Raw genomic sequence first — 72,089 nt, 5'->3', positions numbered from 1 at the left:
TAGGTAAATAGGTAGATAATATACTATCTTTACATAAATAGCTACTATTCTCTTAAAACTATAATTTCGTTATTTTTACTAACCCAAATAATGATTCATCCGCTAGTTTGCACGTGAGGGGGAAAAATTCACTTAAGAGTTGAGCTCTTTTTATTTTAATATATCTCTTTACATAAATTCTATTTTCTACTTTTTAAAAAATTACTTCGTTATTTTACTAACCCAGTGTTTTGTATGTGAATGCTGTTTGACGTGAATATTACCACAGGAGTGAAGCACAAAGCTTAGCCTAGAAAGGATATAATGGTCAGAGAGCACTTTTTCATTCTGTTTTGCGATCTGGATCTGGATCACTCGACTTTCCGTGAATTTTAACAATAGGCCTAGTCCATTTTATCCCAATGGACATGGACATCTAGTTTCTTTTCCCAAATCTTCACTCGCGTCGCACCCATGTTAACAGGGGATTATAAACGTTTCTTCCTTTCGTTTGCTTATAATTAAGTCTATTATAACTATTCACATCCTTTACTGTGGTAAAGTATAAAAAACACTGTAGGACGAATACCTTATTACTTCAAATTTTATTTAACACAGTTTGTTATTAAACTTGGTAAGGGGCTCGTGAATCTTTACTGAACAAGGCAACATCAACGTACATCTAGCTCAGTCAACACCAGTGAACATGCTGGCCAAAAACCATATATCCCCCCAACAGCCACGCCCTCCCCAGGCTCTTAGCCTCTTAAAGGAACCTCACTATTTCCATAGTCAGTCAATACATTACACCCCTTTTCCCCAGTCCACAAAGTCTGAAAATCTTCTTGGAGGGTGATGCTCTCTTACAGGGTACCTCCGAGAATGAGGGGAAGCAGACATGCCCTCAATTCCAGCTCCAGTAATGTCAACATCAGGGTTTCCCACATCTAACGCAGGCGGCGGTAACTCAAGCATTTCAGCCCCTGGGGACTCAGGTGGCTGGACAGTATAGCTATCCGGCTCAGGCCTTGATTGGTCGGACAAGGGTGCCGTCCTGTCCAGCAGCTGATCAACATGTCGTCTGTGCATTTGCCCATCACCCGCTCTGACCTTGTATGACAGGGGACCTGTGACATCCACAATGATTCCAGGCATCCACTTAGAATCTCTGGAGTAGCTTCTCATGTACACCAAATCCTTAGGTTTAAACTCTCTGACTGTGCCAGGGCATTTTTCAGCATTCAGCTCCTGTCTGCGAAGCATATCACCATCATGATCAGGGTGCAGACGATCCAGTGCAGTGGTGAGTCGCCGATTCATGAGCAACTCAGCAGGACTTTTCCCAGTTGATGAATTGGGTGTGACGTGCTGTGACAACAAGAAACGAGCGAGTCTGGTCTGCCACTCGCCCTTGGTCATGCGAGACAGGGCCTCCTTGGTTGTCTGCACCATGCGTTCAGCTTGACCATTTGAGCTTGGGTGATAAGGTGCTGTAGTGACATGTCGAATGCCGTTGCGCTCGGCAAATTCTTGGAATTCTGCAGAGGTGAACGAAGCACCATTGTCTGACACTATAACGTCGGGCAACCCATGTGTGGCAAAAAGCAGTCTCAGTGTGTTGATGACGGTCGATGATGACATGGAACTCATCAGAGACACCTCCAGCCACTTGCTATGTGCATCAACCACTATGAGGAATATTTTGCCCTGAAAAGGGCCTGCGAAGTCAATATGCAGCCGGGACCATCTTTTTGTTGTCCACTCCCAAGGGTGAACTTTTGCCTTAGGAGGTGCATGTCGTGACATCTGACAGGTTTCACATGCTTTAACAGTCTCCTCAATGTCTCGGTCCATGCCCGGCCACCACACATAACTCCTTGCGAGTCCCTTCATGTGTACAATGCCCGGGTGCGCGTCATGCAACATAGCCAGTATTTCTCTCCTCGCCAAGCAGGGAACAACCACACGGCTTCCCCATAGCAAACAGTTCTTATGTGCAGAGAGTTCATGGCGGCGCAAAAGGAATGGTTTGAACCGGCTATCCATTACATCAGCCGGCCACCCATGCAGCACCCAGCGCATTACTCGTGCCATGACAGAGTCCTTTAGTGTAAGGTTAGCAATTCGCTCAGCATGCATGGGTGCTTCTGGCACCATTTCAAGTAGCAACACTTCCAATGGTGGTGGTGTAACAGCACCAGATGCAGGCAAGGGTAAGCGACTCAGGGCGTCAGCATTGCCCATTTGTTTGCCCGGTCGGTAGCACAGCTCATAGTCGTAAGATCCAATGATCAAACTCCAACGCAGCATCCGTGGTGAAAGGATGGCAGGCATTGGCTTGGAATGGTGCAGGAGTCCCAGCAGGGGTTTGTGGTCTGTAAAAATCACAAAATGGCGGCCTGCGAGATATTGGTGGAACTTTCTGACTGCAAAAACAACTGCCAATGCTTCCTTATCAATTTGGGCATAATTCCGCTCAGTGGTGGTCATTGTTCTGGAAGCAAAGCAAATGGGTCTCTCCTGGCCGTCACATTCTATGTGGAATAATAAAGCACCAAGCCCATAGGGTGAGGCGTCGCAAACTACTGCCAAGGGTTTCTTTTCATCATAGTGCACCAGCACTTTATCCGTTTGCAGCAACTCTTTTGCCTGAGCATAGGCCATCTTGTGCTTCGTTCCCCACTGCCACGTAGCAGACTGGTCTAGAAGGCGGTGCAGGGGTTCCAGGACGGTGGCCTTATTGGGAAGAAAACAGCTGTAAAAGTTAAGCAGCCCCAAGAATGCCTGAAGTTCTGTTTTGTTCTGTGGGGGCGGAGCATTTTGGATAGCTTCCACTTTCTCACGGGTTGGCTTGATGCCATCTTTATCCACTCTAAACCCCAAGAACTCCACTTGAGTAGCAGCAAACATGCTTTTCTCTTTTTTTAGTCGCAGCCCAGCTTCAGCGAGGCACTTCAGTACGGCTTGTAGCCGTGCGTTGTGTTCTTCCATGGTTTTGCCCGAAATCAGGATGTCATCCAGGTATGGCTGGACTCCTGGAATTCCTGCGAGCAAATTGTCCATAAATCTTTGAAATATTGAAACGGCTGTTGACACCCCAAATTGCAACCGTCGAGCCCGGAAAAGCCCACGGTGAGTGCTAATAGTCAGTAAGTCGGCTGCGTCATCATCCACTGGAAGCTGCTGATAAGCTTGTTTCAAATCAAGTTTAGTGAAAACTACTCCTCCAGCTAGCTTCGAGAACAGCTCAGATGCTGTGGGTATAGGGTACACGTCAGGCTTAACAGCTGTATTCACAGTACAGCGGTAATCACCGCAAATCCTCAAACCCCCATCTTTTTTTGCTACAGCCACTATAGGTGTGGCCCACTTTGCATGGCGAACAGGTTCAAAGATTCCTTGAGCCACCAGTTTGTCCAACTCCTCGTCCAGCTGGGGCCGTAAAGCAAAAGGAACTGGGCGGGCCTTAAAGAAACGTGGAGTAATTGTGGAATCAATGTCAATAGAGATCGGGGGGGTCCGGCAAACCCCAATGTCCTGAAAAACCTCTGAATATTCAGTCAGTATTTTCTCTATGGACTGCAGCTGTACACTGTGTACTCCTTCCACTGATATTCCCAGGGCATCAAACCAGTCCCGTCCCAACAGACTAGTGCCCTGGCCCTGGATGACGAACAAAGGCAGTGTGTTTCGTGTTCCTTTGTACGTTACCTCCACAAATATTTTTCCCTTCACTTCCAAGGTTGCCTGTGACCACTGCTTAAGTATTCCATTGTTTGCATGTATTTCAGGGGGTTGGAAAGGCCACAATGAATGATAGGTATGCTCACTAATCAAGGAACAGGCCGCTCCTGAATCCACTTCCATTGTGTGTGCTTGTTTGTTCAATATAACAGTGGCCAGATATGGCTTCTGCCCCCCTCTTTCTGCTTTAGTAGTGGTGCTGTAAACAGAGTATTCATTATTTTCCTTGCGTGTTATAATGTTGGTGTAACGTTCTTCTGAGCTGGTTGCATCTTTGTCAGTACCATGTTTAGTCTTTGTTAAACATACACGAGATATGTGCCCTCTTTTTTTACAGTAATGGCACACAGCAGTGGAAAACCTACAGCTTTGTGGGGTGTGCTGACCACCACATCGGAAGCATGGCTTGTCACGTGTAGGATTTCCATTCGAAACTGCTGTCTTATGTACTGATGCATGCGCATGGGTTGCATAATGAACATCGTCCTCCAGCCGTGATTCGTTTTGATGTTGACGAAGTAGGCGAGCATTTAACAATGCTGTTTCAGCAGCTAGTGCCTTGTCTTCTGCCTCTTTAAATGTTAGTGTAGTTTCAGCCAGCAGGCGTCGCTGTAGCGCTTCATCCATAACGCCGCACACGATTCTATCACGCAGCATTGCTTCTAACTGATCCCCAAAAGCACAGTGCACAGACAAACGTCGAAGCTCAGCAATGTAGTTTGAAATGCTTTGATTAGGTTTTTGTTTACAATTGTGAAAGTGAAAACGTTGAACAATCTCTGATGGCGCTGGGCTGTAATGGCGTTTTAAGGCAGCAACAATGTTTGCATAAGACACAGTAGAGGGTTGCGTTGGGGCAAGCACTGAACGTAACGTGGAATACGTTTTTGCACCACACACACTGAGCAGCACGGAGCGTTTTTTTGCATCATCCTCAATATCATTTGCATGAAAAAAACATTCCAGTCGTTCTGTGTATTCTTCAAAAGAGTTACTCGAGCATTCGTCAAACTCTTCAATACGGCCGAGTGTAGTCATGTTCGCTTCCAGGTGGCAATTTATTTCACTCACTTGAAAAGTCGCACCATATGAACTTATCTGCACACAGTCGGTCCGAATCCGCTCGTCGCCAATGTAGTATACTTGAATAACATGAGGAAACGTTTGTCAGCTCGTGAATCTTTACTGAACAAGGCAACATCAACGTACATCTAGCTCAGTCAACACCAGTGAACATGCTGGCCAAAAACCATATATCCCCCCAACAGCCACGTCCTCCCCAGGCTCTTAGCCTCTTAAAGGAACCTCACTATTTCCATAGTCAGTCAATACATTACAGTAAGGCGCGTCAAGTTTGGTTTATTTGAATAGCGCATTTCACACACACACACGCGCGCGCCGGTGATTTTAGTTTCGTTTTCTCTGGCAGTGAATAATCAAAGATTGCCTAAATGTCTTGACCCCGTGGAAGATAAAATCCGCTCTTCAGACCTTTTACAACAAGTGTTGCTTTGCAACATCAGTAGAACATATGAAGATGAAGATATTCGAGAAGGTGTCTATCCAGCTTGTGTCCCATTCCTCTCAAAACGCAGAGCGGTAGGCCTATATGACGCATCTTTGCGGGGAAATGGTATGAATCAAATATTTTTCTAACTAATATTTAATTCTCTTATATTCTTGAGGTTACCATTATTTACTGAAAATCGTTTAAATGTTTTATAGGCTTTGTTGTTTCACTGACGGAAGTGCTTAAATAAACAGGCATTATGGATGTTTCAGCCTCAAATGATTTCAAAATGTAGGCTATATATATCTGGCATAGACTACAGTATTTAAAATTGCATATATGCATTAGTTACATTCTCAATTTAATTTACAGAGCAATCCCTGCTAAGTTTTTAGTTTAACTAATACTAGAAGAGGATTTGTGTGTGTCGCACTCACAACAGACTCGCAACGGGGGCGTGGCATCACGATGGTTGCGCTCCATCGTGATGTCGGTCAGCCATCCATCGGCACAACCCTACTTGTAACTGCGCAGAAATGGCCGAAGGCACTTCTTCGGTGACGGGAGAGGAAGCGGAGCACTTGGTTAACAAGAAGGGTGGTTCAGCTGTTTGGACTTATTTTGGATTCGCGAAGAACGACGTGGAGCAAAAGAGTGCTAAATGTAAAATATGTCGACGTGCCGTGGCCAGATCCAGAGGAAACACTACCAATCTATACCAGCATCTTAAAAATGTTGGTGTTTTATAGTAAAAAACCTTTAATGTAGCACTCTGACACAGTTTCTGATTTTGCACTTTCTTATCTTGCAGAAGGCTGGATAAGGCGTTGTTTTTAATTGTCATTGTCATTTATTTTAAAATGTCTGCAATATAACAGTTTCATGTTCAGTAAATTGCAGTGGACTACAGAATTATTTTGTTTTTCTAATTGTAAATCTAAATCTAATAAGAATTCATTTTCTATTTTTCAGTGTTTAAGATTGTTAAATTTAAAAACAAAATAAATGACCAAGTGGTTAAGTTAATTTCCATTATGTCGTCTTTTTCTTTGGTATTTAGGTTCAGGTATTTAATAATCACGAAGCATCAAACAATCTCATTACCTCAATCACTAGTTTATTTAACCTTCTGTGCCGTAAAAGTAACAACATATTTTATTCATAATTTTAGGTTTTATGCACTTAAAAGTATCGAACGCAAAAATCGAAAATCGCACCGCAATCGCAATATTTGTCAGAAAAACCGCAATTAGGTTTTTTCTCAAAATCGTGCAGCCCTAGCGCAAGCCCCGAAGCCGCTTTCACTTTGTGCTCATAAAGTTTAAATGCGTTTAAAGGCTTGCCAGTTTCAACATTTAAAGCCATTGTGCACTAACAATACGTAAAACTTCTCCGTTCAGTGCTCAGCTTTTTTCAGTGACACAGAGAGCCAAGCCATGTCGCGTCTCTGACAACGCGCGTGCCCTGAAGGCAGACCTCTTTCACCTGCGTACTCACAAAGCTTTGTCATTTGTATGTGGTTTAAGCCCTGGCAGTTTGAACATTAAAGCGAGTTTCGACCATCAGATGTGTATTATGTTGAACTAATGCCTGATAAATTGTGACAAACGAACACTCAGACAGAAGCTCGCACATGACGTGAAGATCGCGCGCAGAGAGCAGCAGAAACGCAGTGTCAACGCTGTCCTGTGCCTTAAAGTAAAGTCAACCGTTATAGGCATACATTTTAATACCTTGAAGTAAGCACAAACCACAGCTTCATAATGAATAGAGACAGTAAGAGTAATTCACACACACATCACTCTCTCATTAATGCATTCAAATAAATGTAATGTAGGCCTACAGTGTTAATTTATCTGTATCTGATGTACAACAAACAGAAATCTGCTCCATAGACAGTAACTAGGCTACATAGACTAGTAACTGGCTACCATAACTGACTAGTAACTGGCTCCATACTGACTAGTAACTGGCTCCATAGACTAGTAACTGGCTACCAATAGCCGCTCGCATCAAATTCAAGGCACTGGTACTCGCCTTCAAAGCAACCACTGGCTCTGCACCAATATACCTTAACTCGCTTGTTCAGACATACACACCCTCCAGGAGTTTGCGTTCTACCAGTGAACGACGCCTTGTGGTGCCATACCAGAGAGGCATGAAATCACTGTCACGGACCTTTTCCTGGACTGCCCCCACCTGGTGGAATGACCTGCCTATCTCAATTCGAGCAGCCGAGTCTGTAGCCATTTTCAAAAAACATCTAAAGACGCATCTCTTCCAGCAGCACCTGACCAATCAAGAATAGCACTTAACATTCTATTCATTTTTCTGTCTGTCTAATTTATTTATAAAAAAAAAAAAAAAAAAAAAAAAAAAAAAAAAAATCCTGTGTGTTCTGTGTTAGATTAACTGAGACTTGTTACAGCACTTGCATACTGTAGCCTCTGACTGTTGTAGTTGCTTCTATTGCTCTCATTTGTAAGTCGCTTTGGATAAAAGCGTCTGCTAAATGACTAAATGTAATGTAATGTAATGTAACTACTGAAAGTGAACCGTTTCCTTCAAGTATTTTAAAATCACAAAGAAATGCAGTTTTTCATTAGAAAAAAAATTCCACCTTTAATAGTAGAAAATATTTACAGTACAAACCTTATCAGTGAACTTACTCAAAAACCTTATGAGGGCAAAAAAAAAGCAAAATAATCGTTCATTAATCGTAATCGAGGTCAAATGTTCAATTAATCAAGGTTTTTATTTTTGGTCAAATCCTGACAGCCCTATACACGACAACTGAAATAAAGCGTTTTGGCGAAACATCACACACCCCTAGGACAGACCCTCAGTCACCACTCAGAGACCAAATACAAACTTTAGAAAATATAAAGGAAGAAACAACAATCATTGGTCCTATTGATTAAGCAAAATCATAACTGGAAATAATCATTCAAAATCATTATAATAATATAGGAGGATAAATATTGATTAAGGCTTTGACCATATATTTAATTAGGATATATATATACAATTATATTGAAGTGGCAGTGGATTTCAGAATCCACCTTTCACTAGTTATTATTAGCCGACTAGCCAATTAAACAATAGTGCAACTTGGAAAATATTAGTCGTTTACAATTATTATTATTTTTTTAGCACATTTAATGTTTTGCTTTATATTTTTATAAAGGCTATGTTTAAATTACTGTCATGTTAATGTTACATCATATAAAGTGTATATATACATATATATACATTATATGAAGTGTAAAAATTGAAGTATATATAACTTCGTAATATATATACAAAAGTGTATATATATGAAGATGGTTTTCATGGTAATCATGAAAAATATTGCAGAATGTCCTTCCATCTAATAATGACACAGGCAATTCATTTAACCCATATTTGTGAGTTAGATTCATAGACTGTAAAAAAATGTGGATGTAGTGTCCGTGACTTGCGAACTTCCCTAGGCACTTCCCCTCGGCGGAATCCCTGTCGCCATTTTGAAGTGCGTTCCTCTTCGTGAAGTGGACGAGGGAAGTTTATATGGACAGACCCTTGCTCCCTCGATTTTGACCGAGTCTACTTCATGTACACTTCAGGCAGCTCCTTATACCACAATGCAACACGATTGTGATGTCACCGCGTTTAATTTACCCCACCACAAACAACTCTACGACATTTAAAACAACCCAAACACACCTATATACATATAAAATGCAGCATTAAACAATTTCGTAAAGGAAATAATACATCAACTCCATAGTGGATTCCAAGTGTATAAAGGGCTTAGGACGTTCCAGTTCAGTCCATTGCAAAGGTTCCTCCAGCAGTGGGCACTCATGTTGCATGTAAGGAATGACGCACATCCGAGGGAACGAGACAGAGGGAAGTTACCAAGTGAAGGGCATAAAAAAAATTAACTGGAACGCAGCATAAAGTGCGGCCCTTGCCATCTTGGCAGCGCATCATCGCCTGTCACTCCTGGATAACTTGAAAATGGGCAAAGAGGAGCTAACAGGTGGAGTTAACAGACAGCAGACCGCTAGTAGTGACAGCAGTGGCAATCCACCTGTCACTCAAGTGACCACGCCCTTAATTATGCAGAACTTTAAGGCTTAATATAATTGAAACGGATGAGATATAAAAAAATTCACCCCCTCACAGTTGTCATGAAGCTGTATAGACCAAAACCACAATTTGTACCAGGCTGTAAACATGTTTTTTTCTGCTGTAAAGTTGGGCATTTTAACATGGAGCTCAATGAGATTCTGCTCCCTTCTGGAACCTGTCTCTAGCGGCCAGTCGATGAATTACAGTTTAAGTCACTTCCGTGTTGCCCTCAAGAGAAACTGGGGGAGGTTGCCGCTTGGTTAGATTACACAATTCTGTTTTTTGTTAAGTTAAGGATAAAACAAATCTTATTTACTTTATTGGAAAACATTTGTAAACATTTTACAGCTTTTTTTTTTATTTGGTTCTGATTTTGAGTTATCATCAGGCTTCAGCTAAAAATGAGCCCATGTTTATATGAAATCCCAAATTGATTATATTAATTGTGATTTTAAAATTTAGTTTTACAAGCTAATTATTTGTTGAGCTCCCATTATGGATATCCGTACATTTGTATATGCCAACAAGTGTAGAAATGTAATTAAGTTCAAAATTAATTTGATACCCAGGAATGACATTTTCATGGGGGAAAAGATGTGATTCACCAATTTTTGAGTACATGTCATTGCATTACATACACAACACTCTAATAAGTATAAAAAGTCCTACATTTTTTTCTCTCCAAATTTTAAATCCTTACCCATCATTCACCCATCTAATGAGAAGCTGTGGTCATTAACTGTGGTTACAAGCACAGGGAGCCACTGATTTAAAGGATTAGTTCACTTTTAAATAAACTTTTGCTGATATTTTACTCACCCCCATGTCATCCAAGATGTCCATGTCTTTCTTTCTGCAGTCGAAAAGAAATTAAGGTTTTTGATGAAAACATTCCAGGATTTTTCTCCATATAATGGACTTCAATGGGCTCCAAACGGTCCAAGGTCCAAATGACAGTTTCAGTGCAGCTTCAAAGGGCTTTAAACGATACCAAACGATGAATAAGGGTCTTATCTAGCGAAACGATACGTTTCTGCGAGAAACCGAGCAGTATTTATGCTATTATTTTACCTCTTAACAGACGAACGTGATCATCTTTGAGCTCAGCCATAACTTCCGCTAAGTGAGGTCAAAATACGAGCATAGTCATAAATATATACGTAGATGCCTCATTAGCGCCTGCACGGATCAGTAGAATGAGGCATCTACGATCGATATATCTATGACCACGTTCATATTTTGACCTCATTTAGCAGAAGTTATGGCTGAGCTCAGAGATGATCACGTTCGTCTGATAAGAGGTAAAATAATAGTATAAATACTGCTCGGTTTCTCGCAGAAACATATCGTTTCGCTAGATAAGACCCTTATTCATCGTCTGGTATCGTTTGGTATAGTTTAAAGCCCTTTGAAGCTGCACTGAAACTGTCATTTGGACCTTGAACCATTTGGAGCCCATTGAAGTTCATTATATCGAGAAAAATCCTGGAATGTTTTCATCAAAAAACTTAATTTCTTTTGACTGCAGAAAGAAAGACATGGACATCTTGGATGACATGGGGGTGAGTAAATTATCAGCAAAAGTTTATTTAAAAGTGAACTCATCCTTTAATACACCTGTAAACCAGATGTGGTTGAGAGAATGATTCGCTCCATTGACGACAGACAGTTCAAGCACTCTCTAAAATGAACATCTGCTCATGCATTTGCCCACGAAAATGTTTTACTGGATGAGATCTGACATCTCTGAAAAAAAGTGATTCGTATAAATCACTCAGACCTTGTTTCCTTTGGATCGTTTGCCAGTGTAGTCATCATTTTAGAGGTAGTGGCCAGGTTGGTGTTCACTTCATTCACAGTGTGTGTGTGTGTGTGTGCGGATGTTTTTCTATCCCAGTGGGGACTTGGGGACTCGTGTCACCGTGGGGACCTAAATTGAAGAAAACCATTATAACATACAGAAGGAGTTTTTTGTAAATGTTTAATTTCTGAAAATAATTAGTTCAAAGATTCGGCCTCTCTAAACCTCTCCTTTCTGAGAGCTCCCTCTGCTCTGATTAGTCAGACGGCCCAGTCTGTTGTGATTGGTCAACCGCTTACATTTGTCGGAAAGCCAAACGCTTACTATAACTGCAATTCAGCTCCGGATCTTCCTCAGCACTTGCTACACAGTGATACGAACAGAAATGATGGTGTCGGTTTTACTGTGTGAAGTAAAGTGAAGAGTGGAAAGTGGACTCACAGCACAAAAAACAACACCTTCTTGACATGTCGACAACACAAAACAAACTCTTCCAGTCTCAGCTGCAACTACAGTGTTGAAGGGCAGGTTAAAGTAGACATTGTTCGCAGCAGACAGCCAATAAAGACCATAGGCTGTGCTAATTTGTTACAAATCTACGTATGTGTGTGACAGGAAGCGAGACTGTAATTGCTGATGACTCGTTTCATCAGTTGAGAATCGATTCTTTCTTTTAGGAGACAATGGGCCCTATCATACACCCGGTGCAATGCGACGGCAGGCCGACGCAAGTGTTTTTTGCTTGTTTCATTTTCACGTCCAGCGTCACGTTTTTTAAATAGCAAATGCACTCGCGTCCCTCTGTTCACCCATTGGCGTGCTGGTCTGAAAACCAGGTATGTTCAAGCGCATTGTTGGCGTTATTTTGAGGAACTGAAAAGACTGCGCCATTGACAAAAAAAAACCTGGTCTAAAGTCAATAGTTCAGTATTTTTTGTGTTATTGAATGGGCACACAAACACAAGCGCAGCTGGCTTTTAAAGGGAATGGGAGATGAGACTCTGATAGGTTTATTGCACGGTACGCCCAAAACACACCCAAGAGACTAGGTACAACCCTTTTAAAACATGTGCCTGGCGTGCCAACGTTTTTTTTTTCTGTTTTTTTTTTTAGCAAAAGTGGATTCGTGCCCAAAATAGTGCCCAATAACTTTGTTGTGCATTTTGTTATTTGAAACTTTGCAAACCTTTTACATTCACAAACAGCTGTATTACACACTTAAAGATAATATTCGAACAAGCACAATAGAGGCACTTTAATGTATGTAAAATTTCACACATGTTTACTTTTCAATCTTTTATTTCCAAATTTATACCCATTTCATTTTCATATATGTCTTTATATAAATGTATATTCGTGATCTCGTGGTTCTAAGTTCTAAGTAGTGTTGTCATGATACTGGAATTTCTCATTTCGATACAATACAAATCAATACAAAATATTGGAAATAAAGCGAAAGTGAAAATAAAGCGTATTCCAAATTCTTGTTAAAATCACAACACATGCAAAGACGGATTGTGCTGCATTTACTGAGCTGAAAACACTGGATCGCGAGCTAATGACCACACAGCTGACTATATACTTATTTAAAAGGACAAGTTTGCCAAACAAGTTTTGCGTCATCTGGTCGGACTTTTGCTGACTAATAAATGGGGAGTTCTAGGTGTAGGTAAAGAAACAATAATTCTTGTTAATTTACATATAGTACTGACATCGCAATACAAAGCTGATTGAAAATATGCAGACTTGTCCAATAGTAAAATACACAAATTGCATTGTGTGTCAACTTTGCGGATGGAGAGAAGAGAGAGCGAGAAAGCTCAGCTTTTATTAGTGTTTTGAAAATGAGTATTTCAAATATTCCATTATAGATATATATATAAATGATTTCGACAACACTAGTTCCAAGTTCAAATTATCTGTTAAAATGACGTTAATTTTGATGATGACATCTGTTTGATAACGGTTGTCAATCATTGTTTTATCTGGTTTTGGAGGCTCATTGTTAGATTGTCTTGAAGAGGCCAGAGACGATATAGTCTGTGTAAACTCCATCAAGCAATCCGGTGCCGTTATTGTGAATGAACCAACAGGGCACTTGTTCTCCGTTCTTCACATCTTGTCTGAAGTCTCTCTGCCAACCCCTGTTGACACAGAATAATGCGGTGTAATGGTAACATCGACCCCTCCATGTTCAAAGCAAGGGCAAACTGTACAGTGTCTTAAATTCACCTGGTAACTACAAGCTCTTGTCCCTTCACAAACATGATGGCATCTGGTTTCTTTGGATCCTTTCCTGGAAACGGTTCACTCACTTCAAACTCCAGTCCATGGTAGAACTGACCTAAAGAGCCGTGAACACAGTTCAGAGTGCAACCGTCACAGATTGTGTTGCTTGATAATGCACGATAATGGGTGTAATGTTGATTACCACAACCAAATTAACTTCCTCTTGTCCTTTCTTTTTTTGGACCAATTTATCAATGTTAATATTCATAAACAAAATGTAGAAATATGTATGTCACGCTGGATTCACGTGGGGCGTCGGCGTCAATGCTTCTCATTTAATGAGAATTTAATTTGAATGGGTGATGTCATGCGTTGCCGAACTGAATTGTGAGTTCCGTTGCGTCGAGTCACTGGTGTTGCTCGAAAGTGAAAAGACTTTAATTTATCAAGTGCCAATGCAGGCATCAGCCAATCAGATCGACCTATGCAAATACCCTAGTGCAGACCCTAGCCAATTGCGTTCATGCAACACCGGAAAAGTAATATGATTGGCTGTGGGTCATCAGCACCAAGCTTCACACACTCCCTCTGTCAAGGTAGGGCAGGCAATTTTGAAATTTTGGCTTTGAAGGCATGAGATCCCCCACCCTCCCTGCAGAGCGTCTCCAAAGCAATGCCTCTTTAAAAACACATGAACGCGTGGAGCAGGGACAGCATTACGAGAGACGGCGTTGTCTCAAAGCACTTAACATTACAATAATAATGAACTCAAACAACTGAGCACTGACCTGTACCACTAGCCTGGATGGCAGCCGAACTTAGCCCCGCCCACAACATTTGAGGTCGGGCAGTTTGGTCTGGACTTGATCCGTTGTGGAGCAACTATGCTCGAACAGAAGCTGTTCGGACCAATGAAATTGTCAGGGCGGGCTTTAGACGATGATGGACAGATGATCAACAGTATTGTGATGATCACGTCACCAAAGAGCGTTTGGGATTAATTTGTTCTAATCCTAAATGGAGAACTTGTTCGTAAATGCATTCACCTTCACTTTTTCTCTCAGAAATGATGATCGTGTTGGTAAGTACTCTGTGTATCCTTAAATTCTTTTTTACAACACCGGCAAAGATCGTAAAGATTCTACTTCTTCCAGCTTGCGTGCAGACAGGGTTGCCAAGTTTTCACAACAAAACTCACCCAATTGTTACTCAAAACTAGCCCAAAACAAGCCCAATAGCTTCCCGGGGGGGATTTTTATCCGGAAAAATGGCGTTTGGGGGGCAAAATGTGTGTTTTTTTTTTTGGCAGGGTTGCCTGCTAAAATTCGCATTCCTGGGTCTAAATATCACATAATTGGGGTCGCTTCAACCCGCGGACATGGAAAAACAGCCCGCGGGAAAACCGCGGACTTGGCAACACATTGCAGTTGAGTTCTGTTGACATTTGACAACTAACGTTATGCGTCGCTCCGTTGCTCTGATTGGTTGTAGGTCTATCCAATTGAGGTCTTTCCTGGTTCGATTGAAACACGCCCCATAATCACAGCCCAACGGAGCAGTATCAGACTCATATTCTGACTAGAATTGAGTATGACAACGTCAGGCTACTGTACCACCTGACTGCTGCAGATTAATTTCGGCGTTGATAGTGTTAACTATCAGTGGGATAAAAAAATGTATGCATTGCGATTCTCTCTCCAACGATTCTGGATAGATTCTGAGAATTTCTGAATACATTTTGAGCTCAGTTTTTAACGGCAGTTGCGTGATGGGGCTGTGTGTGTTTTAGAAACACCCGTATTCTGCTTGCTTCCATTTGCTCACACACACGCACCACTCAACCAATTTACTTGCTTCTCAAAATGGTTTTATGATGCAAAATTAACACAGTCAGTCTATGTTTTACTAAGGACAGAAAAAAACAAAAGAGGTCTGTGCATTAGTGTGAATTCAGCTCTCCCGCTGCCAATGATGTCATTAGTAATAGACTAATCTAACAATGGTAAATCTGAGAAAGAGAAAATTCAGATACTCTTAAATACGGAAAGCACTTTTTTATTGTTTGTAAAATGTTTTGTTGTTTTGTTATTATTTACTACTTGCTTTTAAGTTTTGAAACTATATTAGTTTAAAATTCTTAACAGACAATATTTTACATTTATATTTTTAATTTGTAAAACGTACATATAATTACATAGGTAATAAAAAAAAAGATTTTAAGATTTTGAAGTTGGGCAACTAATTAATTAATAAAAAAGTTTTGACTCCCAGAATCGGATCGGATTGTGAGGTGCCTAAAGGTTCCTACCCCTAGTGTTGACATTGAAATGCTCTGAGTATAATGTCATGGGTTTCCATAAAAGTAGTTATAGTTATGGTGTGAACGCTGCGCATGCGCTTTGGTCGACGCAGCAACAAACTGTCCTTGCGCTGCGCAAGCCATTGAAATAATGGGTTTCATAGCGCACCGGTGCCGTTGCCGCGTTCCGTCTGAAAGGCCCATTAGCTTGTTCTGGTTCAGGAGGAACTGTAAAAGGGGGCTGCTGTTTTGGTTGCGGTGCTCGGTGACTGATGTCTAAAGGCCATTACATACTCCACAAGAACAGAGAAAAAAGTTCTCGCTCACAGGGCTGACGTCATTTTGTTCTCGCAGTCCTGGTTTGAGAGTTCTCGCAGCTTGTTCTAGACACATCATCTGAGCAGAACTTTTTTCTTGTGGGTTTCCAAGAACTATTGTGTGATTGGTCAGAAATGTAAAGTGGGCGGGGTAAATTTCTTTGTTCTTGCGGAGTATGTACCAAGCTTAACTCTGCATAGCATGAAACGTTCTGATGACGTGTGATGTCTACGTGGAGATATGAAAATGCATACGTTGACATCGTGTTGGACATCGTATTATTATATTCGGATCGATTATTTTAATATGACATATTGTTGTAAGTTTTTTAGATGTTTTACCAAGCAGGCCATGGACATTGCTTGAAAATAGGTGACTGTCCAGAGTGTAGAACCCGAGGTAGTCTTGATGATACGGGTGCTTCTGCCAGACTTTGTGCAGGATGATAAGAAACTTGACGGAGTTCCTCAAAGTCACTGTTAAAGTACGATCTTTGATCACCTGCAGATCCATGCTGGGGAAAGAAGGACAAAGTTCTGTGAGGAGGATTAGTCTTTCTTCAACTCATTTTGAAGAGTACATATTTTAGTTAGCTCACAATGACTTGACATGAATGAAGTGAAAAGATGATGTGTGCTTCTCAAACAGAAGGCTGGATCCTAGTGAGGCTGTGGCCTTCCTAGTCCAGTCTTTTGGAGGCTTGTAGGCTGGAATGAGACGGTCTACGTCCGCATGGCTACGTCACACGTTCCCTGCCCCCACGGTCACAGCACGAAAGTACTAGTAAAACTTAATTTTGGAAAACTACTTTGAATTAAAAAAATTTATATCAACTGTCTTTATATTATTTCAATACAGTGAACGACAGCCATCTGTAGTCTCCCATTGGCTTACGTTATTGGCAGTTTAGTGTTAAGTGATTTAAATTACGCCAAAACAAAAGATAACATATATGGCTTAATTTCCAATATCATTATACTGTTTTTGTCTTACACTTCATAATGAACTTAGACAAGCTCAGTGCAGATTCATTTTGCGTCAGTTCTTTTTCAAGATTTGAAATGTGTGCAAAGGATTGTGGTTGATTTAAGGACGTGACTTAATACATCCTTCAAAAATGAGCTTCGTGAAGGACGCAAAAAGAAGGCTTTCAAATTGAGACAGCCTTTGACGGAGCTTTATGGCAAGGCAGCCAAGATATGCAGCCTTATTAGGATGCAGCCTTCCGATCGAGAAGCACCCAAGATCCTGCATCTTACTTGGGCCCTTTAACCGTGGCAGTATCAGTCCAGAAGAATTTAGCTTGTTTTCCCTCATCAGACACCGAGATCTCTTTTGTGCTCACCATCAACCTGATACCAAACTTTTCATGAACGATTCCAAAGCGCCCAAAATAGGTGTTTACTTTTTCTCCAGGGATGACCTTCTTATCACCAATGGTTTGGCCATTGACCACGATACCTGTAGAGCACCACAGAACCAAATAGAAAACACTAAAACATTGAGCTTCAGAAGAGCTCAGAAGATAACAAAATATGTATTGTCCTCTTATAAGTTGTCATTGGTGAGTAGCTACTTTGGGGAGCTTAATCCCCTGATTTTATGTCCAAGGCCTGTGAACTTTTTTAAGTTACATATAACATCAGATAATACAGATTTTATAAAATTTGGGCACTTCGTTCGCCCTAGCCTAGTGATGATGGGAAAATAGAAAAAGTTGTTGATTTAAAAACGTTCTCTGCTTTCTGGAAATGGCTAACAAGTCAATAAGTGCTCCTCTGCTGCCATCTACTGGCTATAGTGGTAATTTCATATCTTTTTGATTTTTAACTAAAAGTGTTTGTTTGCCATCAAGTATTTACAAATGGTCACAATTTTGAAGGATGAACAAATAATTTTTTTGGTCATCACATTAAAAATAACAATTAAATTGGATATTATTTCGAGATTTGAAGTACTAGAAAAGGTGTGAAGCACTTCAAAGTCCTTGAAATGTGCTTAAATGTCACTCTCTGATATCTATCTCACTAGATCTTGCAGTGACGTTATTAATACTGAATTCAAACGTTTTCTCACTTGATCTCCCATCGCTGTGTGGTAACGGTGTTGCGTGATCGAGATCGGCCCGCGAGTTAACCTGTTCTAAACTTGCGCTGCGCTGTCTATTATTGGTCCGAGCTGATAATTGGTCAGCGCTGTGCAGCTCAAATGAGTAGCAAGGTTTCGAACCGCTTTCGTTTTATTTGCCATTCGATATTTCTCATATGCAAAAGAAATGGTAGCTCTTTCATTTGGGCAACAGCAAGGGCAGTCGTAGCCTAATGGCTAGAGAGTAAGACTTATTAGGGTTCGATTCTCAGTACCGGCAGGAAAATGTAGGTGGGAGGAGTGAATGAACAGGGCTCTCTTCCACCTTCAATAGCCGCAACTGAGGTGCACCTAACTCCCAATCGCTCCCTGGGCACCGCAGTGAATGGCTGCCCACTGCTCCTAATGTGTGTGCACTAACTTGAATGTGTTATCATTCTTGGCCTTTACGTCACTTTTTTCTTTTCACATTCCCAATGTGGTGGTTACCTTATTTCAAACATTTAACCAAAAAACAATTAAACAAACTCATTGATTTCGGAACGATAGAACCAGAAGTGCTAAAATGCTAACTTGTTTCTGGGTTTTGGCCTACAAAAATGTGTCATCCCTGCAGCACTCTATTCAATTATTTAATTAGCACCTCTTCTGAACCACAAAGCCCCACCTTTGCACCGCCAACTAAAAACCCGCTAGAAATTTTACGTTCCCAGAACGTCCCCACTGGTGTCAAGGACATCACCTAGTAATGTTCCCAGAACGTTCTCAGAACATCCCCGTTGATGTCAAGGGCGTCGCCTTAACGTTCCGAGATGGTCACAATGTGGAGTTCTATTAAGGGTTGGGGGACGTTATTTGGCGGACCTTCAGGGAACATTTAAGACGTTCTGGGAATGTTTAGCGGACCATTACTATAGGACGTTCCCTCTAGGTCTCTACACTACATTCCCATAACGTTTGTAGGACATTTAGGGGACCAACCTGGAATGTTATTTTTTGGTCCTATTTTGGTCCTTCCACCACGTTAACTAAATGTTTTCAGAACATGTTTGTGTGAGTCATTGTACACTGGGCTGCTCTGCAAATCCTGATCCCACTTCATATATAATGTGTGTGTTTGTAAATTGCCTTTCTGAATGTGCTAATGTGGCTAAAGTTACCATCGTCTCTTACTGTATTCACAGAGACCAAAGCTTGTTATTTTTAGCACGAAAATGCTCACCGCCTGTACAATTCAGAAGCGCACTTTTATTACTTCTTAAAAATAAAACAAATGACATAGCTCTGATCTCTGTGAATACAGTCAGAGGCAGTGGTTACTTTAACCACATTAGCCGTCAGCGTGGTAACAAGTACTTACATGTTCTGAATATGAAGTTGGACAAACAGTTGGTATTGATCCATCCTTGAGAAGCAACTTTTGTGTAAATCCTGTGTTTACTGACCCTCATTTGCAAAGCAGCCCAGTGCACATTGATTCACTCAAACATGTTCTGAAAACATTCAGTAAACGTGATGGAAGGACCTAAATAGGATCAAAAAATTACATTCTAGGTTGGTCCCCTAAAGGTTAAGGTCCTGCATTATGGGAATGTAGTGTAAAGACCACTGCACTGAACAAGATACGTAAGATACACACCGTATGCGAACGTTATGTTGCTATGTGAGCATAGATTAACCAAAATGGAATGTCCTCCTTAAGTCATATAATGAACCTTGAACTGTAGCATGTTCATAACTGAAAGAGGTTGTTTAAGGAACGTCCCTAATGTTCTATAAAGGTTTGGGATTTTTGTCACCTTTAGGGAACGTTGCGCAAGGTTGCGAGAACGTCCCCTCCTACGTGGGAAAATCCTGGATTGACAAGTGAAGTTTCCATCACTAACAGTATTTTCGATTTAAGCATGCAGTGGATGTAAGACACACTCAAAAAACAAACAAACAAACAAACCAAAAAACTACATGAATCCCTGCATGTTTTGCAAGGGACTGCATAACAGTAAATTAAAGCTGCAGTCTGTAACTTTTTGCGCTCTAGCGGTTAATAAACAGAACTGCATGTGTCTTGCGGAAGAACATTGCAGCCTCTTGACAACTCTTGACAGCTTGGGAAAGCCACAATTCGAAAAAAATAAAAAAAAATCGAATTACAGGGTTTTTCCTACATTAAAATTTTTTTGGCGGCCACCAAAACAAATTTTTGTCCCGCCAAAGCCTTATTTGATCAGTTATTGTGATTTGCGATTGATGTAGTAGATGACTGCTGCGCTTGCGTTAACTGTGTGTCAGAGAGAACGATCAGAGAGCTCCTCCCCTGCTCGCAGGCTCTCTGTCTTCAAATTAAGCATTCTTAGCTTTCTAATATTTCACATATTACGTTAATCAAAATCAAAAGGTCGGAAGACCGAATCCATGTTGCACGTGGCGCTATAAGACAATGTTTTCCTTTCATTACCGCTGGGTGTGAATTGCGCTCAAAAAATGTTGACTCTTCTCTGACCAGCTGACATATACTTTCAATAAACGGGAAACAAATCCGATCAGGTTATGAAGTGTTTTCTGTGTGTTGACACATCTTTCGCGATGTTCTAACAGACGGGATTCGCACACAACGCGTCTGCTAATGTCCGATTCGCAACCTAATGACTCCTTTGAACCGAATCATTTTAACGACTGGTTAGAACAACTGATCTGTCCAACACTGAACCAACAAATCAGTTTAATAATTTACTCTGAACACATCTGAAATGAGAACACAAGTGTGCTTAAACAATTTAGTAAGAGTGGGTGTAAGAGTTAGTTTTAATTATCCATAGTCTTTCAGCTTATTTATGTTCACAATGTGTAGTAAAATAAATAGTCTATAAATCATTTAGTTTAGACTGGAGTGAGGTGAACCCAGAACAAAGTTGTTATTAGCTAGCTGATAATTTTATGAAATTGTATATGGCAGAAAATTAGGCTATTTGTTCATTTTTTAATACTACTTTTTAATATTGACATGATTATACCAAAACAATTATCTGTAAATAGTGTAAAAATAAGGTATCAAAATAAGATAAGCAAAAATTACAAACTTTCTTTGAATTTATTTAAACATTTTTGTCAGTATTGCGCTCGCAGATCACGTGGGTAGGGTACTTTTTTACTGTGCGTGTATGTGTGTATGGATGACCATGTCTGTCAGCCACCACCGAAGAACATTTTTGACCTAGGAAAAACCCTGAATTAGATTTAATATGAATCAATAATGCCATGAGGGAGAACCACATGTTCACGATAGAAAAACTGGGTTCTTGTGAAGCTATGCCTCACGGAATGTTAGTGCACTTTTCTGCTAATATAGCAAGTTGTTCTTACCTGTAAGCGGGTCTCTAACCAGGTTAAAGATGGTACCAGGTTTGTCATCAATGTTGAAGCACAGAGCATCATTCTTTTCTGGCAGCTCAATGATGAAGTGTGGATCTCCATCAACTGTTGACAAATTGTAAGAATAACACTGCTGATGTGACTTATGAATCTTTACCTACATTTCACATGGCCAGTGCATGGTTTTTACATTTACCATAATATGTAGGGTTTTGATAGCTCAAATAGGATGCGGACGGCATGGCTGAGTAACCTGCAAATAAGATCAAATAAATGCATCTCTTGGTTTTACATAATGTCAAATACAAAAGAAAGCTTTGGAACTCTTTATTTGCACATTAGTACGCTACAGTCTCTATGCTCACAGTGTCCGGGGCACCAATATTTGAAGGATTCATAAATTAATCACTATGATTTTTCGGTAGTACAGCACACTGTGATTGTATTTTAGCACCATTTGCTTTTGGAATATGAAGGAGCAGAAACGTATCCAGATTAATAAGTGCTAGCGTAATGGCTTACCACTATATCTTTGTTTTCCTCGTTCCTCTGTGAATTGGTGTTGAGAAAAGAGTGTCATATAACTGAATAAACATGAACAAAATCATTGATAACATTGAAACAAGTTTGTTTTTATTTGTATTGGCCTCTCCTCTGAGATTTAGGTGCCATTTCCATGAGTTTTTCAAACTTCTGTTTGCTATTTGACAGTTTAGTCATACCTTCAGTCAGCTTGTCAGCAATGAACGTGTCGTTTGTGCCCTCATCTTCAGGTTTAGTGACGACCATGGAGGTAAGCGGTGTAACAAAGTTGTACTTTAATGAAAGGCTCAGAGCATCAGCAGTAGCATTTCCTTTCTCCTCTGATGTACCTTTGTCTCTGTCAGAAAATATTTTTCTATTATAATTGGATTTGATTCAAATCTTCCGGTTAAAATATTATGAATGAAGTCAGACCCAATTAAAATCCGTGAAAATAATTCAGAGAAATTACATTTATACTAGTCATTTTTACATTAAGTTAGGTTAGTGTGCTAAAGATCCCGCTTTCTCAAACTGACTTCTTATCCAGGAGCTCTTGGATGGTCAGATATGCCCAGAGACGCTCAACGAAGTCCCCGAAGATATATTCTTCATCAGGAAATATGGTTTCCCACTTCTGAGCGTTTGCCTGACCTTTCAACTCAAAATTATTTTCAAACTGTTGCGAAACACAAACAAAGCAGGATTAGTCCCCCAAACAAGCTCACCACTGATAATGATGCAAGTTCACTGAGAATGTGATAATCGATATTAATGAGGCTACAATCTTTGGATTCATTGGTAATGCGTGTAATTTTTTCAGTGGTGAAAATACTTTCTCATATCCACCTTAATATGCAGCAGCAACTTTAAAGGGGTGGTAAAACACGATTGAACTTTTCTAACTTTAGCTAGTGTGTAATGTTGCTGTTTGAGCATAAACAACATCTGCAAAGTTACAACGTTCAAAGTTTAAAGCAAAGGGAGATATTTTTTTTTAAGAAATCAATTTCTAAGGACTACAGCAAACAGCCGGTAGGCGACTACAGACATTCCTCCAGGGTTGCTGACATCACCAGCCCCAATATTTACATAAACCCCTCCTCAGAGAATATTAAATAAGGGGGGCAAAGCCATTTTTTATTGCTGTGGGGAAGAGTTGTTGTGGTATAGTTAGGCTGGAATGTTGTTGCCGCAATACCGACGAAACGCTGTTATTTTCATCCGGATTACAGGTCCACTTTGTTCAGCCTTCCTAGGGACGGGGGAGTTAGGGATCAATGGTTAAAATGTATTTTTAACTCGGTCCCTCATAATTATTACCCAAATCTCGCTCTCTGTGCTGCACAACGGCTTGTCCTGAAAGATGGATTTAAAAACAGAAGCTGTTTACGGGCCACAACCTGTAAGTATGATTTATTTTTTGTCGATGTGTTTTCCTGTAATAGTTCGTATTGTTAATTGTAAGTTGTAGCAAGGAAGTAAACAAATGACAATGCTGTTTGGCTCTGCAAACCAGTTTGTTAAATGCTCATTCATACTTAACGTTATCCAACAAACACGTAACGTTACAAACTTTTTTTAAATCTCAACAGCGAACTTGGAATTAGTGTAAATTATTCTTTGATTTATGTATTGTTTATCTACATGCTTGTTTATCTACAGGTATGCTATGCTTAACATGGTTCTGTGTTCGATTTGGCTACTATAGTAAAGCCAATGTTTAGTGTCATTTTGGGTTAAAGGGTTAGTTCACCCAAAAATGAAAATTCTGTCATTAATTACTCACCCTCATGTCGTTGGACACCCGTCAGACCTCCATTCATATTCGGAACACAAATGAAGATATTTTAGTTGAAAGCTGATGGCTGAGAAAGGCTTCACACAGGCCTCCATTGGCATTCAGTACATTGACACTTCCAAGATCCATGAAAGGCACTTAAAACGTTGTTACAAAGTATATCTCACCACAGTGGCTCTACAATAATCATACAATGCGACGACAATAGTTTTTGTGCGCAAAAAAAAATCAAAATAACACCTTTATCCAACTTGTTCTCGACTTCCGTGTGTGCCTCCACGACGCATGCGCGAGAATATGACGTAGCGCCGGTGTTCGGGAATCCATGAAATACACACTTAAGCTCCATTTTGAGCACTACGCCGAGACCTAAAGCACGATCAATGTAGAATCCAACAGCTTAGACACGCGCGTCTTCCTCTGCTCGTAAACAAATCGCTTCTGGGTCATATGTCCGGACGCCGGATCTGCGTCATATTCTCGCGCATGCGTCGTGGAGGCATACACGGAAGTCGAGAACAAGTTGGATAAAGGTGTTATTTTGATTTTTTTTTGCGCACAAAAACTATTGTCGTCGCATCGTAAGATTATTGTAGAGCCACTGTGGTGAGATAGACTTTGTAACGACGTTTTAAGTGCCTTTCATGGATCTTGGAAGTGTCAATGTACTGAATGCCAATGGAGGCCTGATTGAAGCCTTTCTCAGCATCAGCTTTCAACTAAAATATCTCCATTTGTGTTCCGAATATGAACGGAGGTCTTACGGGTGTCCAACGACATGAGGGTGAGTAATTAATGACAGAATTTTCATTTTTGGGTGAACTAACCCTTTAATAGTTCTTGCGACAGATTATTTGGCTATAATCGTTCTAAAAATACAAAAGTAACAGTGCCATTCAGTAGCGATCATTATAGATCCGCAGTCTTTACTCTTGAGGACTGAACAGGTTCTGCTCGATCATCTTCACTAAAATTGTCTGGGTCCGATTCGGGCTCAAATTGGTTTTATTGTCATTTATTGCCATTGTTTCTAATACTACCAAAGCACAGACAACCGGTAAAGGTAAGGGGCGTGACGTTTCCGAAAAACGTGCTCTAGGCGGTTAGTGAATCACAACACACTGGGCCAGCTAACCAATCTGAGCCCATTGTGTATTTTTGAGGGACCGGCTTCATAGAACCCGGAAACCATCAGACCATTTTTACAGGGAGGGACAGAGCAGTGTAGAATAAAGGTCAAATATATGAAAAATAATGCATTTTTTTTTTAATGGAGCATGAACACATGTTACAGTGCACCCCACAAACACAATCAAGCCTTCGAAAGAATGTGTTTTTTCATCCCTTTAATAAGCCTGACATAGCAACAATGGCTCAACCAATGATGTGAGTTTGGGGCAGAGCTATCTGATATACCAACCAATGGCTGACAGGGGGAGTGTTCTGAAAACCTTTTTGAGATGGTTTTGCTAGAGGCACAGAAATTACACATTCCCCCTTAAAGGTGCAGTGTGTAGTATTTATGAGGATCTGTTTAAAGAAATGCAATATAATATACATAACTATGTTTTCAGTGGTGTATAAAGACCTTACATAATGAACCGTTTAGGGATGCACCGAAATGAAAATTCTTGGCCAAAGCCGAATTATAATAAAACACTTGCCCGAAGGCCGAAGCCGAATACAGAGTGCGGTTTTTCTATTTATTATTTTTTTCATTTATTTTGCCAATTTTTTCACCATTGCATAAATGTGCTTTTTTTTTACTATTTTGTCTTTTTTTTTTTTTTTTTTTACAAAACTACAATTTAAAAATATGTATTTAACATTTTTAGCATTCCAGCAGACATTATACAAACAAAGCACAATATAACTAACTTAAAAAAAGTAATATATATATATATATATATATTTTGGCCATCTTATCTTTGGCCTATTATGCCTACAGGTATCATAATCAAATCATAATCAAATTTTGTTTGTTTGTTCATGAGAGGTTTTGTAAGCCTGTATAACTCAGCACTGAATAAAAACTCTGGCGGTTTGAGCAGTGAGTGGAGTCTGACTAACTTTAAACACATTGGCCATTGCGTACAAGAGATCAACAACTATGTCACCGCTGCAGAAACACGTCGTAAATGGACACATTTGACGTTCTACAGACACAAATATGCACTGGAGCATTTGCCAATATATTATTACAGTATCAACTGAAGGTGCTCTTGCTTGCATTTTAGGGTGCTTAGACAATTTAGTAGAACAGTGTCTGCAAGCGGCCATTTCTGCATCTTTCTCGGACACTTTAAAGCCTTCTTTAAGCCTTGTTTATACTCGACGTAAACTCATGCGGACAAAAATTACATCATCCGCAGAGTGCCCAGCGGACGAGGTGCGCTCTCAGTCAGTGGAGGCTCGCGCTGCGGAGCCAGACGAAAGTATAAATAAGGCTTAAATGCTTCCACACTTCCGACATGTTTGCTGCATTTAGAAGCGGGCGCGCCTCTCTCACACGCGCTGGTTGCTAAATTTGATTGCGTCATCAAAAACCTCATTGTTCTGTAAAATTTATTCGGTCTTTTCACTTATTCGGCCGAACACCAAAAGTGCAATTTTTGCTATTTTCGGCCGAATAATTACGGTTGCTGAACATTCGGTGCATCCCTAGAACCGTTATGTTTTCATTACCTTAGAATGAGCCATTTCTATCCACACACACCACGGGTCCCTTACAGTGAAATCGCTATTTTGCACCATCATGTTTCTACAGTAGCCCTAAACGGACAAACTGCTCTACAGAGCGCTAGCTACTTTTTGCTGGCTCAGACAACTACATTTTTGTCTTGTGTCGGCCACTGTAGCTTCTCTACGTGCTTAAAAAGGGAGGGGTGAGTGGTCGGTGATTGCAATTCACAACCTCACCGCTAGATGGCGCTAAAATTTACACAGTGCACCTTTAATTATCTGCATCAGAAAGGCATTTTATTTTTTTGGTTTTCACACTTAAAAGGAAATATTATGCTTTCATGCTCACATACATCCAACAACGAATGTCCACAGATTTATATACAGTTTTTTACAAAGTACTGGAGCTATGGACTATGTGTATGTGTGACTGGAACTGTAGATTATTTACTCACCCCTTGTGCGGACACTTCAATTGCAAAGTTGTTTATGTCATTTAAGTCATTAAGTTGGCCAGCAACCATGATCTCCGAGCCGTTGAATAGCTGTTTAAAATGACTTCTTGTCAATGAGTTAACAGTGTTGTCCGGATAGTGAAAATTCACCTCTGAAAGTAGAGGGCTTGACACTTCTTCATAAAATCCCTTGGTAGAAAATAATAATAGTGGATATATTAAAATATTCCATAACTGTTAGTATTGCTAATGTGTGAAATATTGATTTTTAAGTTTTTAGGACTTTATGATTCTTAAAGTGATTTATGAGATTGTTTAAACGAAGATAGCTATTCATTGATAACAAATATTTACTTTAATCATTTAAAAGGAATCAATATTTTGCAAAGACCTCAGTTTTGCTACCTTTAGCTGAAGCGGAGCATCTGAATCCTCATAAATCCTGCGAACCAGGCCATTGTTCTGCTTGCTCAATGTATCCAAAAATCCATAGTCTGCATCGTTACCGAAGGCCAAACTGAACACAGTGATATTCCCATGGATTGCATCACTAATGCTCTTTTGGATCTCAGGAAGAGATCTTGGCCCTAAAATGAGTCAAATTTATGATTAAAATGTACCATCCCAGACGACAACAAATGAACAATAGTTAAATAATAACTGATTGATTAATCTCGTCTACTCTTGAGCCGTGCTCTTTTGATGTCTTGCTTGTGTTCTCAGAATAGATCGTGGAAATGACACTAGGGCTGTTTTCTGTATGTTTCTTAAAGGTGGGGTAAGCCATATCTGGTAACCGATGTTGATATTTCGAATCATCAAAACAAACACGCCCCAAACCCAAAAGAGTCTCGCCCCTATTTTGATAGCTCCGCCCCACGCAGGCAATGACTATGGCAGAATCTGCTGAGGCTATGATGTCATCATGAAAGCAATGTGTGTTACTATGGTAATTCACGTCGAATGTTCAATGAAAAAGTCATCCCTTACATCCCAAAAACACAAACACAGTTCTCATGAACCACTCGATAGCACGAGCACAACGAACATATTACAATTATGACAATATTAGAGGGTTATATCGATCACAAAAAGAGGAACCAAAGGAAACAAACATATATTAAGAGTTTATTATCTTACTTTTCGGACACACTGCGAGCTGATGCTTGAAACAGACAGTGGTTTATAGGATGTGGAAATTAATGGGTCTTTATCATAGCTGATACGATCGCAAATGGACAAGCAAGCGAACAGGACACATGAGCATATTCAAGCAAAAGCCAGCATATATTAGTTCTGTGAAACAAAACTAAATCAATGTTACTCGCCTATCGAGAAGAAATAAAGCAACCTCGGTCTTCGCTCCTTGAGTTCTCTCCAGCGCTGGAAAGCTGATCCGATATTTACACGGGTTCTACTTCTTGCCTGATCGTAAGCCTTCTCTCTCTTGCCATCTCTCACTTTCTGTCGTCACTTGGCTAATGTCCGTCCTGTGTTGTGTCTTTTGAATAGTGACGTGCACTGAGCGATCTCTTCTCCCCGTCATCAGTAGACACGCCCCTTACTGCTGATTGGCTACAAGTTTGTTTTGGTACTCGGCCCGAGACACTTTACTAAAGCATTTTAGAAATATAGCTTACCCCACCATGGGGTATTTAGTCATTGTTTTTCCTCAAGGTAAATCACAAAAACAGTAAATGGCTGCTGGTATATACATACACTGGTTTGGTACCCCATCAGTCAGCAAAATGATCATCAGTACCATATTCTTTGGGGCTGTACCGTTACGCTGTTCTTCATACAGCATCTCAACACCATGAATGACAGCATCATGCAATTCTGTACCTGAGACAAAAACAAAAGGTGCTCATGTCACACATTTTTGTATTTGATTAGTGATGTAGAAAGGGTGCTGAATATATTTTATCTTTAACACTACGCACACCGTGGCAATGGAATCACCATTGGCTAGTAATTTTTTTTTCTTACTTGCCAGACTGATATGCTATTTTATGTATACACCGATCTGGCATAACATTATGACCTAATATTGTGTTGGTCCCCATTTTGCTGCCAAAACAGCCCTGACCCGTCGAGGCATGGACTCCACTAGACCCCTGAAGGTTTGCTGTGGTATCTGACACCAAGATGTTAGCAGTAGATACTTTAAGTCCTGTAAGTTGCGAGGTGGGGCCTCCATGGATCGGACTTGTTTATTCAGCACATCCCACAGATGCTCGATTGGATTGAGATCTGGGGAATTTGGAGGCCAAGCCAACACCTCAAACTCGTTGTTGTGCTCCTCAAACCATTCCTGAACCATTTTTGCTTTGTGGTAGGGCACATTATCTGCTGAAAGAGCCACAGCCACCAGGGAATACCGTTTCCATGAAAGGGTGTACATGGTCTGCAACAAGGCTTAGGTAGGTGGTACGTGTCAAAGGCTGAAGAGTCCTTTATTTGTGGTGTTGTTGGTTCATTGTGATTAGGGATCAGACTCGGACATGTATGGGCCAGTGCTCGCAAAGCCCAACATGTGTTTTTCAGATGGGCTACCAAAAAATCTTAAATAGCGAAATAACATACACATAATCAATACGATCTGTAACAATGCAATACTATCATATATAAAAAAAAAAATTTATTCACATTAGTGTGTTGTTTCATCCTGTCTGCAAATCCAGTCTCTTGTTTACAAACAAATCTGTGGTTAAATTAAGAAACAGACGCGCAATGTCTTCCCCACGTGAGCTGGATATTCATTCAAAATAAAGTTCATCCATGCATTCATAATATTGGAATCCGAATGAAGCTTATGTGGTATGTTTACTGCTTAGAAATTCGATGCGGTTTAGCACTATGTAGGCCTATGTCATGTCAGTGGCACGAGTCGGTGGGCGGGGCTACAGAACCAGGCGGTGTTCTTTTTCTGTTGAGGCGGTGTTTCAACACACGATGATGTCAAGGTGTGGTATATTCTGAAATCGATTGTTTGCTGGGCCTGGTGTCAATAAAAGCTTTTCTTTGACTAACAAAGAAGTTTTCAGCTCTGAAACTTACAGGATATTCTTATATTCCCATGACCTTTTATATATCAAAAGCTCAAGGGAAAGTTGATTCCTCAATTCATCACCCCTTTAAGTTAAATGTATGAATTAGCTTACTCAAATATTGGAAGTTAAGAGCAATTAAAATGTATGAGTACAAAATAGAAATCTGCAAGTTCTGATTAAACTATTTAAAATGTCTTAACTTAAAAAATTTGATGCAACTGGTTGATACTGTGTTGGAATTCATTCGGCATGACCCTCACAGTGCTTTATGGGTATTCTCTAGCTGTTGAGTGAACATTGTACACATTATTGCAGTGCATTATGGGATTAAATGAGTGCACTCAATGATGGTTTCAGACACCACTACAAATGGCTGTCCCCTCAAATAGTGCTCTATTTTAAGGGTATAGGGGGCGATTTCCGACACAAAGCAGGCTGCTGGGAGTGTCCTTGGATGGCAACATGCCCAGTGCATTATGGGTGTTGAAGTTATCTATTTTTCACCAAGTTTTTGCCTTTGTGCTGTTTAGGCTGCCAAGTTTTATTGAAAGCCCATTTTGCCAGCGGTGAGCTAGGCCTACCCCTTTAATGTAAGGTCTCAGTGCATGTTAATTTGTGCACCAATTTAAATAAATAATTATGAAATTCTATATCATCATATATATTAACATTCCCACAAGTTAATATACCACGGAACAGCAAAATTAAAGTAATAATCCAAGTTCAACATGAGTAAAGCTCTGCATATTTGTGAGAATGTACATGAATTGCATACACAGAATACATGAACTATGTTTTTGACAAATTATTAGTATAAAAAATTAGTACCACCCCTTTACAGGTAATTTAGCATATGTGTAAAGGTTAACTAATTCAAGCTTACATTTCTGCTTTTAACTCTCACAGGGCTACTTCCTAGTCATTTTGCATTGTACTGTTGTGCTTTATTTCATGTTTTCATATGGATTGCACTCACATTAATTTGTTCAGTGATTATTTCAGTGTAATTTCATATTCATACTTACTACCCATAACTTCAATTGTTTTGACATATTCCTGGGCTGCACGCACATTTTCCTTTGTTGCTTTACTTAAATGTGGCCGCCATACAACAAAGCTGGATGAAAAGATGATGATCGCAAAGTAGTCATCCTCTGGGAGTTCTTCCAGAATGGTCACTAGCGCCTCTTTGGTCTCATTCCGGCAACAAACACAGACAAATTAACTGTCCAAAGTACTTACAATCTATTGAAAACTATTTTCTCATTTAATAAACATCATAACTCACCTGTGTCATTTTATTCCCCACCATAGAGAAGCTGTTGTCTATCACAAAAACAACCATCTTTGGTACTCGTGGAAGACTGGCTGGTGCAAAAAAATGCACAAAGTATCCATTCACAATCTGTAGATGATACATTTATTAGATATATATACATATACATACAGTTGTGGTCAGAATTATTGGCACCCATGGTAAATAAACAGGTAAATCGCATTATAAAGTAAATGTTTTTCTCGAAAACACGTTGGCCATAATTATTGGCGCCCTTTTATTAAATACTTTTTGCAACCTCCTGTCAGCCGTCTGAATATTTATATAGAACATAGAACTTCAGACGCCGTACCGTAGTACGGGTAACATTGTCCATGTTTTCCAAATAAGCATCTGGTCCAAAATGATTAGAGCAAACACACCATTTCTTGATCGATTCTACCTGTGTTTTGAGATCTATGTTCAGAGCAGCCAACCATTAATTCTTTCGTTGCTTGTTTTTTGTTGGTATTCTGTGAAACATGATGGTAGGGATCGACCGATATGGATATTTTAGTGCCGATGCCGATACCAATTTTTTTTCATCAGCCTTAGCCGATGACCGATACAGGCTGCCGATATTCTTGAGCCGATATTTGAAGCCGATACTGCTTTTGCTCCCTCAATTTACAACATAAAAATGACACAATGATCAGGATGATAACAATTTAAAATTTACAATTTAAAAAAAGGAACACTTATTGAACTAAAAAAAACAATATTTAACAAATTGTAAAAACAGGTGAGCTAGAACAAGAAAAAAAAAAGAGTTCAGTGGTGAAAATAAATTGGGTTGAATATGGACTAACCCAGTCCATGGGTTTTGACCCAGCGGTTGGGTTAAATGTTTGCTTAAAACAACCCAATTGCTGGGTTAAAACAACCCAATTGATGGGTTAGTCCATTTTCAACCCAACTTGGGTTATTTTTAACCCAGCATTTTTTAGAGTGTAGGTGCACTTAACTTAGTCTCTTGTAGAGCAACACCAGCGGTAATTCAGGAAAAAATCTCCCAATGCTCCACGTGAAACTTCAGTTTTTCGACCTTTTACCATCATGTCAATTCTCAATTGATTTTGATTAATATGCGCAAGGGAGGGAGAGCAAGAGAGTTTGAAGACGGTGAGAGCTGCCTGTGGACGCCTGTCTGTAAATAATGCAGGGAAAAAAATATCGGCGAACGCAGCAGCCTTGTATCGGCCGATGCTGATACACGCAAATATCGGCCCGATATATCGGCCGGCCGATATATCGGTCTAACACTAGTAGAATACACTTTCGACCTACTGTCACATCCCTTTACGACACACCGAAACATCGGTGTGCTAATCGCACAAGTAAATCCACTAACTAATTTGCCACAGCTGAAAGTCTGCAACTTTCTCTGCAACTACACAAACTTAGTGGCGGTCACATTGGAAGTTACCGAGCTGGGGACTACTTTCAGGCGCTACGTAATATAATTGCGCCGCTGCGCCCATGGTACGGCAGCAAAGTTCCTTGATTATTACCAGTGTTGGGGGTAACGCATTACAAGAGTTACGAGTTACGTAATCAGATTACTTTTTTTGTGTGCGCTGTGTAAACATGATGTTTTTTGTAGTTCTAGAATAAATGTGAGCATGCATTTACTCTTATTATATAGAGATAAACAATTTTTATTTCACTTGCACAAAAAAGATTCAGTATTCCTCAAAATTAATAAAATCAGCCAAATGCTAAATCAGAATACTATGCAAACCTCCAATAATTAAATATGTTAAATAAATCCAAAATGTGTATGCAATAGGGCTGTCAAAATTGCTCAAAAATGACGTTAGAATATTCCCTCTAAAAAAAGCACGAATATTCGAACTATTTGAACATCTGGTTGCGCATTTTATCAATGACGCGCATTACGAGTCGCCATCTGTCGTTTCAAAGAAAAGCACAACGGCGAGCGTGTCAAATATAAACACCTCGTCCATTTGGGAGGAGCGCGCGCAGTCAGCGGGGGCTCGCGTTTCGGAGACAGGCCAAAGTACACAAGGCTTCAGGCGCACTAGCGCGCCTTCTCGCAAAGCACACAGCCACGCCTCTACTACCGCGGGCGTTTTTTCCCCCAAATTTTTTTATTTATTCGAATATTAATTTTCACCTTCGAAATTCGTTTTTTAAAAACTATTCAAATATATATTTGAATTTAGAATATATGTTGACAGCCCTAGTATGCATTGATTCTCACTTTATTGACCAATGACTTGCTGCTGACCTTCGATAATTCGGTTAAACCATAAGCAAAAATTGTATTGGTGAAGTGTCAAACTTTTTTTTTTTTCTCCTGCATTCTATTCTTCTGCGATCCAGAATGGCAGCACAGCTGAAAGGCTTCTTTGAGCTGCGCCCTCTACCGTAAAGGCATGGATTTGCATTTCCTTCAGCCTGATGCTTATTTTTTAAATTTTGGTGTGAAAGGGTCTTTACTTTTGCCCAAAAATAGAACTTTTGTATTATATAAAAAACCAACAAGCCCAGCCCAGCCCAGTTGAGAAAAAGTAACGCAAAAGTAACTTAACGCATTACTTTTTTAAAAAAAGTAACTAAGTAATGCAATTAGTTACTTTTTAAAGGAGTAACGCAATATTGTAATGCATTACTTTTCAAAGTAACTTTCCCCAACACTGATTATTACGCAGGAATGAGAATATAGTTCTTAGCCATATCGGTCTAGAAAATCACAACTTTACATTTTCTGTTGGTCTTAGTACACGATGTAACTACAGAAGAGTCAAGTTTTAAATAGGAAAAATATTGAAAGTCTTTGGTCATTTTTGAGCGCGATGAAAATGGTCTCATCTGATTCAATGATGTATGCTAAGCTATGCTAAAAGTGCTACAGCCAGATACAAAGATCGGCTGAATGGATTCAAAAACGGTGAAACTCAACTGTTTAACTCTAGGGGAGTTGGAAAATGAGCCTATTTCCAAAAAAAGTGAAGTGTTCCTTTAACAATAATAATTTGCACGGTTTGATGTGATATGAGCCAAGCGATCATTAGATCTAATCACCATTGGTAGCGTGATTTATTTGAATGCAGAACAAAAGTGGCAGACATGTTATTTACTCGTTCAGATGACATTTTCCGGTGAAACTTATTATTTTGCTCATACTTCCAAGACATAGTATCTGTAATTCTGAAGTACAGTATCCACACCGGTGTGGTGACTGACAGCCACACACTCCTCAAAAGTCCTGAGAAGCTGCGCCGATGCACAACCCACGTAAAGATAATAATTCCGCAAATAACAGCAATTGCAGGTTTCAAACAGAGATGGCAATGAAGAGGCAAAACGTACGGACTGCAGCTTTAACTTTAATGGAGATTTTAATATTAGCCATCAATCACTCCCTTTCACTGCTCTCCGTTGTAACGTGATAGGGAGCTAACTAGTGCGCAAAATGTAAAGAGCTGAAGATGAAAGAACAGAGATTTATTTTGTAAGCTATGTAAAGTTACAGATAATGTAACTCCTGGAGTTGGTGACCAATGAAATGTGGAATGTGGATCCACTTTTTGGGGAGACTGCCTGAAAGACTTTGAGTGGCTCCGTGATGAAAATGGCTCAAAGCACTGCGTTCACTGTAAAGCCACACATTTTAAGTGCAAGAGCTTGATTAAACACAGGGAGAGTGCCAAGCACAAGAAATGCGGGACAAGTGTGTGGCAAAGAATTCAGGATCAGGGTCGATTGTTGAAGCTTTTAATCGACAGGATGCTGCCAGACATTTCGCTCAACTGGCAGATCTGAATGTGAAATTTAACACTGCCTATCTGTTAATATATTTAACATATGGTAAATCTGTTCATATATAAATTGTAGTTGTGGTGCTCCTTAATTTCTGGTGGGTGCTCCTAAATTATGAGCCCTGTTTCTCAAAAATCGGCTACTGCACCTTTAACATATCAAAGCATGCGTTAACCGTCCGACCACTAATAATGTTATTTTTTACTTTTTTATAATCATAATGAAATCTGACCTGAATTTCACCGATGTCATGAGCACGGTTGACATCATACTTAATGAAGAAATCTCCATCAATGAGTGTACCGTCACACTCAGAGCATTTCCTCTGTTGATCCAGTGTCGGAGAGAAGGACACATGGGCCTGAACAAAGGTTAAAATTTGATATCATTGTCATTACTACCATTATTATTGTCTAACAGATTCTTGTTAGTTATTAGTTAGTATACTAATAATGCTTTATACTAAGTGGCATCCATCATCCAAAGATTTTTGAATAGTCACCTTCTTATCAGTGACAGTTTTCTCCACTAGGGGGAGCAGCTCATTGGTGATGAATGTTCCATAGGCGTCCACAAATGTAATTCCCTGAGGCTCATAGATATCTGCTACAATCTGTGGATGAGAGAAAGGACTGATTATTTATTTATTTTTGCTTAATACTTAATTCATTAAGATTTTAGGCTTAAATGTTTACTTTTAAAATGCCACCAGTTCACTTATTGAGTAATGAATTTTAAAAAATATAGCATGTGGCTTCTCATCTACGATGTCTTAAAATCTGCTGCGGTTAGTTAACAATGCACCTCAAAGTGCTGGACCAGCTGTTTGGGTTTGACTCTGATCATGAGCTCATATTTGCCAAACTGTCGCTGAAGAAGTTCCTCATGGGTGAGAATAAAAATGACACTGCTGTCTGCTGCGACGTTCACAGAAACAGAAAACTTCTCCATTTTTCTACCTGAAGCCCTGCATGGAATACCAGAACACCAGTTAGTTAGTAGCATGAGCGTGAGAAACAAGCAAGTTCACATTGACTTCCTGTTTTCTTCTTCTCACTTGACTAAACCAGCAGTCTGGCCAGATGACACCGCCTTCTGATACTGCTGCTTGGCCTTCTCTTTTTCCTTCACCACACCTATATATGTCTTGCCTTCAATCTCCCTGAAAATCCAAAAAAAATTGTCACAACATGTAGCAATAATGTTTCAAAATGCAAACATACATAAAACTGAAATGCAGTAGATTCTTTTGGCTCATGCCGAGTTGTTTAGTTTTTAAACTAAATCTAATGGGAAAGGACTGACATGCTGAAGTTGGTGATAAAGGACTTCTTGGGTAACTCCACCTCAAAGGACACTTCATTTGAGATGTTGGCCTTATTGAGAGCTTTCGTGGTCATGACAGTGTGGGCAAAACGTGATGTCACCTTACAGTCCACTGCGATGCTCTGTAACTCTATCTGAAAAGAGTAAAAACATACAAAGATTAGAAACGCATGCAAAGAAAGGGTGATATACTTTGTCAATTTTCTTTCCTGTACATTGCTTGGTTACTGATATATAAACACTTTTTTTTTTACTTACAGTGCATCCGGAAAGTATTCACAGTGCTTCACTTTTTCCACATTTTGTTATTTTACAGCTTTATTTGAAAATGGATAAAATTCATAATTTTTTTCCTCAATTCTACAAACAATACCCCATAATGACAACATAAAAGACTGATATGGAAAATTATATTTCGATAATTTTTTGGGCTGGGGCGAAGGTTCCTCTTCCAACAGGACAACGACCCAAACACACGATAACAAAGTAGTGGCTAGGAGACAACTCTGTGAATGTCCTTGAGTGGCCCAGCCAGAGCCCAGACTTGAACCCGATTGAACATCTCTGGAGAGATCTGAAAATGGTTGTGCAACAACACTCCCCATCCAACCTGATGGAGCTTGAGAGGTCCTGCAAAGAAGAATGGGGTAAACTGCCCCAAAATAGGTCATTCTTAAAAAGACTTGAGGCTGTAATTGGTGCCAAAGGTGCTTCAACAAAGTATTGAGAAAAGGTTGTGAATACTTATGTACATGTGAATTTTTTTTTTCTTTTGTAATAAATTTGCAAAGATTTCAAACAAAGTTCTTTCACATTGTCACTATGGGGTATTGTTTGTATAATTGAGGAAAAAAGAATGAATTTAATCCATTTTGGAATAAGGCTGTAACGTGACAAAATGTGGAAAAGTGAAGCGCTGTGAAAACTTTCTGGATGCACTGTAATAGTTTAAGCAGTCCCTTCCAAAGAACCTTTCCGAAACTTAGCTGAACTCCACAAATCAGTGAAAGGTCAAAATATGACAAACACATGTTGCAACCAAGATTGTCTATTAACTCTGGTCATTTCAGGATAAAGGTTGAGCTTTTTGAGGTCAGTGTCAGCTACACTACAACATATGTCAAATAACCTATTGTAGATGTAACTCATTTTATTCAAATGGAATGTTATGAATAACCTCAGTAAAGTGGCATGCAGAAAACATGCACACACATCAATATTAAAGGGTTGGTTCACCCATAAAATGAAAATTCTGTCATTAATTACTGTTATCAATGACATATCTTTCCAAAGCCGTGAGACTTTCGTTCATCTTTATAACACAAATGAAGATTTTTTTAATCCAATCTGTGAGCTTTCTGTCCCTCCATTGGCGGTTCACGCATAAACATATTGTAAAACTAATCCATATGAATCAAGCTGTTTAATCCAAATTTTCTGAAGGGACACAATCGTTTTATATGATGAACAGATTGAATTTAGCCATTTATTCCCATATAAACGTTTATCAACTCGCACATCAGATATGGTAAACGAAAACTCGTTTGAGAGTATGAGAACCAATGAGGTTCATTCTCGTGTTCGCAACACGTTTGAGCTTCAGCAAGAACCAATGAGGTTCATTCTTGTGTTACGCAGCACGTTTGAGTTTCCACAAGAACCAATGAGGTTCATTCTCGTGTTACGCAGCACGTTTGAGTTTCCACAAGAACCAATGAGGTTCATTCTCGTGTTCGCAACACGTTTGAGGTTCAGCAAGAACCAATGAGGTTCATTCTCGTGTTACGCAGCACGTTTGAGCTTCAACAAGAACCAATGAGGTTCATTCTCGTGTTCGCAACACGTTTGAGCTTCAACAAGAACCAATGAGGTTCATTCTCGTGTTCGCAACACGTTTGAGCTTCAGCAAGAACCAATGAGGTTCATTCTCGTGTTCGCAACACGTTTGAGGTTCAGCAAGAACCAATGAGGTTCATTCTTGTGTTACGCAGCACGTTTGAGTTTCCACAAGAACCAATGAGGTTCATTCTCGTGTTACGCAGCACGTTTGAGTTTCCACAAGAACCAATGAGGTTCATTCTCGTGTTACGCAGCACGTTTGAGCTTCAACAAGAACCAATGAGGTTCATTCTCGTGTTCGCAACACGTTTGAGGTTCAGCAAGAACCAATGAGGTTCATTCTTGTGTTACGCAGCACGTTTGAGTTTCCACAAGAACCAATGAGGTTCATTCTCGTGTTACGCAGCACGTTTGAGCTTCAACAAGAACCAATGAGGTTCATTCTCGTGTTCGCAACACGTTTGAGGTTCAGCAAGAACCAATGAGGTTCATTCTCGTGTTCGCAACACGTTTGATCTTCAGCAAGAACCAATGAGGTTCATTCTCGTGTTCGCAACACGTTTGAGCTTCAGCAAGAACCAATGAGGTTAATTCTCGTGTTCGCAACACGTTTGATCTTCAGCAAGAACCAATGAGGTTCATTCTCGTGATCGCAACACGTTTGAGCTTCAGCAAGAACCAATGAGGTTCATTCTCTTGTTACGCAGCACGTTTGAGCTTCAGCAAGAACCAATGAGGTTCATTCTCGTGTTCGCAACACGTTTGAGCTTCAGCAAGAACCAATGAGGTTCATTCTCTTGTTACGCAGCACGTTTGAGCTTCAGCAAGAACCAATGAGGTTCATTCTCGTGATCGCAACACGTTTGAGCTTCAGCAAGAACCAATGAGGTTCATTCTCGTGATCGCAACACGTTTGAGCTTCAGCAAGAACCAATGAGGTTCATTCTCGTGTTCGCAACACGTTTGAGCTTCAGTAAGAACCAATGAGGTTCATTCTCGTGTTACGCTGCATGTTTGAGCTTTCGCAAGAACCAATGAGGTTTATTCTTGTGTTACGCAGCACGTTTGAGTTTCCGCAAGAACCAATGAGGTTCATTCTTGTGTTACGCAGCACGTTTGGGTTTCCGCAACAACCAATGAGGTTCATTCTCGTGTTACGCAGCACGTTTGGGTTTCCGCAAGAACCAATGAGGTTCATTCTCGTGTTACGCAGCACGTTTGAGCTTCAACAAGAACCAATGAGGTTCATTCTTGTGTTACGCAGCACGTTTGAGTTTCCGCAAGAACCAATGAGGTTCATTCTCGTGTTACGCAGCACGTTTGAGCTTCAACAAGAAGCAATGAGGTTCATTCTCATGTTACGCAGCACGTTTGAGCTTCAGCAAGAACCAATGAGGTTCATTCTCGTGTTTGCAACACGTTTGAGCTTCAGCAAGAACCAATGAGGTTAATTCTCGTGTTCGCAACACGTTTGAGCTTCAGCAAGAACCAATGAGGTTCATTCTCGTGTTCGCAACACGTTTGAGCTTCAGCAAGAACCAATGAGGTTCATTCTCGTGTTCGCAACACGTTTGAGCTTCAGCAAGAACCAATGAGGTTCATTCTCGTGTTACGCAACACGTTTGAGCTTCAGCAAGAACCAATGAGGTTCATTCTCGTGTTCGCAACACATTTGAGCTTCAGCAAGAACCAATGAGGTTCATTCTCATGTTACGCAGCACATTTGAGCTTCAGCAAGAACCAATGAGGTTCATTCTCGTGTTCGCAACACGTTTGAGCTTCAGCAAGAGCCAATGAGGTTCATTCTCGTGTTCGCAACACGTTTGAGCTTCAGCAAGAACCAATGAGGTTCATTCTCGTGTTCGCAACACGTTTGAGCTTCAGCAAGAACCAATGAGGTTCATTCTCGTGTTCGCAACACGTTTGAGCTTCAGCAAGAACCAATGAGGTTCATTCTCGTGTTCGCAACACGTTTGAGCTTCAGCAAGAACCAATGAGGGTCATTCTCGTATTTCGCAGCACATTTGAGCTTCTGCAAGAGGTTTGTTTTTGCGGGGTTGAGCTTCTATTTATGATCACTGAACAATGTTTATACGTGAATAAAAGCCTAAATTAAAGCTGTTCATCATATAAACCAATCGTGTCTCTTCAGAAAATTTGTTCTAAACCGCTCAAATCATAGGACTAGTTTTACAATCTCTTTATTAACTTTTTGAAGCTAAAAGTGGCAGTTGCGTAGCTGTCAATGGAGGGTCAGAAAGCTCTCATATTTCATTTGAAATATCTCCATTTGTTTTTCAAAGATGAACGAAAGTCTTAAGGGTTTGGAACAACATGAGGATGAGTAATTGATGACAAATTTTTCATTTGAGCGCACTAACCCTTTAATACGACTTTAATATAATTTAAAATTAATTTAAATGTTTAAATAATAAATTCATTCAATAAAATTTTATAAAATATAATTAATTAATTAAATGCATATAAATGAACTGTATCATTAGCCCAAAAAAATATTTTTAAGGGTCAGATTAGGTAAAGATAGCTCATTAACTGCCCACATTCATTTTAAATGGACTTTCAAATCACAAAATCTGGACAAACATGTGTGAGATATAATGAAGAGTTCCCACCTCTGCACTGCTCACACTTCGCTTCTGTTAGGAGGCAATTGCAAAATTAATTTTTGTATGGAAACAATATACAGTGTGTAGTTGTAAAGCTAAACACAAAAAATAGCCTACTTCATGTGAATTATTTGACTCCTTTCTAATTCTTAAAATATATCAGTGGTTCTCAACCTTTTTTGATTCAAAGGCTTTTCATTATTGGCTTGGATATTTCCTCTGGCATTTCTGCCTTTTATTTTTTATATCTAGTTCAGTCCTGAAACTCTAGCGGTTGCAGGCTAATAGGTACTTTACATGCAATCTGTTAGCAATCACATAATTTACTACATGGAACCAGCTTATTGGCATCTGCTGATTTTGTATCGATTGTTTGTTCAACATTTTGGTTTAGTGTTGCTGGCCCCAGGGCTCATTTGAAAACCTCCACCTCCCCCTGCTCCACCTGTCCGGATCTTAATTATAAATGTTAACTAGATGTGTTTCCTACCTGTCTAGCGATGTGTGTTTATGCTGACATATAATAAAAAAATGGTTTATCTTTTCAAACCTTCTATCGCGTGTCATTATATTTATTGAGTTGGGTTGTGTGTTTTATGTTTGCTTCAGAAATGTGACGTAATTTTCAGTGAGGGAGCATTGAGCATCAAGTTAGAAGTCTTTTCAATCTACAAATCACCACCATGGATTTACTGTAGTAACATTAACTGGCTCGCCCATATTGTACAGCGGCCCACCTGGAAAACTCCCGGTGCTCCAATCGGCCATTCTGCCCTTGAACCGCACCACGGTATTATGGAAGAATGTGGCATATTCATATAGAATTTTATGATGTTATTAATGTAGACATGTATTAAAGGAGTAATGGAATATAATTACAGTATTTTTTGTTATTAAGCTATAGCATTTCTGCATTTATATTTCTACAAAAAATATATATTTAGACTGTTGTTTTTCATAACAAATACCATAGAAACCATAGTTACATTTTATCATGGTAGTGAGGTGCTAAATGTGCACTTGTTTTTTTTTCCAATGATATAATGATCTAAATGTATGATACTACTATGTATGACCAATGGATAATTTTAATAAAAGTAGAGTCCTAACTCAAACAGTCAGAATGTGGTTGTTTCAATTTTTACAGAAGTTACTGTTTTTGTTAATGATTATAAGTGTACATCTGCATCCCAACTCAAGCTACTGCTACTGTCAAATGCATTTCTAACAGACAAAACACATGATATATTAATATTGCAGAATGCACTACTGATAGCTTGCACTGCAAAAGATACAAAGTCAGGCAACACAAACTTTCACCAATTAGAACATGCAGAAACTAAGAAATTCAATTTTAAGCTATTTCTTTTGTTAAGGAAAAAAAGTTTTTGTCATGTTCTGATGATAAAGAGTAGTTTAAAACCACAATTAACTGCCCGGTTTCTACAACTTTCACTCACGGGCAAAAATCTGCCTTTAGACTTGACAGTCTAAGTGACAGATTTGAAAATATTTATCGTTATATTTTTGGGCCATATCGCCCAGCCCTAATTGTCATATCCATTAACATACTAAAACTATTCTGATAGTTGTCATGACTGAATGTATAATTGAAATGAAATGAATTGAAATGAAGTTTGCCTCGGCCCCCCAGATGGCCTCTGCCCCCCGGTTGAGAACCACTGCTGTATGTAATCTATTGACATAGCAGACTTTTAGCAGCATTGTTGCAATACCTTTAAGAGTCTGGTTGTGCTGGTTTCAGTGTCCTGGAAGGGGCATAAGAGGACACATTACTGTACAGATAGACTATGATGGCTGAGCTGTTTTCCCATATTTGATACTGTATTGACATTTTAGAATAAGAATGTTACTAATGTGTTAATTATTATAAGGTAATTCATTAGTGCATCAAAACATAAATAGGATATCAAAAGCAGACCTACCCATTGCGCATTGCCCTTTGTGATCACCAGGGTCTCAAAAGACCCTGAAGTAAAACATAAGCACACAAACACACAAAATATCCACCCCGAAGACATGGTGCACTGTCTGCTCAATCGCATTCAGGACTTCTGAACACTCTGAACCCCTGTGTACGCTTTGTACCAGAGCAAATACCTGTTTGAGTGGGTGTGTGGGGAATTTGTGATCTTTGTACCTTAATTCTTGAATTGATCATTTGCCTGATGGTATTTTGTATTAGACGTTGTTCTTGTTCAAGCTACTTTCATCCCTTAATGAGTCAGTGAGCGGTTTCATGTTGGTCTTTGTTCAGTCCCCAATTTTGAGCCAGAAGATGGAAACAGAAGGCATGTTTAGATGGGTGGTTTATTTCATAATCATTGAATGCCAATACATTATGTATATATAAATTACTACTATGAACAGCTTTGTAATGCAGCTTTGTCAAATATGGCATTATATCCAAATAAAAACCATCACATTATGTACTTAAGACTACATGAAAGCTAACATGTACTTTGTGTGTAGTGCAAAGGTCGTCAGAGTGACAGATGTTGTCTATATTGCCTCGAAGAGACCAGAGACGATGTAATCCGTGTGAACTCCATCGAGGAGTCCGGTGCCATTATTGTGAATGAACCAGCAGGGCACATTATCTCCATTCTTCACGTCCTTTCTGAAATCTATCTTCCAGCCCCTGGAGTCATGTGAGATTCAATGAAAATCTGCATGAAATTTCTATCTGTTTTCAGGTGTAAATTCTACAATTCATATTTATGTTCATTTTCATTCACCTGGTAACCGTGAGCTTGTTTCCTTTCACAAACATGATGGCATCTTGTTTATCAGCGTCTTTTCCTGGAAACAAGTCACTGACCTCAAAGTTAACGCCCTGGTAGAACTGACCTGCAGTAAAAATAGAGACCAAAAAAAGCTATTGTTAAAGGAACACTCCACTATTTTTGAAAATCCATTCAGCCGATCTCTGGGTCTGGCGGTAGCTCTTTTAGCATAGCTTAGCATAGATCATTGAATCTGATTAGACCGTTAGCATCTTGCTCCAAAATGACCAAAGAGTTTCGATATTTTTCCCATTTAAAACTTGACTCTTCTGTAGTTACATAGTTTACTAAGACCGATGGAAAATGAAAAGTTGCGGTTTTCTAGGCCGATTTGGCTAGGGACTATACTCTCATTCCTGCGTAATAATCAAGAGCTTTGAGCCATAACATGGATGCATTTTTTGAGTGAGATGCTAACGGTCTAATCAGATTCAATGATCTATGCTAAGCTATGCTAAATGTGCTACCGCCAGACCCGGAGATCGGCTGAATGGATTCGAAAATGGTAAAACTCAACTGTTTAACTCTAGGGGAGTTGGAAAATGAGCCCATTTTCAAAAATAGTGGCGTGTTCCTTTAATGTAAAGATTAGAGTAAATGAGCTGGGTGGAGTGGAAGTGTAGTTAGGTTGCAAGAAGTAGCAGTATTTTAGAAACGATGTTCTTATACACTCAAAATTTGAGTCAAAATTGTATACACTCATTTGCCCTACTTTTACATTTAGATCTGTGATGTTATTTAATGCTCAAAGTTAATCTTTAAAAATGCTGATAATTAAATAAGTGTTCAATATAAACTATAGCAAATCTCAACATGAATATCCATTTTTACAGTTCATCATACTGAATGTTATAATGTTATGGTGCCCAAATTTATTTAGACAACATTGGGCCAGATTTACTAAACAGGGCAAATTGGCATGAGAGCACGATTCCAAAAAAGCGACGATGGGAGTGGAATGTTCTGAGCGTGATCTACCTTTCAGCGCTAATTTTTCACTGCGTGTCTTTAGTAAATCCTGACAGTAGTTTTTAAAGCCAAAAGAGGGTATGTGCTGGAACAAGCTGTTAGTAAATCTGGCCCATAGTATAGAATTTTTATATTAGCCAAAAATATATAGGCCATAAATCATATAGTCTGCATTGAAAAAGTACACTTTAATTACCTGGATAGTGTACTTAATTAACCGAAAAGGAAAAAAAATGAAGTGGACACTTCATGCACTCAACAGTTGATGCTTTCAAATTGTGGCGGAAGGGAAGGAGCTATCAGACTCTGATATAACCTGACTAATTTCAAACCCTAAACGATAGAGTAGTGCTTAGTATAAGTGCATAATGTATAGTATGTCATTTGGGACACAACTTTGTGAATGTTTTGGATGGACAGCAATGAAAAAACTAAATGTTTAGTTAAACTAATGAAGAACAAACTTCAATGTACTGTGGACAACCAAGTCATTTTAAAAGACATCAAAGTTTCATCACTAAACATGGCATTGTGCCTATATTAGCAAAGAACCATGTATGTTCCCTTTTGTGAGAGTAAGGCAGCTATACGTTTTCTGCTGATGTTTTAATCTTATTTTACCAAGCAAGCCGTGGACATTTTGTGAAAGATGGTGACTGTCCAAGGTGTAGAACCCGAGGTAGTCTTGATGATACGGGTGCTTCTGCCAGACTTTATGCAGGATAATAAGAAACTTGACTGAGTTCCTCAGGGTCACTGTTAAAGTACGATCTTTGATCACCTGCAGATCCATACTAGAGAAAGCAAAAGATGGAGGATTGAGCTCAAATTTCTATCATGTTTTAACAAAGTTTAAAGTAAATTTATTGTCACTTACTTCAGTCCTTTTATAGTCCTGTTGTTAGTCCAGGACAATTTTGCCTGTTTTCCCTCTTCATATAGTGAGATCTCCTTTGTGCTCACCATCAATCTGATACCATACTTCTCATGAACAATCCCAAAGCGGCCAAAATATGTGTGCATCTTGCTCCCTGGGATGACCTTCTTATCTCCAATGATCTGGCCATTCGCTACAATGCCTGAATATCCATTTTTTACACATATATGAGTAGAAAGAGAAGATGGAAAATAAACCTAGTTACAATTACCCACACCAAAACAGATGTTTCTGTTTTTTGACAGAATGAATCACCTGTAAGTGGGTCGCTAACCAAGTTGAAGATGGTTCCAGGTTTGTCATCAATGTTGAAGCACAGAGCATCATTCTGAGCTGGCAGCTCAATGATGAAGTGTGGATCTCCATCAACTGCCAAACCCAAAGATCAAGAGACAAACATAAGTAACAGGTAAGGAAGTTATTTTTCTTTACCAAAAGAATTCTCTTTAAAATGTATTCAAATTCACACCACAAAAGTGACCTCACTTCTCACCAAGAATTGATGGGAGTAGATTATGTTGTTTTTTGGCAGCAAGATTTAGGACGAGTAGATTTTTGCTAGCACTGCCTAACCCTGACTGAGGTTGAGCGTAGCCATAGACAGCCCCTATATCTTCAAGGTAGTTGTGCGATGGAGATGGAGACAGAAAGAGAGTGTTCATTCAAGAGTTTTTGCAGAATTCATTGTATAGCAAGACAAGATATGATACCTCAACGATGGTTAAATCAAAGGTTAATTCCTCTTACCAGGTTCTGTTGTGTCCTCTCGCTGCTCTGTGAATCAAAATAATTAAGTGTTAATGTGTCACATAAGCACCTCTGTAGGAAATTGTTGCTTCAAATGGTCACATTTTTTGGGCCATTAGTGTTGTAATACTAATATTCAAGCCTAGAAAACGTATAATTTCTGTATTGCTTCTACCCTTGAATTGCAAAACCACTGTAACCACTTTCGGGAGTTGGAGGTTTACAGGAAGAAAGGTAGGTTTACAATGTGCTAGGCCGGTACAAAGAATGGTTCCTTGGAAGAACTAGTTTTTGGATTTGTTGAAGTTAGTTAGTGGGCTGTTTAAACAGGCCGTGATACGTAAGCCGTCCGCCATATTGGAAAGGTCAAAGCCAGTTTGTGAACATTCAGAATTAAAATTTGTGGGTGAACACTATTCCTTTAAAGGAGCACGCCAACTTTTTGGGACTTTAGCTTATTCACCGTATCCCCCAGAGTTCGAGAAGTCCATACATACCATTTTCATCTCTGTGCGTGCCATAACTCTGTCTGAAGCACCCACCGCTAGCCTAGCTTAGCACAAAGACTGGAAGTAAATGGCTCCAGCTAGCCTGCTCAATACATGACAAAATAATGCCAACATTTTCCTATTTACATGTTGTGATGTGAACAGTCACAGCGTGTACAAATAACAAGGTTATATGAGACACTGCCATCTTAATAACGTATACATACCAGTCCCTCCAGAAAAACGCGATTATGCGATCGCGTGATTTAACGCATAATCAGCCAAAGTCCGCATATTCATGCGGGGGCCGCATTTTTTCAAATACGCCGCACTTTCGCCGCATAAATTGCCTATTTCCGCGTGCAAAATATGCGGGGCTATCATGATTTCCAGTGTTGGGAATAACGGCGTTACAGATAAACGGCGTTACTAACGGAATTATTTTTTTCAGTAACGAGTAATCAAACGAATTACTGTTCCTCCCGTTACAACGCCGTTAGCGTTACTGAGGGGAAAAAATGCGGCGTTAGTCGCGTTACTATAATTGAGCTCACTGAAGCGCTTTTCATCCGAACAGGCTCTCTCAGTCGGACCTGCAACGTGTGTGTGTGTGTACGCGCGCACCAGCCATGCGTGTTGGGGGTGGGTGCGGTGGTGCACACAACTGATGATGATTGGTGGGTGGGAGACAAGGTTGAAGTTGATAGGTTGAGGTCACACCTATTTTTTTCACGGTCTATGGTTCAAACACACACACACACACACACACACACACACACACACACACACACACCAATGACGCACACGCATACGCACATTCAGCGATGGCAGTCCAACGACTTCAAAGGTAGCTTTCGCAAACTGGAAGTATAAGCGCTACTTTTCCCTCGTTGAGGTGAAAGGTGAGAATATTTATGTAACATGCAACTTATGCCCAGGAAGAAAGAGTCTCTCCACGGCGGTGGCAAGTGATTCTGAAGCGCCTCACATCATCATATGCCACAAAATTATAATTTAAAATATAAAATAGTGGCTAAAAAACAGCCCTAAAAACCCAGGTGATAACGTGAGCTCCACTACCAAAGGAAAGTATAGTACTGATAATATTTACACAATATTTACACTATAGTAGGCCTACTGATAATATTTACAATAATATATTGAATTTGATAGGTGTCTCTTACATTGTCCCACAGCAACATTACAATAGTGTACATTAATGTACAATGTTTTATAATAATAATTTATTCTATTTAGTGTCCAATTCATTCATTTAACATATCTAATATTGGGGGCATCCAAGTTATTTGACATATTTGAAAAAAAAGTAACGCAGTAATTACTTTCCCTGGTAATTAGTTACTTTTATAATGATGTAACTCAGTTACTAACTCAGTTACTATTTGTCAGAAGTAACTAGTAACTATAACTAATTACTTTTTTAAAGTAACGTGCCCAACACTGATGATTTCATAATCCCCGCATTTTCGTTGCAAAAAAAGTCATATATATTAGCAGAAAGTTGAAAATTTTTCGTTTACTTCACACAAGAGCCGCCATTTCCGCCTATTGCCATGGGAACGTTTTGAAGTGACGTGATTACCCGACGCGAACGTCATCGAAAAGCTTCAAACCCCGTGGAGAAACCATAGATACCGGTGAAACCATGATGAAGCACAAACTCCCATTGGCCAACAAAAATAACAGCAAAAGAGCAAAGCAGTTTCCCGTTGTGCTGACTGATTTCAAAACACAGTATCATGAAGCTTTGAAGCGTTATGAATCAATGAGTCGATTCAGCGGTTTGAAGCGTTATGAATCAATGAGTTGATTCAGCGGTTTGAAGCGTTATGAATCAATGAGTCGATTCAGCGGTTTGAAGCGTTATGAATCAATGAGTTGATTCAGCGGTTTGAAGCGTTATGAATCAATGAGTCGATTCAGCGGGTTGGATCGCCAAAGTCACGTATTTCAGCAGTTTGACACGCGATCCGAATCATGAATCGACTCGATGATTCATAGCATCATGATGCTGTGTTTTGAAATCAGTCATCACTATATAAGTCGTTATTTAGTTTTTTTTGCACACAATACTATTATCGTCGCTTCATAAAGTTATTGTAGAACCACTGTAGTGAGATGGACTTTGTAACGACGTCTTTAGTAGGCTACCTTTTATGGGTCTTGAGAGTACATTGTGCCAATGGAGGCCTTTCTGAGCCATCGGAATTCAACTAAAATATCTTAATTTGTGTCCAACAACATAAAGGGAAGTCATTAATGACAGAATTTTCATTTTTAGGTGAACTAACCCTTTAAGAGATTGCACTTTGTGCATTGGAAGCACTCAAATGTCTGTTTTGTATAGCGACATCTGTAAAACAGGAAGTTATTTATTAATTTTTTCAGAAGTTGTAACATATTCCTTTTGTAAAGCTACAGAACTTGATTGACTAAATGTTTTGTAAATTTGAGCCATTATTAAGGTCTTCAATAAAACAAGATGAGAACTTAAATATTCCAGCACTTTCTGTGATGTAGTGCTTTTTTTCTCTTTCTCATCAAACCGCAGTTTTTGCAAGTTCCCGCAATTTTATTGCATAAAATTGCATAAATATCCCGCATTTTTCATCGCATTTTTTAAGAAAACGTGCCGCATAATCAAGGATTTTTGCCCGCAACAATCACAAAAAAAAGCCGCATTTTTCTGGAAGGACTGACATACAATGTTCTCAGAAGGCTACATCTACAGAGTGCGGAGTGATTTGCTCGCAGCACCTGAGAAGCCCCGTTGTTACTTCCGTCAACAAAACCAACGTGACTAGGTAGCTAGTAACGAACGTGACTGTTGATCATGGCTGACTTTGAGGAATTGTCAGAGGATTTTTTCCTGGTATCACACCAAAATCCAGAACCATATCGTTTTAAACCACAATACACAGACGAGGAGTTACCAACTTTGGAAGCTGATAGACAAGACGCCGAATTACCTCTAGCACTGCTCATTTGTTACTGTGCAGAGCGCGTTCGTGACAACACAATACTAACATTACAGGGGATACATGGAGTGCAGGAACAACTGCAATGCAGTAGTGACCACCCGTTACATTTGATCTAGCTAATGGCACTGTTACAGTAGGCTAGTCGTCTAAAAACATAACGGAACACTTACCGCAGCCGCAGGTGATCCGCTTTGTCCTGTCTGTATTAACGATGGGATGGCCGTATCCTTGATCACACGTTTCATGGTCCGTGTGGCAAATTTCATTTTTTCTAAATAGTCCTCGGTTAAATGTTCTGAGCAAACGCAATTGTACTTGATGATGGCTAAATGTGTGTTTGGATCTATATCCAGAGCAAGCAGCCATAGATTCATCAGGTCAGCGTTTTGGATTGGAATTCTATATCATGGTATTACCTTTTCTCCCCTGTTTATTGTCACAGTTCTTTACAATATAGTAGGGGTGTAACAGTACACAAAACTGACGTTTCGGTACGTACCTCAGTTTTGAAGTCACAGTTCGGTACGAGTTCGGTACAGCAGTTTTACAAAATTGCTTTTTATTTATTTTTATTAAACAGTGGTTTACTGAAAAAGAAAAAAAGTGTCTGTCCTGAATTAATTAAATTATAACTAAAAGTTTATTGAAGATATTTCTGTAAATTATATAGGGCACACTTACTTGCACATTAATATTAAAGGTTAACAACAAAGCCCAAACTATTAGCCTAAATTCAGTTGCTATTTATTTTTATGTATAATAATCAACACTCAAATAACACATTGTATGCAAACATGTAAACTTCACATGAGGCAGTTTTTGCATTAACTTCTAAATCTAATTATAAAATAGTTTTTTCTCCAATTCGTTGTTGAAATATAATAATTTAGGCTATACACATTGTCTGTTTTTTTCATGACAGGTTTATTTAACATCCCTAACAGGTTAAGTAGAATATAATGAATATAACGGCTAATATAGAGCAGATATTTAGTGAAAGAGTTGATTTCTCTAGTGAATAAAATTCTGTGGACACTGAATGACTGCCTGAGGTAACTTAAATGTGATGTTAATGTTACATGACATTGTTATGTTTACAAGCAGTTATATTGACGTATTTCCGCCGGTGAAACACTGATTTAGCGATTACACCACATATGATACATGACAGTAAGTTGTAATGTATCCTCAACATACCTTCAGATGGTCATTCATGTTTATTCTTTAGGAAGAGATGATCAATCGCCTTCACAGATGATCGCGTTCACGTCGCGTGGCCGCTTGAATTGTGATCAGTCACGCCACATAGAGCGTCAAAACGGCATTTATCGTTTGAATTTTAATATGTTCGTGTGGGAACTCGGATTGAAGTGTGTTCCGCGCTTAAAACAAGCCGACTGTTAACTGTTAAAGATTGCACTCGGAAACCGTTCGGTACAAGCGTGAACCGAACCGAAAGCCCTGTACCGAAATGGTTCGGTACGAATACGTGTACCGTTACACCTCTACAATATAGCGAACACCCATGATTGTAAACTATCTAGTAATTGCTGACTATTACTCCAACTCTGAGCGAACTCTCTGCTCTTCATTGCGGGGCTTCTCAGGTGCTGCGAGCAAATCACTCCGCAGAAGTAGAGCAGTGCTGCGCCTTCTGAGAATATAGTCCCCAGAATGTATATGTTTATAAGATGGCTGTGTCTTATGTAACCTTGTTATTTGTACGCGCTGTGACTATACACATCACAACATGTAAATAGGAAAATGTTGGCGTTATTTTGTCACTTATTGAGCAATAGGCTAGAGCCATTTACCTTCAGTCTTTGTGCTACGCTAGGCTAGCGGTGGGTGCGTCAGAAAGAGTTATGGCACGCACGGAGATGAGAATGGCATGTATGGACTTATGTAACTCTGGGGGATACGGTGAATAAGCTAAAGTCCCAAAAAGTCGGCATGTTCCTTTAAGTCATACAGGTTTGGAACGACATGAGCATAAGTAAATGATGACTGAATCTTAATTTTTGGGTGCCATATGGCTTCAAAGTTCAAAAAATTACAAGTACCTTCAGTCAGCTTGTCAGCAACCAGAGTTTCTTCATCTTCGGTCTGTGGTTTGGTGACCACCATGGATGTAAGCGGTGTGACAAAATTATACCTTAGAGAAAGGTCTAGAGCTTCACCTGTGGCATTCTCCTTGTCCTCTGGTGAGCATTTCTCTCTGTCAACAAATTTAATTGGACATTGTATTATTTTTTTGTCATTCTTGGGTAATAGTTGAATTATTTGAATGCAAATGTCTCACGCTGACATTTTATCCAAGAGCTGCTGGATGGTCATATATGCCCACAGTCGCTCTATGAAATCGCCAAAGATGTACTCCTGCTCAGGGAACACACTGTCCCACTCTTCAGCAATTGCTTGACTCTTGACAACGAACTGGTCTCCCAACTGAAATTCGATGTAAGGCACTTACGAAACAGCACAATCAAACAAATTTTTCTTCCACAACAAATAGTGCCTCCCTTACCCCATGTGCAGATACTTCAGTCTGAAAGGTGTCAGTCTCAATTTCTTGTAGGCGTCCAGCTACCACTATCTCAGAGCCTTTGAAGAATTGCCTAAAGTGACTTTGTGTCAAGTCAGTTACAGCGTTACCAGGATAATTGAGATTCACCTCAAAGAGAAGTGGGTTAGCCACCTCTTCATAAAAACCCTATAGAGAAGGAAATAATTCAGGGCTTGCCTATTATCTGGATCAGGCTACATATATTAAATATAAGTTTTTAAATGTATTGATTGAGAGTATTCGGTTGTCAGTTCTACCTGTAGTTGAAGGGCAGCATCCGAGTCCTCATAGACTCTTCGAGCAAGTCCATCATTCTGCTTGGCCAACTTATCAAGCAGACTGTAGTCCACATCATAGCCAAAGCCCAAACAAAAGAGACTTATGCTTCCGTTAATAGCATTATGGACATTTTCTTGAATTGTGGATAGATGTTGCTGCCCTTAAACACACATTATTCAGTGCAGATTGTTAAATCAATATAATGAAGGTTTGAGTTTTCTAAAGCAGGGGTTTTCAAACTTTTTGTTTCCATGGACCTACAATATAATAATCCACTTGTAAGAAACAGCCTTCCTAAAATATAAAGGCAACTGTGAAAAAAAAAAAAACGATTTATACTGCTGGAGAAAATTAACATGATGTTATATCGTTTTCGAAATTAAATAAGTGGCCTTTTTTTTAGGGCTGGTAATTGCCGTAGAGCTCCCGATTCAGTATTACAAAAATATTCACCTTTTGAGCTAAGATTACTTGATTATTACAAATTAATGTATTAATTTATAGTAATTATTACCAAATAAAACAGTTTAAAACAGTCTTGTATTCTCAATGCAAAGCCAATACACACCAGAACTGGGTCGGCCATCAGTCAGTAGGATGATCATAGACATGTCTGGGAAGTAGTCACTTTTTTCTGAGGTGAGCATGTCCACCGCATTCAAAATGCCTGCGTTTATATCAGTCACTAATGGAAAAATATGAGAAATTTTTTTAATACAGCAGCAGTAATGTTGGCATTTAATGTGTGGAATACTATGCAGTGAAGATTTTCCCTGACTAACTGACTAGATAAAAAACAATAATTTACTGTAAAATAGAGGCACCGTGTGCTGCATTACATGAGAGCCATGGCTCTGTGTCAAGTAATAGCTGAGCCATGATCTCAGCCGTGTGCAGGGTTTACAGTATGAAGTTTTGCTTCATACTTACTGTGTCTTGCTTCAATAGTCTGGACAAATTCTTTTGCTGCTGTCACATTTTCGGGTGTAGCTTTGCTAAGAGATGGTCTCCATGACTCTATAACGTTATCAAACGTGACCAGCCCAAAGTAATCATCTTCATGCAAGTCACTTAATATGGTCATCAGAGCTTCTCGAGTCTACCAACAGAAAATCGGCAGATGACTTAAATGTGCAAACTAGGAAAGTGGAGGAAAAGTATGGGAAAGTATTTGATGGACTCGCCTGTTCCATCTTCTCTCCTTCCATGGAGCCACTTCGGTCTATTACAAATACCACATTCTTAGGCATTTGTGGCAAATGATCTGGAGCAAAGAAGTGTACAAAGTAGCCGTTTACTATCTGAAACAGAGAAACACAAGAACCATCAGAATAATGCATGATTCATAAGAAATTCATTGTAAAAATTGCTTTTTTTTTGCTGATATTGTACCTGAATTTCACCTATATCCTGTGGGTGGTTAACATCATACTTGATAAATAAATCTCCATCAATCAATGTCCCTTCACAGACTGAGCATTTTTTCTGCTGATCGAATGTAGGAGAGAAGTACACATGTGCCTGAGGAGGATCATAGGAGATCAGTGTTATGAGCATACAAGGCACTGTTTAGGTGTTGTTATTTTTTTAATATATAACCTAAGGTGTTTTTAGACTCCTAGGGCCTTGTAAGACACTGATTAGCTGGTTCAGGTGTGTTTTTATTTGAGGTTGGAGCTAAACTCTGCTGGACAGCGGCCCTCCAGAACCGAGTGTGGAGACCCCTGGCATAAGCTTTCAATCCATCAATGTTGGGGGATTGTTGGAGAGATTTAATTCAAACCTTTTTATCAGAAACTGTTTTCTTCAATAAAGGAAGCAACTCATTGGTGATGAATGTACCATTGACGTCCACAAATGTAATTCCATTAGGTTCATAGATATCTACCACAATCTGTGGATGAAAGACAGGACTGATTTAACATAGTTTGGAATATATATATGTATAGTAAAAGAGTTTGAGAGAGAAACTAATGATGAACCTCAAAATTCTGAATCAGCTGTTTAGGCCGCACGCCTATCATGATCTCATAGCTGCCAAGATGCCGCTGTAGCAGCTCTTCGTAAGTAAGAGTGAATGTGACGTGGCTCTGGGGTGGGATATTCACGGACACTGAGAACTTCTCCATGTGCCGCCCAGAAGCCCTGAAAAAGCAAAAACAACTCTGATATCTGATAATTGAGATTGAAAAGCAAATATGTGTACTCTGTCAGCATTCCAGAGCTTTGCCATTGACCTGTACTCACTTAACCAGACCAGCAGTCTGGCCAGATGTCACAGCGCTCTCATACTGTTGCCTGGCCTGCTCCTTTTCCTTCACTTCGCTGACATATATCCTGCCCTCAATCTCTCTGAAAAAACAAACACAAAGTATTTCATGAGGCAATAGTGTGCTAAAAATGTTGCAAGTGTAATATATATTTATAGCTTGTCTAAACAATGGACTAACATGCTAAAGTTGGTGATGAAGGCTGTTTTGGGTAAGTCCACCTCAAAGAACACTTCCTGTGATGCATTGCCTGTGTTCAGGGCTTTGGTGGTCATGACCGTGTGAGCAAAACGAGACGCGACCTTGCAGTCCACTCGCATACTTTGCACTTCTATCTGAGAGAGGGCCTGAAAGATAGTAAGAGAAAGTTAGAGAATCTACTGTACAGTTATATATTTAAAATATGGCACATCTTGAATTATATATACAAAGCAGAACAAATTATTATCTTTCATCAATTATGGGACATCCCCAACAAATACTGTTACTTTCAATACAGTATAGTTTTATGACTAACTTTGCAAAGCCACGCCCAACTGCTTCTTGCACGTAATTGAAAATAGGGGCATGTGAGTAATGGCCAAGAAGTCAGTGTTTAGGTCTACTCCAAGATGAAGGTTGTGCGACTAACATTTTTTATTTATTTAAAGAGCACCTATAATGGAATTTTGAAATGTACCTTTCATGTAGTGTGTAACATAGATCTAAGTGAACAAAAACATCCTGCAAAGTTTGAAATATGACAGTGCACCGTATATATAGTTATTTTCTTTCAAAAGTAAGAGTCATTTTTAAGAATCGTTAGAAGACCGAAGCTTTTTCTCTGACTAGATGACATCAACTTGTCAAGTTATTTGAATACGATACGCCCACTTATTGCGCTCCAAGATGCCAGTGAAAACTAGAAAACATCATGGCGACTAGACGCTGTGTTCTGAAGTTCGACTCAAAAGCAAACTTTTTTCATCTGCCCAAGGATGAGCATTTGAAGACTAAGTGGCTTGAAGACAAACCATACATCGTCGCGATTCAGTGTTTATTAGTCTTCAAATGTCTCTATTTGCATGTTTCGCGATCTCAGGAAGCTTTTATTATTGACTTCTATTATGGCACATGGTATCTTCTTCGTATGTCTGTACCATATATGGACTACATGTGCACAGAGCGCCCTCCGGCTGCCAGTATGAATTGAAAACAACACATAAGAGACTCAATTGCTCATGATTAGGCTATATCTGCGTATTTTGAGGAAGTATTGAATAAAAAATACTCCTCTGTTTAGAAATTTGACACAGACATATGAGAATCTATCAATATGTCTCCTCATCTGCACACTTTTGAACTAAAAGCCCTGAGGGATGTTGATTTGTCGCGAGTCTTCCTGACGAGAATAGAGGAGTTTTTTTATGAATGAGATCAGCTGAGGCTCATATTACAATCAAACGGTACCGACGCGGTTTTCATATTCATAACTCCTGACACATATTAACAAATTACTGTCACTATAAGACTTTGATGGGCGTTCCGTTTCCGAAAATATCTGCACAGACGATACCAATCACAACTGATTGGGTCATCGGACCAATCACCGCAGATTAACGTCACGTAAAGGCGGGGTTTTGAAAAGTAAATCACTAAAGGAATAATTTGAGAATCGCTGTCAAAACAGGTAAAAATAAATGCATATTATAAGAAAACTAAAGTCTTTTTTGTCATTGCATGCATGCAAAACTGTTGTTGGGCACTTCTAAAACAATATTTGGAACATTTTAAATGCCATAATAGGTGCTCTTTAAATGATTGGCCTTAACACTTTCAAGGTCCAGAAAGGTAGTAAAGACATCGTTAAAATAGTCCATGTGACTCCAGTGGTTCAACTTTAATGTTATGAAGCGACGAGAATACTTTTTTTGCGCAAAAACAAACAAAAATTTATTAAACAATTTCTTTTAGCCTGTGTCAGACTCTTACGCTGTTGATGCAGTGTAAAAAACTTTCAATAACATTGCTAATTATGAATTGTTTAATTCTCTAATTAATTTTATTTAAATTTAAACGTAAATGACACTGCTGTGAAGTACTGTACCTTTACGTGTCAATGTATTGACAGAAGGTGAGACATTTCATATGTAGTATGTTTAAAACTACATGGAACTTCCATGGAATACCAAAGGAAAAATTTAGCTGAGAAATGTAGTTTTTGACCGATGCTACATTCTCTCTCCAATGAAAGTGGATGGGACCAGGGGCTGTCAGGCTCCAAAAACAGCATCAAAGTGTCATAAAAGTAATCCATTCAAATTGTTCGCTATAGTTAGGGTTGTCACAGTACCAAAAATATCAGTACTCAGTACCAATACCAGTACAATTTTGCTATTCTCTGTACAAATTTCAGTACCAGAGCAAAAACTGTTGAATGAAGTGCTTTAAAAAAAAAAGTGTCCCGTTTTGTCTCATCTGTTGGTTATCATCACTGTCAATCATCACAGTTTCCGATTCAATTGCATATTTAAATATGGTTGTGAATCCAGAAACTTTGTAGTGTACTTAGACTAAACCACATGAAAGATTAAACTTGTATTCAGATTGTGAATGGTTAATATACAAAAAGCAATAGAGGACCCTCCCTTTCTCATCATTAAGGTTGTCTAGAATTTTTTTTTCTGTTCTTTTTTTAAGAGCTAGGTCACAATTTCCATAAGTCCAATGACCATACCATGTACCATAGATTATGGATCTTAGTGAGCCTCCCTCATCTCACCTTCCAAAACAACATTCCCAGTTGTCTCTCCCGGATGACGGTCTTTTTCATATTACTTCATATTACTTTTTATAATCACTAAGGTTGTGTCTAGCAAATAATTTTTTCCTACAGTCAGCATTTTTTCAATGGGAATGCCACGTATTTAAAAATGCCAGCAGCGGGATTATGCTCTGAGCGTCTTTTTCATGCGGAGCGTTGTTTTACTGACGATAGTTCAACTTTGGTTAAATGCAGGGCTCATCACTGTCACTTTTTATCCAGCCGTCCATTCACCGTGGAGGAGGGGCAGGCCAAATACCACTCAACCAACAGCCAGATCCTGCTAATACAATGGCAACAGACAACAACAATAACAAGCACAACAATGGAACAAGAGCATTCAAAACAAGAGCCAGAGCCAATACTTTACTTTGTATTGGCATTTTTATATTCAGAAACAAACTGTTTGCGAAATCAGATATTAGGAACTCTGCCTTGGATATTCCTTATCATAGCAACTAAAGCGTCACAACTGAAAAAAATGCTGCTTCGCCAAAGTGCTCTCAAGTGCCCGCAGCAAGGCGTTTTCTGAAGACCTTTGGTAGGCAAACAGCCTAAGGCTGTCAATGTCTAAAGTGCGAGCTCACTGAATTCTGCATTATCGGTGAAACAGTGTTTTAACATGAGCAACGCCACGAATATGGGCGCTGCGTATAGACATGCGACCACAATTTATTTGCTGTAAAAAAGTGTTTGCAAACTAGCTTTTGTGACATTTGAAGTATCAACATTTATGTGCTAAAGTTAATTGGAGAAATGTTGTTTCAACATTTTCAAAATATTATCAATAATTGGCAATAGATGGAGATCTATTCCTTGGATGGAAACCTGTCTAGTGATTTTCACCTGATTTATGCTTTTTATGTAGATTTGAAAAAACATGAAAGCATTGAAACACAGAATGTAAAATCTTACCTGTCTTTCTGAATTGTTTTGATCTCTGATGTCCATAGTGCCTTGAGCTTTAGCAGTAACAATCACACAAATACACAAACACATCCACAGCATGACTTTCACTCCAGACATGGTGAAGCCTGGTCCGAACTGCCTTCAACTCTGCCTGTTAATGTTCTTAAACGAGAGTGAGAAAGAGAGAGACCGATGAATGAGTGCCTGTGTGTGTTGTACGGACGCTGTAAGAGTTGCCAAGGGGTGTGTGAATGTGCCCAATAATCTAGTACATTCTCCACTGCCTACTCACTCCCTCCACCCAAAACAGCAGAGTTCACTAATTATAGCCATCGAAATTATTTTCTAGATCACCTATCAAATATTACCCAATACACAACACTCATTTCCTTTTGCAACATCCACATCTGTCTGTATCCTATCTTTCTATATATGTAATGTACTCTTGTTTTATCCACCACAAGAATGGTTTCATATGAAGGAGAACCATAAGCACGGAGACTGGAAACTTGAGCAGGGGCCAGACGGGCCTGCATTAAGAGAGAATTGAGTTGGACACCCCGGAAAGTGTTCTGCTGAGGAGGAGTTAAGACACTCTTCTGAAAATTCAACCTGAGACCAAGAGACAGGAGTTGGTGGAGAAGGACTTCCCTGTGATGACAAACCAACTCTCTGGAATGAGCTAGTCATATAGATAATTTAGTACACTGGAGCCTCAAGGGGGCCAGAGCTGCATCCATGCACTTGGAGAACATCTGTGGAGCCAAAGCTAGACCAAATGGAGGGACCCGATACTGGTGGAAATATGCATCCTTCAGGTCCACGGTGACGAACCAGTCCCCCTTTTGAATCTGCGCCTGGATAGTTTTTAACGTCAGAATCTTGAACTTCCCTTTGTAGAAGGAAAAATTCAGGTAACACAGGTCCAATATGGGGCGCAGCCCCCTGTCCTTCTTTGGAATGAGAAAGTAGCGGCCGAAGAAGCTGTTCAAGTCCGATGGAGGAACATCCTCTATCGCTACCTTCAGGATGAGGGACGTCACTTCTTGCTGCAAAACAGAAGATTCTAGGGCGCTGCTCGTGACAGTGGGGTGAACCCCATCAAAGGTCGGAGGGTTGAAGCAGAACTGGAGAGTGTATCCAAATTGGATCGTGGGGAGAACCCAGCATGACAAGCCTGACAGAAGTCTCCATGCTGCCAGGTGGTAATACAAAGTCTGCGCGGGAGCGGGCTCTGAAAAGAGCCCCACCACCAGACTCCCTCTGTGACTGCCAGCGAGAGGTAGTGGACACAGAGTTAAAACAGCTGGAGGAGGGCCTGAGGTGTCCTCTAATTATGAAGATTGGCCCATAGGGGCCACTGAGGAGATCTCTCTCATTCCGGGGTTTAGCACAGAGTCTGGAACATTCGACACAGGGACAAAGCCAGATGAGTTTCCTTCCGTGGGTGAAGCAGTTCGAGCGAGAAGATGTATTGAGGGGAGATAGCCTGGAGCATCTCTGTTCAATACAGGAAGATGGTGTTGGTAGGCTGACTCTGTATCCCCAAGCACGCATGGTGGGGGTATAACAGATTTTGATCTGGAGAGCATCTCAAGGGGGAACATATACGCTTCAGCTGTCTGTCCCTCCCTTCTGAGATGGGGGAAGCTCTCCATTTCCTGACCCATAGATCAGGAACGCCCTCTGCAAAGCTGAAGCAGCGGGTTCACCTCTCTAAGCAATCTTTACTGGAAGATAGGGGCATCCAATCCAGTAGGACGACCTTCTCTTTTCTGCAGATTTTGGTGACATTTAGCCATAGGTGGCGCTCAACAGCCACCAAACCCACCATGGTGTGCCCAACCGCATGTGCAGTGTGCTTAGGATTTGCCTACGAGGGCGGAAGTGGTCCCACAAAGCTTAGAAGGAAGAAGAGGGCAGGACTTCCAGGAAGGATTGGAAGAAGGCGAAAGGTGATTGGCCAACGTGTCCTCGACCACTGGAATGCACGTGTAGCCCTGCTCCACATAACCAACCAGGTTAGTGAAGTCAGCTGGCTCCTCATTAGTCAAACGTGCTGAGAAAGGCTGCTTCCGGGGCCTTGAAATCTCCCAGTGAAGATCGTTGAAAAATGCCAGCTTTCTTCTAATGGGGCGCAAAGTGGATTGGCCACTCAGAAAACGCTCATCAAGCTTGGAGGACTGAGAATCGCAAGGCTCATCCAGCCATACAGTGTTAAGCTTCTCAGTAGCATGAGTTAGCGCATCCACAAGCTCAGTGTAGGCTGCAGATGGCTTTATATGTCAGTCAGACAGCTTCTGGGCGGTCCTTGGCCAATGAAAGCTGCTACAGAGTCCAGACCTTCTGCCATCAGTCTGAAGGTCTGGCTACGCGAGACTAGTTATCAGCTGTAGTGGTTGTCGTGCAATAACAGAAGGCTAGATGGTGCAATTGACCTATCAGTAAGCCCCTCACATCGAACGCCGATGAGCCAATGGCAGTTGAGTATCAGTTGCGCTGGGACCGGAACTCTGACATCTTTAGGTGTTAGCGCCATAGAGATGCATTGGAAAATCCGAAGCTGTCATCGGTTGATGGTGTTTATGCTACAAAAATGGTAAACGTCGTACCTGAGGTACTGCAACACTGATTCCAGGGATCCTGAGAGGATTTTCTGGTTGTCACACTCTAATTAAGTTACTATTAAAGTTAGTAATTCCCTGCTAACGTACAAACCGACTAACTATAACTATCTGTTCTCATGCATGTAGGTCAGAAACACGAAGGTCTACATTTCAGTGCATCTCTCCATATTATTAAACTGATTAAATGTGAATTTATGTTATCTTACCCTGCGGTACATGAACAGTGTTGATCCTGGATGTTATCATCTGCGATTGTAACAATAGGCTTCTCCCGTTTGCATTGAGATCTGTAAACCATCGCTTCCAAATTAATCTCACCATATTTATTTTATTCCCATTTTATTTATGTGAGTTTAGATATGTTTAAAGTCCTGCATTATCTGTCTTATAAGGAGGACTCCTATTTTGACGGGTGTTATTGTCAACGGGTAGTAAAGGGAGAGCTCGCACGCAGTTTATCGGAGTTGTTTTGCAGATACAAAGTTTACCAGTTATTAACTGCACTCCGGAAAAGGCATAAGGTCTGTGTATATGTTTGTTTACTGTGAGTGTTTTTGTGTAATTTGCTGTGTATGTTAATGGTAATGCCACGGAGAGAGGGCTAGAGAGAGAGAGTTTGTGAATGAGACGTTAAGGCGCACATATGCTTTGTTTGTTCAGCTCTTGCGATTATTTTTTGAGTGAAAAACGATGTAATAAACTTCATAAACCATCAGTAAAGTTTGGCCATCATTCGGACGGGGTATACGTTACATTCTGTGTCCAGAAACATCTTGGGATAAGGTTTTCACACTGACAGCTGTACATTGTAAGATATAGCAACTCCGTTTGTTTGTCCGAGTTAGCAACAGTTACTAAGGGGGGCGGGGCTTACCGATAGGTCAATTAAAGAAATCTGAATTGAGTATGGCAGGGAGCTGTGTAAAAATATAAATAAATAAATGTCCACTTAGCATGAGCAAGTTTGTGAAAGGACTGCCTGTGCCAGGTAAATGTAAAGCAGACAAATATGTCAGACTTCACAACTACTAAAACAAAAATATTTCTCTGCAAAAGGAGGGAAGTCAGAAAAAGTTTCAGAACCACTACATTGCTCAGTTCTGAAGTTCATGTGCCAATTGTATGTGCTTTCTGCAGTGGATATGGGTCATCATGGGCACTCTGATTTGCAGCAAACTGCAATGCACTATGTATTCTGACATCTTTCTATTATGAGCAACATTACGTTTTTCAACAATTTGAGCTAGCTTACCTATTTGATGGGCCAGATTGGCTAGCCTTCGCTCCCCCTCAATGCATCAATGAGCCTTGGCCCATGACCCTGACCCTGGTTCACCGGTTGTCCTTCCTTGCACCACCTTTGGTAGGTACTAACCACTGCATACCGGGAAACCCCAAAAGACTTGTGTTTTGGATATGCTCAGTCAGAGGATGGATGGCGGCATCTAGCAATCACTATTTGGTCGTTGTCAAAGTCACTCAGAACTTGTCCATATTTCCTAATTTCAACACATGAAATTCAAGAACTTACTTTACTTTCTGTCTAATATATCCCAGCCCTTGACAGGTGCCATTGTAACAATATAATCTGTCTATATATTCCATCCATCCGTCTATCCATCCATCCATCCATCCATCCATCTGTGAGTCTATATACAGTACATCCATCCATCCGTCAGTCTATATACAGTCCATCCATCCGTCCGTCCGTCCGTCATACAGTACATCCATCCATCCGTCAGTCTTAATACAGTCCATCCATCCGTACGTCCGTACGTCAGTCTATATACAGTACATCCATCCGTCAGTCTATATACAGTCCATCCATCCGTACGTCCGTCCGTCGGTCTAGATACAGTATGTCCGTCCGTCAGTCTATATACATCCATCCATCCATACATCCATCCATATACAGTACATCCATCCATCCATCCATCCATCATCCATCCATATACAGTACATCCATTCCTCCATCCATCCAACCGTCAATCTATATACAGTACATTCATTCATCATCCATCCATCCGTCAGTCTATATACAGTCCATCCATCCAACCATACGTCCGTCCGTCAGTCTATATACAGTACATCCATCCGTCAGTCTATATACAGTACATCCATCCATCCGTCAGTCTATATACAGTCCATCCATCCATCCGTACGTCCGTCCGTCTGTCTATATACAGTACATCCATCCATCAGTCTATATACAGTCCATCCATCCATCCGTACGTCCGTCAGTCTATATACAGTACGTCCGTCCGTCAGTCTATATACAGTACATCCATCCATCCATTTACAGTACATCCATCCATCTATCCATCATCCATATACAGTATATCCATCCATCTGTCAGTCTATATACAGTACATCCATCCATCATCCATCCATATACAGTACATCCATTCCTCCATCCATCCATCCATCCATCCGTCAATCTATATACAGTACATTCATTCATCATTCATCCATCCGTCAGTCTATATACAGTACATTCATTCATCATCCATCCATCCGTCAGTCTATATACAGTACATACATCCATCCACCCACCTGTCAGTCTATATTCAGTACATTCATTCATCATCCATCCATCAGTCTATATACAGTACATTCATTCATCATCCATCCATCCGTCAGTCTAAATACAGTACATTCATTCATCATCCATCCATCTGTCAATCTATATACAGTACATACATCCATCCACCCGTCAGTCTATATACAGTGTATTCATTCATCATTCATCCATCCGTCAGTCTAAATACAGTACATTCATTCATCATCCATCCACCCGTCAGTCTATATACAGTGTATTCATTCATCATTCATCCATCCGTCAGTCTATGTACAGAACATTCATTCATCATCATCCTTCCATCCATCCATCCGTCAATCTATATACAGTACATACATCCATCCACCCGTCAGTCTATATACAGTACATTCATTCATCATCATCCATCCATCCATCTATCCGTCAATCTATATACAGTACATCCATCCATCCACCCATCAGTCTATGTACAGTACATTCATTCATCATCATCCATCCATCTATCCGTCAATCTATATACAGTACATACATCCATCCACCCGTCAGTCTATGTACAGTACATTCATTCATCATCCATCCATCCGTCAATCTATATACAGTACATTCATTCATCATCATCCATCCATCCATCCACCCGTCAATCTATATACAGTACATTCATTCATCCATCCATCCGTCAGTCTATGTACAGTATATCCATCCATATCTTGTCTGTCTGTCTATATATATCCTGTCTACCTGCCATGACAGGAACAAGAGCTGTTGGTTGTGCTTGCTAAGACAAACATTAACATATTTTTTTTATTAATTATTATTATGATTAATAATAAATAGTTAACCTTATCTTTAAAGCTTTGGCTGTTTTACTTTTCCAACAATTATACAAATAAAATAAAAATGCTGTTAATGTATAAAAACGTATATAGTTTTAAAATAAATGATCCTTTAAACACAGAAGCTTTTCTGTAGCTTTTGAGTACATTCAGTACAGATGCTTTTTGTGGTGTGATGAGAAACTCTTTAGACCTTCAGTTTGTTTGAATAACTCCCACAGAACCTCTCATTTATCAGAAGTGCCTCTTACAAACTGCTTCTATACGGTATGTTCTGAGAGAGAGTTAATGTCCCGTAAGTTGTCAAACAGCAGCCAAATGACAAGTAATCAAACTGCTGAGAGAAATAGAGAGAGCGATTAAGTGTGTCAATGAGTCTGTTCATGGTTTTTGGGACTTCAGTGTGTCATGTCTGGTCAGCATTGCTAGGGTGCGAGTGTTTGTGTGTGTTTTGCTTTTCTCACCACTCCCTTTTTAACAAGACTGAAGTCAGATATGATGTCATTCTTCAAAAGGTAAACATTCAGTCAGCGCTCATTCTCAAGGGTGTCTGCAAACGTGCCCTCACTGGGCATCAAAAATATTTGCATGGGATCTACCTCTAGCTCTCCTTTTTTATTTCTTATATGTATATTGCCACCATCATATTGGCCAGGGGTTTTAAAACTGGGGTTCTGGGATCAACAGGGAGCCACAAGAGGTTGCTAGAGAGTCTGCAAAACAATTGAAAGGAAAAATAAATGTCTATATATATAAATATATAACACTGTTGAAGTTAAGATGTGTACGAATAATAATATACTTAAAAATAATATGCAATAAAATATAATACTGATTTGATACATATATTTGATACATATTTGATAATTTTGCAATTTCATTCTGTCTTCTAAATATTAGGTCATGAAATTCTGAGATTCATTCTGATTATTCTATTGATCACACTAGTTTTTAACAGCAAGTATTCAATCTGTATGTAGTGTCAGCACATTAAAGCAATTCTTTATTTTTATTTTGACAAACCACGCTTAATATTTCCTTGGTCTTTTTATATGTGAAAATACATCTGCTCTTATATTTTATACTTTATAAAGGGGGACATCACATTTTGGATTAGTCTTTTCGCATCAAAAACAATTGAGTTTTTTTTTTTTGTAATTCAAGACTACAGTACAGTATGAAAGTCAAAACTACAAAAATAAATAATAATAAAAAAGAAAATTGAAAGTCAGATTCAATCTTGCTGGGTTACAAAATCATCATCCTTTAGTTACGATCTAAGTATGGAAGCTTGTTTCAGCCACGGAATAAAAGATAAAAAATGCTTTTTTTTCTCGCAATTCTGACTTTTTTCACACGTGCAAGTTTATATTTCACAATTCTGACTTCTTTTTTCTCACATCTGCGAGTTTATATTTCACAATTCTGACTTTTTTCTCACATCTGCGAGTTTATATTTCACAATTCTGACTTTTTTCTCACATCTGCGAGTTTATATTTCACAATTCAGACTTTTTTCTTACATGTGCGAGTTTATATTTCACAATTCTGACTTTTTTCTCACATCTGCGAGTTTATTTTTCACAATTCTGACTTTTTTCCTCTCATCTGTGAGTTTATATTTCACAATTCTGACTTTTTTCCTCTCATCTGCGAGTTTATATTTCACAATTCTGACTTTTTTCTCACATCTGCGAGTTTATATTTCACAATTCTGACTTTTTTTCTCAGATCTGCGAGTTTATATTTCACAATTCTGACTTTTTTCTCACATCTGCGAGTTTATATTTCACAATTCTGACTTTTTTCTCACATCTGCGAGTTTATATTTCACAAATCTGACTTTTTTTCCTCACATCTGCGAGTTTATATTTCACAATTCTGACTTTTTTCCTCACATCTGCGAGTTTATATTTCACAATTCTGACTTTTTTCTCACATCTGCGAGTTTATATTTCACAATTCTGACTTTTTTCTCACATCTGCGAGTTTATATTTCACAATTCTGACTTTTTTCCTCACATCTGCGAGTTTATATTTCACAATTCTGACTTTTTTCTCACATCTGCGAGTTTATATTTCACAATTCTGACTTTTTTCCTCACATCTGCGAGTTTATATTTCACAATTCTGACTTTTCTAACATCTGCGAGTTTATATTTCACAATTCAGACTTTTTTCTCACATCTGCGAGTTTATATTTCACAATTCTGACTTTTTTCCTCACATCTGTGAGTTTATATTTCACAATTCTGACTTTTCTAACATCTGCGAGTTTATATTTCACAATTCTGACTTTTTTCTCACATCTGCGAGTTTATATTTCACAATTCTGACTTTTTTCCTCACATCTGCGAGTTTATATTTCACAATTCTGACTTTTCTAACATCTGCGAGTTTATATTTCACAATTCTGACTTTTTTCCTCACATCTGCGAGTTTATATTTCACAATTCTGACTTTTTTCTCATATCTGCGAGTTTATATTTCACAATTCTGACTTTTTTCCTCACATCTGCGAGTTTATATTTCACAATTCAGAATTTTTTCCTCACATCTGCGAGTTTATATTTCACAATTCTGACTTTTTTCTTACATGTGCGAGTTTATATTACACAATTCTGACTTTTTTCTCACATCTGCGAGTTTATTTTTCACAAATCTGACTTTTTCCTCTCATCTGTGAGTTTATATTTCACAATTCTGACTTTTTTCCTCAAATCTGAGTTTATATTTCACAATTCTGACTTTTTTCTCAGATCTGCGAGTTTATATTTCACAATTCTGACTTTTTTTCTCACAATTATGACTTCTCCCTGCCCCGCAATTTTGACTTTTTCTCGCGATTGTGAGATTATTTCTTTCAAGTCTGACTTTATATCATGCAATTCTGATTTTATAACATGCATGAAATTTACGATTTTCTATCTCGCGATTCCGAATTTATCACTCGCAATTGTGAAGAAAACAAGTTGAGTTTTTTTTATTCAATATTGGAAACAAGCTTCCACATCTAAGGCCTTTTGAATTAAATAAAAAAAAATCTATTTAACTTTACAATAAAATCTGTATTACAGTAAATTAGAAAATGAAAAATGGGGGTCTGGTTACCATTTGGACCCCACTGTACACTTTTCCTATGCTTTAAATATCCTTGTCTCTAAACTTTATTTTGGACATTCTATTTGTCTTCATGACTGTTGACATTTTTAACCCCAATAAGAGCATTTTGAATCAGTGTTTAGTCAGTAATGAATGTTCAGTTTTAGTTCTGTCCTGTCCCGTGGTTCCTGCAGTCTCACACTGGCACATACTGGGGAGGGGTAAGGGTGTGCTGGCAGAATCTCCATTTAGGAGGTGACATCACTGTAACATCATTGCCATGGAAACAAGGAAGAGTTTGATCCTAATAAATGTAGGATTTAAACATGTTAGTTCCTTTCTCACAGGACGTGTGTAAAAAAAAAAGCTAGACTGAGCAGGTTTTTCAAAAAGTTTTTCAAAAATGTGGCACTCATGGCGCAAGATGCTCAAAAAATAGTGACTGCCGAATACGTCTGCAAAGCACAAACAGAATGTGTCCTGTGTAAAGGGCCTGTTGCTTTCTGCCACTTGTCTTTTCTCTTCCCTGAGCATGAATATAAATGAGCAATTTCAGTTTGATTGTCAGTGCTCTCCATTGGATGTTAGTTTGTGTGTGTTGAACCCTCCAAATTGTGTTTTTGCCGCTTTAGCCTTGATTAGATGGCTGAAGTATATTTCCTTGAGGGCGAGGGCAGAAGAATTGACCCAGATCATGTCGGAAGTTCAGGAGTTGAGCTGTATTTGAAGGAGTCTGAGAGGCCAGAGGGAGATTGGGGCGGCTGAGGCCTGTTAACTCACAACAGATGTGCTTTTCAAAGTAGTGAAGGAGAGGGATAGATATATGGCGTCAATAGAGGTATACTCCATATAGTCAATTTGACCTGTTTTACAGAGCTGCTTTACATTGTGAGAAGCACCATGAAACCGGTATCAAATGTCATTTATCTAGATAAACCTCACAGTAAAGATTTCCTTCTTGTCATGGATGCATCAGGATTGTCCAGTGAAGGTTCCGGCATTAAACAGAGGATGGCAGTAGAGCCACAATATTGATCTAGATGTGTTGTCCACTAGATGGCAGCACAAGCTGATAGTTAGGTAAATGACATTTGAAAAGATTTATCTTGGCTTTATTTAGTTAAGTGAGTTTTTGTGACATTTCATATTTATTTTGACTGATTAACTTGTAATACTGCAACTATTATTTATCTATTGATTTTAATTTTGTATTTATTTACATCATTAATTACATTTATATAATTAAAGAAATGTCATCTATACATTTAACTTTATAGAAGTATAAATAAATATATCTTACATTTATTTAATCATCAATTATAACCAATATGTATTTAACATCTGTTTCAGAAAATAATAAAACCATTGTACAGTCAATATTAAATAGTTAAATGATGCTTTTTAGTGTAATATTTCATTGGGGCAGGATATTTATTTTCCATTTGACATATGTATTTTTCTTTATTCTTGTTTTTCTTTCTTCACAGTGTTTTATATTGTTGGACAGCAATTATTTTTAATTGTATTGGCTTGAAATATACGACACACATCCAGCTCAGATGAATATGTGGGCTGTGTAATTATGTAGATTAGGCTTGATCACAAAAAAAAACATAAATCAAGGTCATTAACCACTAGTTGTAGCACATATTGCCTCTCTCTGTTATCTCAATTCATATTCTAATTTTAAATTAGAATAATAAAAAAAAACTATCTCTGAATTTTGTTTCAGCTATAATCATGGTATGAGTAAAAAGCCTTTAGTGTTGAGATTATTTTCTCTAAACCTTGACCTTAAGTGACTTTTATCCCATAGTATTCAATTGTTTGGTTGAAGTACAGTAATAACAACTCTGTTACATATCTGAATGTTAAAGTTGAACCTTTTGAATCCCCATTACCATGTGTACATCACAATATAAGAACAAAAGAGGTCTGATATATATGGCAGATTTATCTTATTTCTTTATTCTTCACTCAACTGATTCAGGCCCTTCATAGATATTACACATTTAAATTCTGTTCACTTTACTTAAACATCTAATTTTGTCACAACTTAATTTAATTGTGTTCAATCAGCCTAATATATTTAAAACGGAAGTTTACTTAATTAAGTTGTGTTAAAACTACATGAAATATTTGTGTTGACATAACTAACTGGGCAGTGGATCTGTAGTTCCCAGCATGCTTTGCAAGGGACTCCATCAGGAGAGTAAATTTAGGGATTAAAGTGTTATTTTGTGTGTTTTTCTGCAAAGGGAAAGATGTTGTTAGTTAATGTTAGTGTTTAATGTTCAGTTATGTTGGACATTTAGAGGAGTTTCTGTAATTTTTATTTTTATTTTGTGGTTACCTGAAGAGTGGCGCCTGTGCTTAGGCTGTGGGCACTCAGTGATTTATGCTAATGTCAGGAGTGACACTCTTTTCTTATATTTTCATTATATACATTGTGTATGATGATGAATGAGACTGCTTATAATTGATTGTCCAGTTAAATGTTTTAATTTAAGTTTGACAAGTATAAAAAAAGTCATGTTATAAGTATATAAATATCTTTTAAACTGTATTTGATAAAATTGAGTTGGACCAACTATTGCATGAATTCATTTTTTATGAGTTGGGGCTACACATATTTATTGGATGGAAAACCTGCCCTCAATTAAATTGAGTTTGTCCAATGAGGGGTTTTTTTGTGTGCAATGTCCGGATGTCAGACTATTTAATTTATATGTATCATCAGGATAGTAACAGTGATTGATCTTTTTCCTTACACAAAATACACCTAAAGTCATTTTGCAGCAACACTCACTGATAAACGATGTTAATTATGGGAGAAAGTTGCTAGTTATCAGATGCTTTATTCTAGCTATTTTTTTCTCAGAGTGGGTTTACCTTTAAAACTCATTTCTATAGACCCAAAAAACACTAAGAGTGAACATTTCCTATATAGTTGTTGGCCTTATACCACATTATATTGGGTGAGTTGTCACAATGGGCCTGCCTTTAAATGTCCTTTTGCTTGCGTCTCAGCCACTTCTAAACTGTAAAACAAATGCAAAAAAAGTTTGTATTGTTGTTTTTAGTCGCTTGTATTTGTTTAGCCTGTGCTAGTTTTGTTTTTTGACATTGTGTTTTATGTTCTGCAGAACAGGAACTTGCTTAAATTCAAGAGTCAGGCCCGTTTAAATTGTACCTTAATGTTACTTTTTAACCTTTCCTGTATATTAAATGAAATGTGTTTTGGGAATGAGCGTACCTTCATTTTATATCTGACCATTGTCTGAATGAATGTGTGGTATTATTGTGTGCATCACCTGCAGTCTATCCAAAAGCTATTACAACAGGGTTAGGTTAACCCTAACCCCAAGCTATAACAATATGATATTAGAATTTTAGTTTGAAGGACAGAATGCACAAAAAAGCTGTCTTCTTTGAAACAACACAAAACACTGCTAGAGAGAACAAGCACTTGTGTAAACTGGGATATAGCCCAGGTAACAACTCTGTGTGACTGACAACTGGTCTTTCAGCTTTTTAAAATGGGTTTTTAGTCTGTCAGTACCGTAATGATGCTCCAGTCTTTTAGATTTTTAATGTTGCTCAAGTCTTTCAATATTATAATATTGCTGTTGTCTGACAGTATACTCTATGAATTGCTCCTGTATAGCAATTTGTGTTAATATTTTAATGTCGGTCTTGTCTGTCAGTATTTAATGTCGCAATAGTCTTAGTAATTTAAAGGGATAGTTTACCCACAAATTCTGTCATCATTTTCTCACCCTCAAGTTGTTTCAAACCTGTATGAGTTTCTTTCTTCTGCTGAAAACAAAAGAAGATATTTTGAAGAATTGTCATTTTTGGGTGAACTATCCCTTGAATGTCGTTCTAGTCTGAAAGTATATGAATTTTGCTCTGTTAATATTTTGAAAGTTATAATTTGAAAGTATCTTAATGTCAGTCTAGTCTGTCAATATTATAATATCAGTCTAGTAGGGCTGCACGATATTGAATAAAAATGCAATATGCAATTATAATGGGATATTCAATATGCAATACAATAATGCTTTAAGTGTGTAAAATAAATGTAAATTATATATAAATATATTTAAAAACTGAAAATGGTATAACCAACATGCATTTCACATTCTTTTGTGAGAAGAATGCATCCCTAAAACTTCTAAAAGTGAACAGCAGTGTCTTATGTCGTGTTACAGGCCTCGACATTAAGCCTGTTCACGTGCTTGTCATTCAAGTTCAAGTTCAAGTTCCGTTTATTTATAAAGCGCTTATAAAACTGCCACACGACTGACCAAAGTGCTGTACATAGGATCAGA

At 39.1% G+C, this 72,089-nt stretch overlaps 2 protein-coding genes across 3 annotated transcripts; both read right to left on the bottom strand.

Annotated features, from left to right (window-relative positions):
- Positions 1-12,129: 12,129 nt before the first annotated feature.
- On the bottom strand, positions 12,130-43,113 carry itih3a.1 (inter-alpha-trypsin inhibitor heavy chain 3a, tandem duplicate 1). Of its 2 annotated transcripts, none has more exons than XM_079844851.1 (22): positions 42,806-43,113; positions 42,596-42,628; positions 40,866-40,889; positions 36,373-36,527; positions 36,125-36,229; positions 35,872-36,034; positions 35,570-35,680; positions 35,300-35,428; positions 31,255-31,371; positions 30,992-31,160; positions 28,633-28,758; positions 27,319-27,500; positions 26,914-27,102; positions 22,515-22,654; positions 22,176-22,333; positions 21,976-22,002; positions 21,650-21,706; positions 21,445-21,558; positions 17,256-17,457; positions 16,338-16,510; positions 13,383-13,494; positions 12,130-13,294 (listed from the first exon to the last, which is right to left on the bottom strand). In XM_079844851.1, exons 1-22 carry the CDS (start codon positions 42,923-42,925, stop codon positions 13,156-13,158), a joined length of 2,745 nt encoding a protein of 914 aa, XP_079700977.1. In that variant the 5' UTR covers positions 42,926-43,113; the 3' UTR covers positions 12,130-13,155. The 2 variants fall into 2 exon arrangements, with proteins under 2 accessions (XP_079700977.1, XP_079700978.1); XM_079844852.1 differs by having other exon boundaries at positions 36,414-36,527; positions 42,806-42,936.
- Positions 43,114-43,171: 58 nt separating this feature from the next.
- On the bottom strand, positions 43,172-58,871 carry itih3a.2 (inter-alpha-trypsin inhibitor heavy chain 3a, tandem duplicate 2). Its single transcript, XM_079844850.1, has 20 exons — positions 58,643-58,871; positions 55,105-55,271; positions 54,902-55,006; positions 54,637-54,799; positions 54,438-54,548; positions 54,047-54,175; positions 53,839-53,955; positions 53,585-53,753; positions 53,223-53,339; positions 52,633-52,814; positions 52,337-52,522; positions 52,118-52,257; positions 51,873-52,027; positions 46,320-46,346; positions 46,066-46,185; positions 45,828-45,941; positions 45,513-45,714; positions 45,257-45,429; positions 43,619-43,730; positions 43,172-43,521 (listed from the first exon to the last, which is right to left on the bottom strand). Exons 1-20 carry the CDS (start codon positions 58,751-58,753, stop codon positions 43,383-43,385), a joined length of 2,739 nt encoding a protein of 912 aa, XP_079700976.1. The 5' UTR covers positions 58,754-58,871; the 3' UTR covers positions 43,172-43,382.
- Positions 58,872-72,089: the final 13,218 nt, after the last annotated feature.

This window comes from Gobio gobio (genome assembly GCF_949357685.1).
Source record: "Gobio gobio genome assembly, chromosome: 19".
In the NCBI taxonomy this organism is placed as follows: domain Eukaryota; kingdom Metazoa; phylum Chordata; class Actinopteri; order Cypriniformes; family Gobionidae; genus Gobio; species Gobio gobio.
The sequence above is the reverse complement of the archived record's forward strand: the minus strand, read 5'-3'. Positions and strand labels throughout refer to the sequence as shown.

Coding starts and splice junctions, on each gene's coding strand:
- itih3a.1 (XM_079844851.1), bottom strand. CDS start 42,925: ATGCGATTGAGCAGACAGTGCACCATGTCTTCGGGGTGGATATTTTGT. Junction 31,161..31,254: donor TGGGGAATAAAATGACACAG/GTGAGTTATGAT, acceptor TGCCGGAATGAG/ACCAAAGAGGCGCTAGTGAC. Junction 22,003..22,175: donor TGCTGACAAGCTGACTGAAG/GTATGACTAAAC, acceptor ACCAATTCACAG/AGGAACGAGGAAAACAAAGA.
- itih3a.2 (XM_079844850.1), bottom strand. CDS start 58,753: ATGTCTGGAGTGAAAGTCATGCTGTGGATGTGTTTGTGTATTTGTGTG. Junction 53,956..54,046: donor AGGATATAGGTGAAATTCAG/GTACAATATCAG, acceptor TCTCTGTTTCAG/ATAGTAAACGGCTACTTTGT. Junction 53,754..53,838: donor AAGGAGAGAAGATGGAACAG/GCGAGTCCATCA, acceptor TTCTGTTGGTAG/ACTCGAGAAGCTCTGATGAC.